This window comes from Amphiura filiformis, chromosome 5 (assembly GCF_039555335.1).
Source record: "Amphiura filiformis chromosome 5, Afil_fr2py, whole genome shotgun sequence".
NCBI lineage: Eukaryota > Metazoa > Echinodermata > Ophiuroidea > Amphilepidida > Amphiuridae > Amphiura > Amphiura filiformis.
This window is the reverse complement of record NC_092632.1, coordinates 71,467,111-71,539,199: the sequence shown is the minus strand read 5'-3', so window position 1 is coordinate 71,539,199 and position 72,089 is coordinate 71,467,111. Positions and strand designations below refer to the sequence as shown.

General features: G+C 38.4%; 3 protein-coding genes across 3 annotated transcripts; 1 reads left to right on the top strand and 2 right to left on the bottom strand.

Moving 5' to 3' along the window:
* Nucleotides 1-19,289: 19,289 nt before the first annotated feature.
* Nucleotides 19,290-27,579, bottom strand: LOC140153661 (putative aldolase class 2 protein CC_1201). Its single transcript, XM_072176467.1, has 5 exons — nt 27,366-27,579; nt 23,196-23,391; nt 22,330-22,501; nt 21,535-21,788; nt 19,290-20,512 (listed from the first exon to the last, which is right to left on the bottom strand). The coding sequence occupies exons 1-5, from the start codon at nt 27,533-27,535 to the stop codon at nt 20,354-20,356; spliced, it is 951 nt and encodes a 316-aa protein (XP_072032568.1). The 5' UTR covers nt 27,536-27,579; the 3' UTR covers nt 19,290-20,353.
* A 718-nt stretch (nt 27,580-28,297) lies between these two features.
* Nucleotides 28,298-53,565, top strand: LOC140153660 (serine--tRNA ligase, mitochondrial-like). The gene is made up of 12 exons (XM_072176466.1): nt 28,298-28,366; nt 33,031-33,406; nt 34,985-35,071; nt 36,669-36,812; nt 38,701-38,819; nt 39,282-39,435; nt 42,046-42,157; nt 45,410-45,543; nt 48,066-48,178; nt 49,675-49,768; nt 51,036-51,128; nt 52,273-53,565. The coding sequence occupies exons 2-12, from the start codon at nt 33,032-33,034 to the stop codon at nt 52,438-52,440; spliced, it is 1,593 nt and encodes a 530-aa protein (XP_072032567.1). The 5' UTR covers nt 28,298-28,366; nt 33,031; the 3' UTR covers nt 52,441-53,565.
* Nucleotides 53,566-57,529: 3,964 nt separating this feature from the next.
* Nucleotides 57,530-69,667, bottom strand: LOC140151962 (uncharacterized). Its single transcript, XM_072174265.1, has 5 exons — nt 69,594-69,667; nt 69,179-69,281; nt 66,376-66,439; nt 60,413-60,561; nt 57,530-58,242 (listed from the first exon to the last, which is right to left on the bottom strand). The coding sequence occupies exons 2-5, from the start codon at nt 69,255-69,257 to the stop codon at nt 58,061-58,063; spliced, it is 474 nt and encodes a 157-aa protein (XP_072030366.1). The 5' UTR covers nt 69,258-69,281; nt 69,594-69,667; the 3' UTR covers nt 57,530-58,060.
* Nucleotides 69,668-72,089: the final 2,422 nt, after the last annotated feature.

Sequence of the window (72,089 nt, the reverse complement as noted above, 5' to 3'; positions counted from 1 at the left end):
CAAACACAAAAACGTTTTAAAAACATTTTTAAAAAGTTATATTTTGGCTTTTGGTTTAGGTAAGAACATTTTAATAACATTAAAATGTCGGGTTATATAAAGGTCATGATAACGTTTTAAAACGTTTTGTATGAAAACACACTACAACAATATTTTTAAATGTTTTCAAAAATGTTATTGTAAACTATTTTTGCAAACATTTTTGCCAAATATTGTGTCAATACTTAAATAACATTATGTTAAAATATTTGAACCCAGCAAACACAGAAATGTTCTTAAAATGTTTTTATCAAAACTTTTAAATAACATTTAAATGTCGGGTTATATAAAGGTCATGAAAACGTTTTAAAAACGTTATTGAAAATATTTTGGGCAAACATTTTTCGCAAACTATTTTTTCAACTTAACCCCAAAATAACATTCTGTTTAGAATGTTTTGTATCAAGTTTTCAAGAATGTTTTTGGAATGTTATTAAAACGTTTTTATACCCTTTATATAACCCGGCATTTAAACGTTTTCTGTAAAACATTTTTGTTTGCTGAGCAGTAGATTATCAAAAAATGTTTTTTTAAGGTTATGAAAACGTTTTATACTCTTAATATACCCTTTATATAACCCAACATTTAAACGTTTTCTGACAACCTTTTATAACCTTTTGCGAATGAAGTCGAAAACGTTTTGTGTTTGCTGGGTAAGTGAAGCTTGGTTCAAGCCCCCCCCCCCCCCCTCGTCAGGCCCCCTCCTCAGACTTACACCGAAACCAGAAATACCAGCCAATTTTAGGCACATTTCAACCACTGCCCCTCCAGATGTGCTACTGGCCCTCCCCCTCATAGATTGAAGGTCAGTAAAAACGTTTTAATAACAATAAATATCGGGTTAAAAACTTTTTTGAAATGTTTTGTATGAAAATAGGGCCTACCCCAGCAAACACAAAACGTTTTCGACATCATTCGCAAAAGGTTATAAAAGGTTGTCAGAAAACCTTTAAATGTCGGGTTATATAAAGGGTATATTAAGAGTATAAAACGTTTTCATAACATTAAAAACATTTTTTGATAATCTACTGCTCAGCAAACAAAAATGTTCTACAGAAAACGTTTAAATGTCGGGTTATATAAAGGGTATAAAAACGTTTTAATAACATTCCAAAAACATTCTTGAAAACTTGATACAAAACATTCTAAACAGAATGTTATTTTGGGGTTGAAAAAATATTTTGCGAAAAATGTTTGCCCAGAATATTTTTAATAACGTTTTAAAAACATTTTCATGACCTTTATATAACCCGACATTTAAATGTTATTAAAAGGTTTTGAAAAAAACATTTTTAAAACATTTCTGTGTTTGCTGGGTTCAAACATTTTAACATAATGTTATTTAAGTATTGACACAATATTTGGCAAAAATGTTTGCAAAAATAGTTTACAATAACCTTTTTGAAAACATTTAAAAATATTGTTGTAGTGTGTTTTCATACAAAACGTTTTAAAACGTTATCGTGACTTTTATATAACCCGACATTTTAATGTTATTAAAACGTTTTTACCTAAACCAAAAGCCAAAATATAACTTATTTAAAACGTTTTTAAAACGTTTTTGTGTTTGCTGGGGTATAAAGTGGTCATGGTGGTAACTCTGTTTAACTTTACGACTATCTAAAATCATACACTCTTATAGGTTAGCAACTATAATATTTTAACCTGTTGCGATTTGGTAGTTCACAGCATCTTGCGAATGGTCATGATGGTAGTGCGCTTTGGCAAAAATTGCACTGATCATTTCATAGCGAGTGTGTAGAAGAATTTAAAATCACAGATATACTGTTGTAGGTTCTGTGGTTCTTGAGTTATGTTGTTAAGAGGGCTGAAATAACACTTTTGTAAAACGTACATAACTCATTAACAACACTAAATCAAGCAAGTTTTCAAACTATATGATATGTAGAATGAGCTTTTGTAAAACATTAAAGTATTATTTTTCAATAATATATTGATTTAGACAATTGCGGCTAAAGGCTATACGACGTATAATACAATTTGTTGGTCGAAGCCAAAAAAAAATAAATTCATTATTTAAATCAATGTATTAATGAAAATAACACTTTGATGTTTTGCAAAAGTTCATTCTACAAATCATATACTTTGAAAACGTGTTTGATTTATTGTTTTTAATGAGTTATGTACGTTTTACAAAAGTGTTGTTGTTTCAGCCCTCTTTACAACATAACTCAAGAACCACAGGACCTACAAAAGTATATCTGTGATATTTGAATTCTTCTACACGCTCGCTATCAATCAATGCATTTTTTGCCAAATTTGACAAGGGAAACTGTTCCGATGGGGATATAACAGATTTCTCTACAAAATGAACATATTTCTCTTCAAAATGAATCGGATATTCTCATCAAAATGACAAGAAACTCATCAAATTTGATAAGATTGCCTTGTCATTTAAAAAAATGAATAGTTCCTTGTCAAAAATAAATAGGTTCTTATCAAAAATGACCCAAAAATTAAATTTAAATAGTTTATCTTCTTCGAGGGGGATATAATATAGAACCCATTCCAATTGAAATGGATAATCTTATCAAATAATGAGTTGGAGATTTTTCAATTTCAACAAATAGCTATATATTTGTTAAAAATAAAACGGAAACTATATTAATTTTGATTAAATTGTCGGTTCAAATTGATAATATACCAAATCAAAATGAACAATATATCTCATCAAAACGAAGTTACGGGATCAAAAATAAAAGAGTGGGGATTCTATTCAGACAAATGAATAGTGTAAAATTATAGATTATGGTGAAATAGACCTAAAGGGATGGACGATTGGACCCGTGTTCCTCTCATGAAAAAAAGGCAGACAATTAGACATTAATTCAAACTTGTTCTAACTATTTGCCGGTGTAAATAAATAAGTAAATACGTTTTGAGAAATCAGCAAAATAAATAATCACTTTCTTTAAAAAACAAACAAGCGCAGTGATTTATAGTGCGCTACGCACAGGCACAACGCCTAGACGTTGATCCACAAGCCTCAGCACACTTTACAGGTTGTCGCTGACCACTACGGCCCCATATCTTTCCATAAACCATTTGGCAACAATTCAGAGACTTTGCTGCTACAAGAGCGCACACCCTAGACATTCCACAAATAACCTTCGCAACCAGGATCAGCTCCCCGAGTTTCGTACGGGTTACAACGAGACAATTAGCAGTAAGTTCCTTGTCCAGGGGAATTTCAAGCCAACTCAATTTTTCCACGAGAGCATACTTACACCGCCAGGATTCGAACCCGCAACCTCTCGCACCATAGTCGTACGCCTTACGATGCCCTTATCGATTGAGCTAACTTGACTAATCTGCGGCGCGCGCAATCGTGTTTGTTAAAAAAAAACTGCATTTCGTTTTCATTTCTTTCTATTTCAGTATGGATCATAAGACCAAACTTCACTTTATCTTATAAGACCCAACTGCAGTGGATCTTATATTCAAATATACCAAACGCTAAACTTTTCGATCACCCTTAATGTTGCGTTGACACAATATCTACAGACAAGTGTATATAAGAAGACGTGCCATAAAGATCATTGGCGGTCGGTCAGATTTAGCCCTGGTTTGCACGTTTTCACCATCGGATCACAGATTGACATGTTTCTTTAGAAACTAAGTCATGACAGCTAGGCATGATGGTGGTACATGTGGTGTATAGATACGCCAAGGGCAAAATTTTAAGGGGGAAATCAGATCAGAAGTCAACACAGGGGTTCAAAAGTACGTTTCGGATATGTTTTGTTTCTGAAAATGTAGGTCGGTTCAAGTTGGAGAAGTGAATTCCACGTTCGTTCCTGTTTTAGAATGAGTTCACACACACATGTACTTGTAAGGTCTACTGACATGACGCGCGTCCGGCTTTATTTCTTCTTCAAGTTAGTTCCAGTAAACGACGGGGAAAAGTTTCTTATAAGTTAATTACATGAATTAAAATAAACGTAAATGTACTTTCGTTGAAAACAAAATACAAAATACTGGGCAAATACTATTGTTTTAAACAATAAAAAATGCAATTTTAGGTTGATTTAATTATTACAAACGAAAACATGATAATAAGGTTAACAATAATTATTATTCATAACCACCTCTCTAAATGTAAATGAATAAAATTTACTTAAATGGAATGAAATTCACTTCTTTCCTAAGTGAATTTCACTCTTTCTAGAGTTAATTTGTGAATCTTACTCTTTCCAGAGTGAATTCACCCTTTCCACAGTTAATTTCACACTTTCTAGAGTGTATTTCACTCTTTCCAAAGTGAATTTTACTCTTTCTAGAGTTTCACTCTTTCCAGCGTGCATTTCACTCTTTCTAGAGTTGATTTACTCTTTCCAAAGTGAAATTTACACCATTGCCATTATACTCTATTAAAGTGATCACTGTAGGCAATATCTTAGAATATTATGCTGTTTTTTTGTTTGTTGTTTTTTGTTGTTCTATAAACCCATTTCGGGGATTTTAACCAGGTAAATACCGAAGCACCTGCAAAACACAAAATTCGAAAATCACACTGACCCCATGTATGTTATTGCCTTTGTTACAAAGTAAAGATTCTTTATTGAAGCATATTTAACTGAAATATCAGAGGGGTCCCCTTCCCTACAATAGCGTAGCCAGCGGGGTGGCAGGGGGCAAAGTGCCCCATGACAAAAAATGAAAGAGAAAATCTGGAGGACAAAGGAAAAGAAAAGGGGCAAGGAGCCCCTTATCCACCAAAATTCACCCCGCTCATGGGCCAAAATAGTGTAAAATACAAAATATTTGTGCGTTTCGGGAATTTTAACTAGATAAATACCGGAGCATCTACAAAACCAATTTGAAAATGTTTCCACACTGACCCCGTGTATATTATTGCCTTTGTAAAGTAAAAGTTCTTTAAATACTGAAGGACCCCTTCCTTTACCACGCCCACGTTACGTTTGAAGTTGGAGACAAGATGTCCAACTTTATAAAGACATACTTTGACGCATTATGTAGACATAAAAGGTTATTTGCAGACATGGTAGAGACACTGTTAGCTCTACAAAGCTTAACATGCCAATGTTCTTTTGAATAATAAGTTTGAAAAAATATTTATAAATCTAAAACTTTCTAAAACGAATCAAACTATAGAGACATTATCTCATCCCTCATGTGACTCATTATCGCCTGATAGATTTTTGAAAGATCTACGGATTCCCTTCGTACTGAATTACTACACCTTTCGTAAAACCTGTCATGGGTAATTAAGAATGTAACGTTGTATAATTAAGCATCTTTGTTGGCAACAAAAATAGGGAAACATATCAAATCAAAAACATCAATAACTAATCAGATGAAACAATCGGCCTAAAAAAAGTAATAATAGCAATGGATTTAAACAGATGATTAATTGACGACGCTCAAGGACACTGCGGATGAACTCATTCCAATTTAACCCCTTTGTCAACGCCTTTACTATACACTAATTATCATAAATGACTGGATTTTTTTTCCTGTCTCTTTTAGAGTCATTGGACATAAACCGAAGAATTAAGGAAGTTGACGACACTTGGTTGAAATCCAGTCCGATCAGAGAGCTTTAGCAAGCTCAAAGCTAGCGAGTCAGAAAGTAGGTCACTTGAAGATGGGTTCACACAGAATGACGTTGACGTTGACATATGAATGTCGAGACCGTGATCTACTTCTCTCCTCCTAGTCCCCACGGGTCCCAGTTAGAACGCAAAGCTATAGGCCTAACCTACGCGGTGAAAAATAACCGCTGATGGCGGCCTGCTGCTGTTTGTGAATGTAAGACCATAACGCCTGGAGGGAGGGCTTAGTCCTTTTGAAAAAATAAGTAAACGGACAAAAAATTTAAGTATGGTCATCATTTTTATGCATATGGCACAGATATATTTTACTCTGTAAGGTTTATGTTAGATGTTAGATGATATGATGCGCGTACTTTTTTTTAAATTAGGGCTATGTTTTCACGATGTGCATTCTTGCATTTGTGCATTAATGAAAACATACAGAGATGATATGAAGGGGAACCAGTAAATCTTTCTTGAAAAGTAGGTTGCATCTGTATAGTTCATCCTTCTAAAATTACATGATGACGCGGTTGGCCGGAATGTAATGGTCAGCAGGCCGAACCCTCACTGTTTTCCTTTAGCATGTGCCTGGTATTGCACCTTTGTTAGGATATCAAACTTTCACTTAAAGTGAAATCTATAATGTCACGGTTTAAGGTTGATCTGTTTTCATAGGTATAAGGTTGTTAGCTTGTTTTAAGAGTCGTTAGCTATCTGAATGCCGAATTTGGGCATTGTGTCGATTTGAGACGAAAATCGGGCTGTATTGGCCTAAAAATGCCGAATCTTCACCCCCAACTGAAAACCATCACATTTTCAAACATAATTGAAGTTTTAACTAAATCGTCCATGGTAATGATGACACAGAAAATGACCATTGCCTTTAAATGTTAAACCAGAACAATCTCACTGCTAAACCACTGCCTTGTCATTTTGGGGAGACTTTTGCCGAAATACCGGTAGATGTGGCATTTAAGACAGAAACAGAGGTTAGGGGTCAGGGGTTAGGGTCAGGGTTAGGGTTAGAGTCAGGGTTAGGGTTAGGGTTATGGGTTAGATTTAGAGGTCGGTTGTCTTAAATGCCACATTTACCGAAATACCGTCACTCTAATGAAGGAATGTAAAACTTGCTATGTGCTTTGGATCGCAATGCCATCAAATAGCGACTGGGAAACGCAAACAACTTAACATGCTAAATCAGTGCTAATCCGACAATCACAAAATGCAACACTACCGAAATGTAGATATTTCGGTATTTAACCAGCATTTGAAATATTGGCATGCTTTGATCCACGATAGCTTGTAATTAGTATTAAATCTGTAAAGTGTGCTGAGGCTTGTGGATCAACGTCTATGCCTGTGCGAAGCGCACTATAAATCATTTCTTTTTTTTAGTTGCTTTTAATAAAGATTCAATTTATGTGTTCTTTTTTAAACTATGCAAAGATCTGACACAGTGGTTGGATTTTTGGCAGTGGCATTAATTCGGCAAGGTATTATTGAGCATTTGGCATTACAGATCTTGCCTAGAAACCATGTGTAATTGTTTTGTTAATTTACATCCAACCCTAAGCAACCCTATTTAAAATAGCCCATTTTACTTACTGCGTCACTACATCATCATCACTCATCCATAACAATACCTTAAGGTTACTACATCACCATTTTCGTTCTTCCAAAACCTCACTGCATCACTACCAACTCGTTCGACCCTCTTCAATAACATAACACTGCATCACTATCACCTTGCTCTCTCTCACCAATTTTCCATAAACTTACTGCATCATTATCACCCCGTGCATCATCCCTTTATAACCTCCCAACATTATATAATACTACCCTTCGTTCCACAACCACACTGTAACAAAACCATCCTGGTGATCACTCTTCTATAACCTCACTATGGTTCGCCTCAAGTGCGGTAATGACGTAAGTGCGTATTTCGCTGGCCGCAGTATCGAGTCGCGCGTAACGTTAACTACACAAGGGTGGTTTGTTGGCACGCTTACAGCGCAACCGCGAAAAGACATTGACGTCACTGCCGAACTTCAGGTAAATCAAAGGATATATATTTCAACTTTAATAATTCGGGCAATATTCTTTCATTAACAACTATCATCTCATTCGTCACTCTTCTATAATTAATTTTCACTGCTTTTAATCTTGATCATATCTCTTCAATACACTGCCTGCATCACTACCACATTGCTACCCATTACTAATACATTACCTCACTAAATGATCTCTTTTCCCTAATCTCGCTGCATCCCAACCACCAAGCTCATCACTCTTCTATAAATTTAACAGTAAGTTCATCTCCCAATTCACTACTTTTCCACTAACCCGCTGCATTATCACCACCTTATTCTCCACGCCCCATAATATCGCTGCATCACTACTCTCTCGTCCATCACTCTTTCATTACCTCACTGAATTGCCACTTTCTCGTTCGTCTCGTTTCCCGTAGACCTGTCAAAATAAGATTCCCCAACCAAGGAACTGCCTGGTTGGACCTATCCAGCTGGATCAAGACACCAGTTAGATCACATACTAATAAACAGGGTTTAGTGTGTCAACTCTGATCATCGTATTGTGAGCATCCTTCTCTTCACCAGTCCTCCTTGCAAGAAATTCAATTGGAAGAAGTTGCAAGACCTGTTGGAGCTATCCAACAGATTCCAAGTCTTCAACACAGATGACACTTCACCTATCGCTGATAGTTATGCGATGTTCGTGAAGTTGCTGAGAAAGTGATTGGGAAGCAAGGGCCACACGGACTGCCAAGTTGGGTAGACAGAACCACCTAACCACTTAAACTAGAAAGGGACCAGAGAAAGATGGACGACCTTGAACACCAGCCTTAACGAATCTTGCAAAGCTGATGAACTTAGAACATTCAATAAGTAGATGGAAGACCTAAAACTAACTGATGATACAGGGAATTACACCACACCTGGAAAGTCATCCACTTGCTTTATGGAAAAAACAAAAGGGCAAGTTACACCAGCTGTTGAGGACCTTCCTAATAGCACTAAGCCCCGAACTTGTGAAGAAGTAGTCGAAGCAATTATATATAGCAGACACGAACACAGTCAGTGTTGTAGTCGAGCCCATACGGTTCGAGTTCGAAACCAAGACCGAGACCATGCAGTCCGAGACCGAGACCAAGACCGAGATCAGTAGGTCCGAGACCGAGACTAAGACCGAGCTTAGCTGGTCTCGAGACCTATACAACACTGTTAACAGTGCCATTATGGTAGATGGACGCATCTCCGAGCCTTTCCAAGTAACATCTGCTGGAGTTCTCAGGGTGATTTGTCTGCGTCATTCATTTTCATTTTCCTGGTAGAATACCTTCTGGCAAAATCCTCTTCTGGGTTCAATTTTAAACCACCCACGCTATTCTGCTCAATGATCTGAATTTTGCTAGCGATATAAACATTGCTCTGTTAAAATCTTCTTTAGCCCGGTCACATCTTACTAGGACTGCAACTGCAGCAGCAGATCTAGGTGATGCACCTAAGACAGAATATGACTGCCAATAGTAATCCTTGGACAGCACTTAAAGTCTAGCGTAGTATCATCAACCACGCTGCAAGTACTTGGGTTCCATGATGGGTTTCAGTGTTGGACCCTAAAGAGAAGAAAAACACTAACCTGTTAAGCTTTATGTAAACTGGAACACCCTTAGAGAAGCCCATTTCTGCCAATTGATACAAAAATCAATTTGGTCCCTAGTCCTCCTTCCTTCATGTAATCCTGCCTGCACATCAGATGTCGTTTGCTGCAGTTTGTTCTTCATTCTTCTGATGATCTTCAGAAGCACATTACTTGCATGGCAAATCAGGCTGACTATGGTCCGGTGATTGGCGCGCTCTTTCAAATTTCCCTTCGGCAGTGGAATAAACGCTGCTCTGCACCAATCTTTTGGTCATCATTCTACCAGGTCATGTTAAACATCAAAAGCAGATGGATCGGAATCCAAATGAAACCATCTACAATCCGATAAACACCATCCCACTGGTTGCCAGAGCCGGGACCCAACAACTCAAAAAACTTCGTTTGAGAGACGACGATTCTGTGAACTGTTCCATCACATGTGAAGTGGGAACCAGAACGACCGCAAACACTGTACAATAAGTTCAACCTCTGCTGGGAGACATAATTATACTGCAACCATACAAATTGTTGGTTCGCCAGACTAAGTTCGCAGCAGTTGGAGGAAGCTCCGCAGCCGACTGATGATGATGATGATGATCACCTCGTTGATCACACATCCATACATTCGCTGCAACACTATCGCCTCGTTGATCACCCATACATACATTCGCTGCAACACTGTTGCCTCGTTGATCACCCATCCATACATTCGCTGCAACACTATCGGCTCGTTGATCACCCATCCATAAATAAAATGCAATACTATCGCTTCATTGATCACCCATCCATACATTTACTGCAACACTGTTGCCTCGTTGATCACCCATCCATAAATTCATTGCAACACTATCGGCACGTTAATCACCCAAGCTTCATTACAACACTACCGCCTCGTAGATCACCCTTTCGCCTCGTTGATCACCCATCGATTAATTCACTGCAACACTATCGCCTCGTTAATCACCTATCCATAAATTCACTGCATCAGTATCGCTTCATTGATCACCCATCCATAAATTCACTGCAACACTATCGCTTCGTTTCTCACCCATCCATAACTTCACTGCAACACTATCACCATCGTTGATCACCCATCCATGAATTCACTGCAACGCTATCGCTTCATTGATCACCCATCCATAAATATACTGCAACATTATCGCCTCATTGATAACCCATCCATAAATTCACTACAACAATATCGCCTCGTTCATCACCCATCCATGAATTCACTATCGCCTCGTTGATCACCCATCCATAACTTCACTACAACAATATCGCCTCGTTGATCACCCATCCACAACTTCGCTGCAATACTATCGCTTCGTTTCTCACCCATCCATAGATTCACTGTAACACTATCGCCTCGTTGATCACCCATCCATGAATTCACTGCAACGCTATCGCTTCATTGATCACCCATCCATAAATGTACTGCAACATTATCGCCTCATTGATTACTCATCCATAAATTCACTACAACAATATCGCCTCGTTCATCACCCATCCGTGAATTCACTATCGCCTCGTTGATCACCCATCCATAACTTCACTACAACAATATCGCCTCGTTGATCACCCATCCACAACTTCGCTGCAATACTATCGCTTCGTTTCTCACCCATCCATAGATTCACTGTAACACTATCGCCTCGTTGATCACCCATCCATGAATTCACTGCAACGCTATCGCTTCATTGATCACCCATCCATAAATGTACTGCAACATTATCGCCTCATTGATTACTCATCCATAAATTCACTACAACAATATCGCCTCGTTCATCACCCATCCATGAATTCACTATCGCCTCGTTGATCACCCATCCATAACTTCACTACAACAATATCGCCTCGTTGATTACCCATCCACAACTTCGCTGCAATACTATCGCTTCGTTTCTCACCCATCCATAGATTCACTGTAACACTATCGCCTCGTTGATCACCCATCCATGAATTCACTGCAACGCTATCGCTTCATTGATCACCCATCCATAAATGTACTGCAACATTATCGCCTCATTGATTACTCATCCATAAATTCACTACAACAATATCGCCTCGTTCATCACCCATCCACAACTTCGCTGCAATACTATCGCTTCGTTTCTCACCCATCCATAGATTCACTGTAACACTATCGCCTCGTTGATCACCCATCCATGAATTCACTGCAACGCTATCGCTTCATTGATCACCCATCCATAAATGTACTGCAACATTATCGCCTCATTGATTACTCATCCATAAATTCACTACAACAATATCGCCTCGTTCATCACCCATCCATGAATTCACTGCAACGCTATCGCCTCATTGATCACCCATCCATAAATGTACTGCAACATTATCGTCTTATTCATCACCCATCCATAAATTCACTTCAACAATATTGCCTCGTTCATCACCCATCCATAACTTCACTGCAACACTATCGCCTCGTTGCTCACCAATCCATAAATTCACTGCTACACTATCACCTCGTTGATCACCCATCCATAACTTCACTGCAACATTATCGCCTCATTGATTACACATCCAAAAACTCACTGCAACAGAATAGCCTCACCGAATAGCCTCTTCGTTTCTCACCCATCCATAAATTCACTGCAACGATATCGCTTCATTGATCACCCATCCATACATGTACTGCAACATTATCGCCTCATTGATTACCCATCCATAAATTCACTACAACAATATCGCCTCGTTCATCACCCATCCATAAATTCACTGCTACACTATCACCTCGTTGATTATCCATCCATAACTTCACTGCAACATTATCGCCTCATTGATTACACATCCATAAAGTCACTGCAACTGTATCGCCTCATTGATCACCCATCCATACATTCACTACAACACTATTGCCTCATTGATCACCCATCCATTGTTATCGCCTCATTGATTACCCATCCATAAATTCACTACAACAATATCGCCTCGTTCATCACCCATCCATGAATTCACTGCAACGCTATCGCCTCATTGATCACCTATCCATAAATGTACTGCAACATTATCGCCTTATTGATCACCCATCCATAAATTCACAACAATATTGCCTCGTTCATCACCCATCCATAACTTCACTACAACACTATCGCCTCGTTGCTCACCCATCCATAAATTCACTGCTACACTATCACCTCGTTGATTATCCATCCATAACTTCACTGCAACATTATCGCCTCATTGATTACATATCCATAAAGTCACTGCAACTGTATCGCCTCGTTGATCACCCATCCATGAATTCACTGCAACACTATCGCCTCATTGATCACTCATTCATACATTCCCTGCAATACTATTGCCTTGTTGATCACCAATCCATAACTTCACAACAACACTATCGCTTCGTTGTACGTCTATCCATTAATTCACTGCATCATAATCGCCTCGTTTATCACCCATCCATAAATTTACTGCAACACTATCGCCTCGTTGCTCACCAATCCATAAATTCACTGCTACACTATCACCTCGTTGATCACCCATCCATAACTTCACTGCAACATTATCGCCTCATTGATTACACATCCAAAAACTCACTACAACAGCATAGCCTCACCAAATAGCCTCTTCGTTTCTCACCCATCCATAAATTCACTGCAACGCTATCGCTTCATTGATTACCCATCCATAAATTCACTACAACAATATCGCCTCGTTGATCACCCATCCATAAATTCACTGCTACACTATCACCTCGTTGATTATCCATCCATAACTTCACTGCAACATTATCGCCTCATTGATTCCACATCCATAAAGTCACTGCATCTGTATCGCCTCATTGATCACCCATCCATGAATTCACTGCAACACTATCGCCTCATTGATCACCCATCCATTGTTATCGCCTCATTGATCACCCATCCATAAATGTACTGCAACATTATCGCCTTATTGATAACCCATCCATAAATTCACTACAACAATATTGCCTCGTTCATCACCCATCCATAACTTCACTACAACACTATCGCCTCGTTGCTCACCCATCCATAAATTCACTGCTAGACTATCACCTCGTTGATTATCCATCCATAACTTCACTGCAACATTATCGCCTCATTGATTACATATCCATAAAGTCACTGCAACTGTATCGCCTCGTTGATCACCCATCCATGAATTCACTGCAACACTATCGCCTCATTGATCACTCATTCATTCATTCCCTGCAATACTATTGCCTTGTTGATCACCAATCCATAACTTCACAACAACACTATCGCTTCGTTGTACGTCTATCCATAAATTCACTGCATCTTAATCGCCTCGTTTATCACCCAATAGCGCCTCGTTGATCATCCATCCACAAATTACCTACAACACTATCGGGTCGTTAATTACCATCCTTAAATTCACCGAAACAATATCACCTCGTTGACCACACATCCATAAAGTTACAGCATCACTATCGCCTCATTGATCACCCATCCATAAATTCACTGCATCACTATCACCTCGTTGATCACCCATCAATAAATTCACTACAACACTATTGCCTCATTGATCACCCATCCATAAATTCACTGCATCACTATCGCCTCATTGATCACCCATCCATTAATTACCTGCAACATTATCGCTTCGTTGATCACCCATCCATAAAGTTACAGCATCACTATCGCCTCGTTGATCGCCCATCAATGAACTCTGCACCACAATCACTTCATTGATAACTCATCCATAACTAAACTCGCTGCATCTTCTTCTTTTTCTTCCAATAAGTACAGTCCTCTTAGAAGTTTTCACTCCCGAGTATAGTCGTACTGTGTGCGGTGCAAAGGGTGCGAGCGGAAACACGGATTCGCTGAGTGCAGATGAAGTGGTGCTGATGTGCGAGTAAAAAGTCCTCTTCCAGTCTAACGAAGCGACAGTGGACTCAGCCGGTTTCGGAAGGGCTCCAAAGACAGGGCAGATACGACTGAAGCTGGTAGTGTGTTCCACAGGCAAATGACGCTCGGGAAGAATGAGAACTGGTAGGACTGGATCCTGCAGTGTTGTCTAAACTGCAGGTGGTGGCCTCTGGTTGTGTTGGTAGCTGGAATGAAGTAGGGTGGACCACTTGGAATGGCGACTAGGCCGTGAACCATCCGGTATAAAATGGTGACTTTCTTATGTGCTCGGCGTTCATTTAACGACTGCCATTTGAGATTTTTAAGCATCTGGGTCACACTGTGTCTAGGATGGTAGTCGGACTCAACGAATCTAGCAGCACGTCTCTGCACCATGTCTATTTGAGAAACCATGTCCTTGGTGTGAGGATCCCATACGGAAAAGGCAAACTCAAGCGTTGGTCGAACATACGTCTTGTAAGCCTGTAAGCCTGTTAATTTACCTTGGGTGGGAATTTCGGTAGGTTCCTGCGTATAAAGCCCAGGGTGCTATTTGACTTCTTGTTGATGTTATTTACATGTGGTTTCCAATTGAGGTTACTCTGAATCGTGACTCCAAGATACTTTGCTTCGTCGACGATGGGTAGTGAAGACCCATGGATGTTGTAATTGGCATTGATGATATTTTTCCTTTTATTGGTAACTCTTAACACTTCGCATTTGTCGGGGTTAAAAGACATTAACCATTTACTCTCCCACGCTTGAAGATTTGCAAGGTCATCCTGGAGTGCTGTGACGTCCGCTTGTGATTTTATTGGCCGATACAGGAGGCAATCGTCAGCGAAGATTCTGATATCAGATGTAACAAAGTCCGGCAAATCATTGATGAAAACCAAGAAAAGAAGTGGTCCTAAGACCGTTCCTTGGGGCACGCCTGAGGTGACATTTGACAGGTTGCTTTTCTTTCCTTCTAGGATGACTTGCTGAGTGCAGGCAGTTAGGAAATCACGGATCCAGGATAGCAGTGGACCACGAATACCGTAGTAGTGGAGTTTCAGAAGGAGACGATCGTGCGGTACCCTGTCGAACGCCTGTCCAGAAGGATAGCGTCGATCTATTCTTTGTCTCGTAGCCCTCTAGCAAGGTCTTGGAGGGTCAAAAGAAGTTCTTTCTGAATCCAAACTGTCTCTCCGTAAGAAGACCATGAGTATCAAGATGGTTGATGATCTGACTATGGATGATAATTATGTTCCATTATCTTACAAACGATTGAGGTAAGAGATATAGGCTGGTAGTTTGCTGGCTTGTGGTTATCACCCTTTTTGAAGATTGGTGTCACATCTGCTGACTTCCATTCGTGTGGTATTCTGCCCTGATATAGAGTGGCTTCGAATAGAAGTGTAAAGACCGGAGCCAGTTCCTCAGCACCTTCTTTCAACAGGTATGCAGGAAGATTATCTGGTCCAGATGCAGTGTGTGGCTTAATTTTGGAAAGAAGCTTCTGGACACCTTCACTTCCTATCTCAAACAGAGGAACTTCAGGATGAGGACTTGGGCCAAGGTCAGGCAAATTTTCAGAGTCTTCAAATTGGTTAACCCACCACTAATTGCAACAGAATCCATTTAATCACCATTCATTTCAGAAAAGCATATTTAATAACACATCAAAAGTCCCCCAAAATCTAAGTAGTGGAACAGTGCCTAATTTGCATAAATTTGCATACTTGGATTTTTGGGGACTTTTGATATGCTTTGTGTGAGCTTTTGGGAGATGGGCGCATGCAAAATGGATTCTGTTGCAATTAGTGGTGGGTAATTTGTTAATTTGACTACTAGCCTATATCGTGAATTTTAAAATATCGAAATATTATTATTTGATATGAGAAGGACAATCAGAATGCAATTCGCTATGTCTGATGTGCTCTCATGTCCCAGAAAAATGCTGTGTAAACTTTATTATCTGAATGTTCAATTTTGCTCAATTATTGAGACACAACAATGCAACAAATAAAGCCGCTACTTTGAAACCATTTCTGTTCCTGTAGTCCAGGAAACACAAAAACGTTTTTAAACAGGTTATATTTTGGGGTTTTGTTTTAGTAAAAACGTTTTAATAACATTTAATGTCGGGTTATATAAAGGCCATGAAAACGTGTTAAAATATTCTTGAATGACAACACTACTACAATATTTTTTAAATGTTTTCAAAATGTTATTGTAAAGTAATTTTTACAAACAATTTTTCCAAATACTTTGCCGACACATAGGCCTAATAACATTATGTTAAAATATTTGCAGTTAGGTATCAAAAAATATTTTTTAATGTTGTGAAAACGTTTTATACCTATTATATACCCTTTATATTATATAACCCGACATTTAAACGTTTTCTGGCAAGCTTTTCTAACCTTTTGCGTATGATGTCGAACACGTTTTGTGTTTGCCGGGTGGTTGCATTATATCTTATACCTCCAACCAAAATAATCGGATCAGTTGAGACGGGTCCGTTTCTACATGGCTTTCTTGGTCTATATAGTGGGACTGCATGGCCAACTAACATGCTAACTTGGAAGTTACAAATACGAAATAAAATCCACAGAAACTGAAAGTATTGCTTTCAATTGTAAGCGTATTTGTAAAATTAGCATGAATTGAATCGAATGGATGTATATTTTTGGCCGTCTTCTTTCACAATAATATTATTTTAGCTCTGAGACACATTAGAAATAATTTATACCAACCAATTATGATTCCGTGGGCCGTAGTTGGATGAGCTCTGCATCGGAAATCTGGGCCTACATGCAAACTCAAAATAGCCTAGCCTGGGACAACAAACCTCAATTTTTCATTTACATGGACTAAAACAATGGGATTCTTTTGTGAAATTTTAGATTTTATCATGTTTATTCAGAGTTTTCATTTTCCAATGCAACGGTTCAAAATAAAAATTGATCGCTTTTCTTTTGAGAGTGTTCTTTCTTTTTTGTTTTGTTTTTGTTTGTTTGTTTTTTACTTTAATATCTTTTAAAAACGTTTATTTATTCTTTTCAATTTCATATAGGCCAGCAAACTAATATAATAGCTTTTAGAGCTTGGCTTGGGCGATTTCAGGACTGTACCAGAGACTGTACGGTGAGCAAAATTATTGGGAAAATGATTTCTTGGTTTGTCGATAGGTGGCGATATTACTGCCTGATTATAGGCATCCCGCCATGACATCTCCACTCGTGATTATTCTTTGTTTATATGATGATAATTTATATTTTCCTGTAATGAAAATGTTGTTTTGATGTATAAATGTATACATATGGAACTCATCACGTATATTTTGTCTGTTCAATTTCCTTACAATTACTTGGTAAGAAACGCTATATTGCTGCTAAAGTAGCTTTGAACGTTCTTTTTCAGTCACAAGTTCGCTCAATTTAAACTATCTAATAGTAGCCAATGAAATGGTCGAAAAACGACTGAGTTTAGCTTATTTGTTGTATTTATATCATTATCAAGAAGATATTTGTTGTGGTGGTTGTTGAAAAAAACCGTTTTCGAGTCGAGTTTTATATTATGTTGCAACATCGTAATGTAAAAGAGAAATAAAAAAGTATCATCCCATAAACGAATATCATCTGCTAATTTTCTGTTGGAAATTTCAACGTTTTCAAAAAGTATTGTGGAAGACGTTGAGGGCGATATGATTTATATTTGAGTGGCTACTAGAAACTTTTTACTACCGAACACAACTGCGAAGCATTCACAAACGCTTGTCAGTGAGACCCGGTGCAATTTGGGGTAGGGGCTGAAAATTTATGGAGCCTATGAGGGTGCCCTGAAATGTATGGACCCTTTGAGGAGAGGGGGGCCTTGAAACAATAATGTAACGTGATATAGTATCCTGAACACGTGTCAGATTGAGAACATACCTTTCCTGCTTAAATTTCCATGGAAACTGTACAGCTATCATTGGCGTACCGTGGCCGCTCCTACCCTTTTTGCCTTTTTTCTCCTCAATTTTTTAAATATTTTAACCAAAGAATATTTTGCCATATATCAGGTGTTTCGTTAACTGGGTAACAAACAGGGCAAAAGAATTAAGGCCCATTGAATCATGTTAGCTTCACCTATTTTGTGATGTCACCTACGCACAGTGTCATCGCCCCAATATCTTCATGGTAGAAATCGCCATGGTAGGTTGAATCCACAGCCAAGCATGACCATTTTATTCCGACCTTATGAGACGCATAATTAGCCAAGTGACCTGACTTAGACTACTGACAATAGCCGGGGTAATTGATTTCTCGCTGTGTGGGTAAGCTTGTATACGACATTGCGGTCAATGGTCATACTGCCTCCACTGGAGTAGTGAGTGCAGCTATAGCCTGCGCGCTGTAGTCCATACAGGACCAACGCAATATAAAATTAGAATTTTGGTCAGATTTTGAGTTCAAGATGCACGGCCTTTTCTCAAGACGCAAGCTAACGACTATCATATCTGTTCAACACGTATTTTCAAGTGTATGAGACCAGATCTGGTTTCTTGAGACGAAATCATTTACGAGAGATATTCATCATTTTCTACCCCGGTATCCGAAGATTTTCGTCTGATATCAAAATCGTGCATAGCAATTCACGTGTATCGATCCCGGGTATTTATTTCAGTATCTCTGCTGCACCAAATAATTATTAGCCAGGCGATGTCGGTGTGCTACGTAATAAAACACCCGAGATACGGCAAACTAGGCCTATTCTTTTCCAAGCAGAACAATCTGAGACCATTTTGACATTAAATTGGATCGATTCAGCCCATATTTATGGTAGAGCTACGAGTTTTGGAAATATTGGGCAAGACATAGTCGAGTCCAATATTTTAGAACTCATAGCAAGATCAATAAATATTGGGCGTAAAGCATCCACTTTTTCCAATATTTTCACACACTTGGATTCATAAATCAGAGCATTTATTTTTGTGCATGTATAGCATGTATAGAGCCGAAAATTTCACAATTGTTTCCAAACTATACCTTTTTGACCAATTTTTAAATTTGAGCCCTACATAAGCGGCCTTTTTTTTCTTGTTTGATATGTGTTATTGTAGATATCTTTTAGAAGTCAGGGGTAAACTTATCACTGATTAATTTGATAACCAGTCAGGTTGATGAACAACATTGTTTGACGCAATATTTCTAGATTTTAGCCGGAGGATCGTCACAACAATAATTATTAGCACTTTGATATAAGCATTTTGAGTTGTTAGTTATATAAGCATTTTGAGTTGTACGTGGAATTATAAGCATTTTGAGTTGTAATTAAGTTGAATTGTACATAACTTGCCCGGGATAGCTTGAAATAATAGCAAGTGCCCCACCATTGTTACTTTCATCTTTACTACGGCCCACTTGGATTGGAACAACCTGCAGCACCACATGTATGATTAATGTTTGTCAAACATAAGCGTTATATACCAAAACTACATCTATTGGTAATGTTTTTTAAACATAAGCTTTATACACCAAAACTACATCTAGTAATGTTTTTCAAACATAAGCTTTATATACGAAAACTACAAGTATTATTAATGTTTTTGAAACACACAGGCTTAATAACAGCAATGTTTTTGAAACTTATATGATTATACGATAAGCAACCCACTGAAGCAGCATCGCTAAATGTTACAAACAATATTGCAAGGGCCATTGATGATATTAATGATCCACGCGTTTCACTTATGATTGATCTTTCTGCAACACTATAATTGTTGATCGACCATATCATTTCACCATTTTGAATGCCCTTTCGTAACAAAGTCAAACCCTTTTTCAAAATTACAAAGGTGGTCGCCAGTTTTGATTTAGGCGGTGTGTTATCTTACAACTATGATATTACTTTTGGCGTACCACAAGGGTCAATAGTTGGTCCCAGACGTTGGTCCCAGACTCTATAAGTCCCAGACTCTATAAGCCATTTTACATTATACATGATATATAAATATTTATATCTATTAAATAGATTACACTATAAACTGATATTCTAATATAAAAAATACCCGGGAATAAAACTTCAATCCCGTTATCTACTGCCCGACACATGATCACATACCGATTTGCGTGACAAATTTAAAACAAAATGATTAAAACGATAGAACCTGATATTATAATTATCATAATTTCACTGTCAAGATACATTAATTACGTTCAAACGATTTTAATTATAATTTCTGCAATATTACGTCATGAATCTAGATCCTTTAGCGATAATGACATCTTTCATACTGTTGAAAAACAAAGGTGCGATGTAGTCATATTTCGGCCACGTTTTTGCCGTCTTTTCAACTTGATCCTCCGGCAGTTCTGAAAGCTCACGACCAGTCGACATAGCCAATACCTAAAGGAAAAATAAATTAAAGCGATCAATGGAATTTTGATTCTCTTCTGGTTTATATCTCTCAAGTCTCATGTTTACCACGTTTAACGTCAGGTTTATTACAATCGTCAATGCTGACGGTTGGCGTACCACAAGGGTCAATAATTGGTCCCAGACGTTTTACCGAATACTGAATTTTGCCGAATACTGTCATAATGTAGCTCTATCAACCACTGTCTTAAATTTACATTATACATGATATATAAATATTTATATCTATTACATGTACATGAAGTTGTGTTCTTCTTTCGTGTAAAAGAGTGCTCAATCCTATGACGGAGAGCATGTATACATAAAATTAAAAGAAACCAATTATTCCATGTTGATTCACTACAGACTGTTTCGCCCAGCGGCTCCTATATCTTATTGCCTTCAGCATGGTTCCGTTAATCCATTTGTTTACCTTTCCTTTGTAGATTTGCAGTTAGTGCTTGTATACATTGTAAGCCCTATGTTCTATGGGCAACTTGAGAGAAGGAGGTACGGTTGCCTGACTGCTTATAAATCACATCTATAGTCTTCCTAATAATGAAACTCCGATGGCCAAGTGCTTAAAATTTGAACTAAATGGGTATCTTATTTTGCTCCAAAAGCAATTTGTTCAACGAATATTCTCTTCACAGCAGGGGTAGCATTAAGGCCCGAAAGTCGGGGGTTGTTTTCCCGTGCTTTTCACTCCCGAGCTTGCAGAAAATCCAAATACATGGGGTGAAAATTAAATCTCGGGGGTGAAAAATATTTTGCAGTGTAGTCAGGGGTAGGAGTAAGGTCCAAAAGTAGAGGGTCAGAGTTCACCCCCGAGCTTGCACATATTCCCAATATAGTGGGTGAAAAATTGATCTTTTTTAAATTTAGGGGGTCAATCACCCCCGATTGGGGGTTAACGCTACCCCTGCTTCACAGGTAGCTTGCCATTTGGACTTTGACCATGAGTGCCTGTTACGAAGTGCAAAGACCATTAACTAAGAACTGTGAACCATTACCTGCAGTTGACAAACTCTCTCCAAGAAATACAGCGCATTGAAAGCATAAGCCACTGTTGGTCCAATAGCGGTGACGCCATGATTACCATGCAACAAGATTTCATTGTCACGGAATACCCGGGCCATTCTATCGCCTTCTGCGACATTTTCATCCATGTCGGGAATACCATCAAAATCTTGATCGTAGGCAATCCTGCCATGGAATCTCGCGGAGTTTTGGTGGAGCATTAGGAGACGAGAATCTTTTAAGCAAGCTACAAAAAATAGTGAAGGTATCATACAGACAAAACAGCAGATTAGTTTTACATATAAATAGTGTTGATCCTATTTCAAGCAATTTAATGATAAGTTACCGAAGGCAGGACCGTAACCAACCTGGTCGTTCCGATAGGGCAAACAGTCAGTCATTGGAAACGTTGTCCCGGACTGTGGGAAACAAGTACGGGGAAATAAGATCCAAACGGTTGATTGAAAGATTTCATCCTGTCTGCCACTGACACCTGGGACTGACCCCATTATGTTTATGTCGATGACCCTATTTTATAAAACCTTATGTATGAGTATCTAAATGTTAAAACGTTGTCCCGGCTGTGGGAAACAAGTACGGGAAAACAAGATTCAAAAGTGGTTGATTTAAAGATATCACCCTCACTGTCAGTGACCCCATGTGATTATGTCCATACTTTATGGAAACTTTTGAGTTAAATGTTTTAATGTTTTAACGTCAGATAATAACCAGATCTATAATACTTCTTTATGGCCAGATGGATTAATTATCCAGAGAGTTAATCTCACCCAACGCTGTAGCATACGGTTGGTGTGTATGCATGACGCATTTGGCACCATCTCCCGATCTAGCTCGATGTATTGCACGATGGATACAGAAGGCAGTGGGATCTACGGTTCCTTTACCCTCTATCGTCTCACCACTCTCAAAATCCACTCCTATCAATTGACTTGCTGTCACCTATGGAGAGAGGTGGAGATAATAAAGGCATTCAATCTACAAGTTCAATGTTTGGTTTATTTTTTAATTATTTGAGTTGTTCGGTTTGACAACCATGGATAACTCGAGGCAAATCTCATATGCAGCTATATTTTCGGTGGGTCCATTTGAACACCGGGACGAGTTGGGAACAGTCAGGGGTTAATACCATACTCTTCTCGAAACTGGAGTAGCCTATGGATTTTTTTGTATACGGTACCGACGGCTTAACATCCCCCTCCGAAGGACGTAATGCTGTCATAGCTCATATGCCCGGGCCCCTCTAATTGTACCATGGGGAGAGCCGCAGTCTGGAATTCAATCTACAAATTAAATTCTGACATTATTTGTCCAGGTCAATATCCCAGCAAGTTGTCTATCGTCGGGAATTGACCCCGGGATCTCTTGTATAAAAGGCGAGAATTTTATCCACTGAGTAACGCTCTCACAGCAGACAGAATAAGAGGAAGAGGATTGGTGTCAGACTTTATGTATATACCATGCGGAACAAAAAGGGCGGGCTTAGCAACTGTAATAATCACTGTAAGTACATGCGGTCGTCTACGCTAGAAACTACTTGTAAACTTAGTAAAAGGTAAACGTCCCTTCCGGACGATACCTAACAAACGACGATAGAAACGTTAAGAACTAGTCAAAGAAGTCTAGAAAGTCCTACCTGACTCCAATGTAACCCATACGGTATGACTAGCATGACATCATTTCCACTATTAGAAGATGGTGCGCGTAAAGTCAGATGATTGTCAATGCCTTCTTCAAATCCAAGATGTTCAAGAATCTGGTAGGCAGCGGCAAGATCAACACGGCACTGCAAATTATCAAACTTGTGATTCGAAGACTCGTTCTTAACTTCCCTACAAGAGATGATACATAAATACCGGCACATGTATTAAGAGGAAACAAATGCAACTGAATTAACAATAGACGAATTGATCAACTAAACTAATAGCCAGCTAGCTCTATGTCCTCTATGGCACATGTGTCTGTGCGAGTTGCATCCACATCCGAACCGTGAGACTAGGGATATGATATCACCCACACTCTATTTTTTATGGCACACTATACATTACCTCCCTCCTTCAAGTATACAGCACCATGCCGACTTCACCGTTCGTACATTCCGTGTACACCACAATATTGCACAACTTCACGCCGAGTTTATCGCACAAATGGAAAAGGCAGTAAGATTCTTAGACCAGCCCAACACAGTTTACTTGTTAGTTTCACTGGGAAATACATTAGGAGACAGCTATCGTACTCAATTTGGGACCACACCTTAACCATGATCTTCTCGCCCACAACAGTTTCAGCAAACATCTCCTTTTGCATACTTGGCCAGCCTAATGACTCAAGCTGGGTCTAGTATGTAGAGTGACACCATCACCTGAATCAGACTGCATGAGTTTGAGTATCCTCAACACAAAAGGATGTGCCTAATACTTCATCTCCCAGAACACATGGTGAATGTTGTGTTCTGCATCTGCATGTCATCTTCTGCTGATGATTCCATTTATGACGTTATCACAGAGAAACTTAATGCCATCTAGAAAGTTCCTTAAAACAGTTGCTGTCGTAGTGTCCTTGGTGATATGAATGCACATCACTGTAAATGGCCCTAAAGACCTGCTGTCATGGGGACTCGGCATTTGCTGTGTTAAACAAAGTTACTCTTTCATTGTCTTTTGTATTCATGGCAGCCTCCATTTACTGAAATACGGCACTTCCTTTCTATCAAGGAGACATTAGACTAGTATTATTAAGCATTACGTCCTGTGTCGGTCTAGATAACCTCTGGTACCTCACCATGCACAGGGAGACACCTGCACAAACAATCCATATTCTTATTGTCGCGGCCTCGCGGGGCAATATATAGGCATCGTTCATGGACTGCATGGGTATCATCACTCCTGTTTATGGTAATGTTCAGCTAGGGTTTGCTTAACTCCTGCAAACTATCTTCTGTGCCTAGTAACAGACTGTTGTATGCCCTCATTGATTGAAAAATTGTCTCGCCTGGTTGTATACTTGTATTTGGAGCTTTCCTGCGCTGCCTGAGGTTTTTCATCTCACACGCCCTTTGGTAATCTTCCTTTCGGTTTTTTGTTCATGGTTCATGTCTGTGACTGGCAGCCAAAAGTTGGAGCAAATTGTTAAAGAAGTCTATGATGGTGGTACATGGATTTGGTTTTCATGGGTATACAGCAGATGTGATGTGATGGACTGATGGTGATGTTGTTAGCATTCTCGCACCGTATCTCAATTTCTCCATCTACTTTCCCATGTTCTGAAAGTATGGTACCCATGTATTTAAATTCTTTGGATTGCAGAAAGGTCGTGCTGTCAAACTGGTGATATCCAGTTCCTTTGGAGATCGACTGATAAGTATGGTCTGTTTGTGGATGCTGATACTTATACCATACCTTTGGCACATGCGATGTTGATTGTTGAATCTGTCTGTATGTTATCCCGGAATGTTACTGGGGGTCGTGGCTATCGTGGTGAATGAGGCACTCGTCGTTATGGTCGTCTGCAAATCGATGTTCGTGTAGCACCTCAGGAACCTGGATTTATCTCTTGTGCTACAGTCCTGTATGCAGATGAGAAACAGAAAGGACGCAACTTTTGTCAGAATTCACCAGAAACCACTGGATGCACCCTGCCGGTATTCTAACAGTGCATTATGATGCCCTTGTAAATGACTCGTACATTATCCAGCAGCTGTCCCTTCACATCACTTAATCCTCCATAGTACAGACCGCAACTAGTGTCTGTTGACTCTGTTAACGGTTTTTCTTGGTTAATGAAGGCAATGAAGGCAATACACGTACAAGACTGAACGATGCTCCTCTCGCACATCTTAGGTCAGAAATGGCATCAGTGCAGCCTGAATCCAAATTAAGCCTCATTATTTGTAAGTTATCATTCCACAATAGGTCGTAGTTTCCTTTCCATGATCATGACGCACATCTTTCATGTGTGGCTGAGGAGAGAAACCCTCTGATCTTGGCGTACATTTTTCCAGTTTTTACACATGTATTTGGTTTCTATGTCACCACAGGCTTGAATGTCATCTGTACATGGTGCATTGTTTTAGGGATGGCTTTGACGACACTATCCACTTTTCCTCCTCCTGAATGGGCGGTGTCGTTTGTTCTTGACACCTTATGGTGGAAATGCCTCCTCTAGTTGCAACGACAGACTTTACTTGGTGATGGATATAGAAGGTGCTCGAAATACTTTCTCCACTTGTGATTGATTTCATCATGTATCTTCTGTCAGGGCATTGCTAGTGTCGTTGCCATCCTTGTCATGGATGGTTGGCGGCTAGGTCGTAGTTTCCTTTCCATGATCTTGGCGCACATATTTATGTGTGCTGGCTGAGGGGAGAAATCCCTCTGATCTTGGCGTACATCTTTCCAGTGTGGTTGAAGAGCGAAATCATACACCACAATCACTCTTCCTGTCCTTCTTCTTCCAGATATGTGGGGACAATCATTTATCGTCTGGTACTTTTCCCTCTTCCCAAGCCAAACACCATAACAACCATGTATTTGGTTTCTATGTCACCACAGGCTTGAATGTCATCTGTACATGGTGCATTATTTTTAGGGATGGCTTTGACGACACTATCCACACTTCCTTCTCCAGAATGGGCGGTGTCTTTTCTTCTTGACACCTTATGGTGGATATGCCTCATCCAGTTGCAACGACAGACTTTAATTGGTGATGGATATAGAAGGTGCTCGAAATACTTTCTCCATTTGTGATTGATTTCATCATCTTCTGCTAGTGTCATTGCCATCCTTGTCATGGATGGTCGACGTCTCGTTCCACTGAGTTGAAGAACTACTTGGATACTTCTGGAAGAGCAAGTGGATTTTGTGACCATTTCTACCCCGTATAGTCTTTCCAGGATTGGTCTTTTTGCCTCCTTAATGGTCTTAAACGTCTGACGTCCAGTTCCCTCTACTCAATCAGTCCCGATCCAGTTTGGTCATTGGCCATATCTTTAAATGGTGTCATTCCACCAATCAGTTCTTTGTCTGCTCTGTTCTTTCACCAAGCATCGTTTGCATTGATTGTGTCTGTGATTGAACCATGCAGCTCTATTAACCTTTTGTTGTGTTACTTTGTGTCAAAGTTGAAACTTGAATTTCTTGATCCCGGTGGGTTCTTCTGTGCAACAGCTTGTTCAAGTGTATGGAGCTGCATACGGTAGTTCATTTCTTAAGTCTGGGCCCATTCCTGGCCCTTATCTCCATAACTTCGGTCTGGGGTCCGACAACTTGACAAAGAGGTCATATTGAGCTCCTACTACTATCAAAACAACACTAGAGTAGATCTTTGTAGACCTAAGTACTACTACATGTTCAATAAAAATAATAACACTTAATATTTAATAATAATATTATTAATAATAATAACAGCACCACCACCACCACCACCACCACCAACAACAACAACAACAACAACAACAACAACAACAACAACAACAACAACAACAACAACAACAACAACAACAACAACAACAATGATGATAACAATAATAATATAATAATAATAATAATAATAATAACACTAGGCCTATATGCCTAATAATTTAATGATTTAATAAAAGATGCAATTGAACAATTCAATGCAATTCAATTCAAAATAAAATATTTCATTGCAACAAATCACATGTCGATGATATGCAAACAAATATAGAATACCTTTGAATAAATAGATAAATGCATTTAACATAATGTATGTCCCAAAGTCCAGGTGTCAAGTACATTAATATGCAGTAAGTAAGCTTACTAATTAAATAGCCTGTATATGCCTTTACCTTGTATCTGCTGACAGTTGTTTCGTATTCGTGGATAGTCTAGCAACCTGCTGCTGTATTAATGCTTGTGTCTGTAACATTCCAGGACATACAACACGGACATGACGAGTGTTATTTGTACGATACGTAGCTAAACAACGCCATAATCTTGTCAAAGATTTGGAAGCCATTATCAAACACTACAGCACCAGCCGAACTTAGCTTTACTTTGAACCTGACTTTGAACGGTTTAGGACGCGGCACATGTTGCACCGCGCCTGCAATGTTCAATCAGTCGCGTTTTAGCCCAGGTTTTAGTGGTGTGCGCCCTGAATTCACAGGTCATTCACTCAGTCGAGGTCATTCGTTAATCGTTCATTCACTGTTCATGACATTGCTAATTTTCTATTGGTCGAAAGTTGTATTTTGCATATGCAAATGTATGGCGGGAAATTCTATTGTGATCGGAGGGGTGGGAGTGGCAAGAATGGTAGGTAGCAGTCATTGACCGTTTGCACATCACAGACTTCAGTCGCTGGCTACGCTTTTGAATTTATTTTATCATTACAAAACTTATCACTGATAAAGTTTTGCGGAGTTATTATTTTCAGTTTCCGTGGAATTGGAGGATCAATCGCAACAAGAAAACTTCAGAATGAAGGAGCTGTATGCGTAGGATTTTTTGGAAAATGAAGAGGTGGTGAGTGGAAAGGGCTTAACTTTGGAATAAGTAAGTATACCATCGGGTCATGTATGTGCTGGTGTTCACTGGAACCATGAGCATCATACCGCCCTCATCAAGCGAGCCAACTACTGAATTCGTCGTGCAGTCCGGTGTTCCCCAAAGGACCATAAGGTCGGTGTGTTATGTTGTATATATGTGCGCAAAAGGAGCGATGAGTTAAATAGAAAATCATTTATTTTCGGCTGAGCATGCGCGAAAGAGAAAATAAGTGTAGTATTTTTGTGTACAGCCGGTTGTAATTGAAATCTAAATTATACATTGTGTATCAAGGTAAAACGTAAGTAAATTAAACAATGTGATGGTTAAGATATTTTGCGTAACTTGAAGTTTAACTATTAAACATGACTATAAATTAGAATTATAGGCCTGTCTGTACTGTCTGAGTTTTGTTTATGTTGACAACATTGTCATTGTTGTTTGGTAAGCTTAAGTTTTAATTAGGGGTTCATTCATAGGATTGAGGTAGTACAAGGAACTTTTAACGATGTCCTCATTCACAAACTGATACTATCTGTCCATCGTATAAGACTGTTACCGTACGGCAATGTGGTGAAGGAATATTACACAGTCAAGAATAGGCTCCATCATTTTTTTATTTATGATCCCTCCCAGTCTCCCGAAACATCAAAACATCAAAAGCGTTGCACTTATACTTACTTAAGACTGTCCTTTTCACATAACGCAGACAAAGTAGGGCCAACTTGCCTAGAAATTGTCAAATTTTGGCAAGAAATATCTCTGTGTATACCATCCCTACCATGAACCGCATTGTCGTCACATGTGATGGTGTCCTGAAGCTGCTGTGCTCCTTAAACATCAGGAAAGCTACAGGACCAGATACTCTACCAGCCCGGTGTTGAAAGAATTTGCTGTTGAAATTTCTCCGATCCTCACCTACATATTCCAGAAATCCTTGGACACTGGAGACATTCCATCAGATTGGCGTTCTGCTAATATCTCACCAATCTTTAAGAAAGGCGATAGGAGCGCACCATCTAACTACCGCCCGGTGTCCATAACTTCAATATGTAGCAAGCTCTTGGAACATATAATATTCAGTAACATCATGAAGCACTACAACCAGCACGACATTCTCACTGAAGCTCAGCACGGTTTCCGATCTGGCCGTTCTTGTGAAACCCAGCTAATCTTAACAGCTCAGGACCTTGCCAAATCCATCGATGAACCCGAACAGGTCGATGCCATTGTCTTAGACTTTTCAAAGGCTTTTGACAGGGTACCCCACCAAAGACTACTACGGAAATTACAACACTATGGTGTCAGAGGCTCTCTCCTTCAGTGGACTAATCACTTCTTGACCCAACGTAGCCAGCGTGTGGTCATCGATGGACAAGCATCGGAGTGGGTACCCGTTACATCTGGGGTACCACAGGGCACCGTGCTGGGTCCACTTCTGTTTCTAACATATATAAATGACATACCAACTGGCATTACTTCCAATCTGCGTCTGTTTGCCGACGACTGCCTTTTATACAAGTCAATATCCAACATCAGTGACAGCATGGATCTCCAGAAGGACCTCGACCGTCTTCACTTGTGGTCCGTTAATTGGCAGATGCGGTTCAACACAGACAAGTGCCATCTGATGAGGTTTACCCGGCGCCGTAAGATCACCAATGCTCATTACCACCTGGGAGGCATCCAACTAACATCAGTGTGTGACTACCCGTATCTTGGCCTACTGTTTTCTTCTGATTTGTCATGGCAAAAGCACATCGCCAATGTTACCAACAAGGCAAATAGGATGCTAGGCCTGCTACGCCGGAACCTAAGATCAAGTTCACAGAGGATACGGGAGCAAGCATATTTTGGCCTGGTAAAACCTCACCTGGAGTATTGCAGCACAGTCTGGAGCCCCCACCACAAGAAAGACATCACAAAGGTTGAATCCATCCAACGCCGGCGCAGCCAGGTTTGTTCTCCAACGCTACCAACGTAGAGACAGTGTCACCTCCATGCTGCAAGATCTGAGCTGGAAATCCCTGGAGTGGAGAAGAGATGCTGCAAGCCTGGTTATGATCTACAAGATCCAACACAACATAGTCGCTATCAACCCTGCCATCTATCTGTCTCCAATGACTCCAACTGTCACCAGATCCTACAACCCATCCAAACTTTGCACTATCACCAGTCGCACCCAGCTCTCACGGAAGTTCATTCTTCCCCAGAACAGTCCAACTCTGGAACTCCCTCCCGGTCGCCGTCCAATCTGCACCAACCTTGGAGGCTTTCAGCCTCAGGGATGGCGTATCATCAAGCCTGTAAGCAGGAATCCAGTTTTTACTTGCACCTTCTAGTTCAGCGCACCAGATGAGAGTCTTCATCACCAGCACCCTTGGTTCTTCAGGTTTTGTTTACAAGTTTCACCTATATGTCTGCACTGCACCTGATCATCATTAGTCACCCTTGGCTTTACGTCCAATCTGATGGATCCTGCTGAGTATTCAACGTAAACGTAAACGTAAACGTATGTAAGTCCCATATCACATAGTTATCGTATGCGGGCGATCGAGGTTTTTTTTCTTCTGAAGTTTGGTTGGTACCCAGCGTCATGCATGTGACGTGACACAGCTAAAATAATCGACCGGGAATCGGGGATCGTTAAAAACGTCAACAAATTTCAAAACACAGAAAGCAGTAAACTTAATGGCGAGCGGTCCGAATTTTGAGCCATACAAGTTTACGTGGTGAACTAGGATTGAGGGCATGATCGCTGAATGAACCCCGTTCATACATACCCAACATTCTTAGCAATTCAATACAGATGAAAATAATAAGGGTTTACAAGTTTAAATAACATTTCCATACCATTTTCCTTCATGAATTGGAAGAAAATGAGTAGGCCTACTTGCAGGAAGCAGCTCGGCTCATGAGGTCAACGGCCGGGAGTCAACGTGTCATCTTTTGCGCTCCGCGTGAGATGGGCGCGGTGACATGCGCGTGTACGCAACACTAGCAAATCGTGATCGTGGATCGTGTTAATTGGGTTCCAACGCTGCGTGACGCAGCTTGTTTATGCTGCGTACTGGTCATAAACGGAATTTATGACCAGCAAAAAAGGGTCCAAATCCAATCAAAAACGTTGTTAGGCCCTTCACAATTGATTCTTAGTTTCCTGTTTCCCGCCCGCGTCCAAAGTAGAGAATTGCAAAATATTTAAGGGGGTACTACACCCCTGCCCAATTTTGTGGCTATTTTGAATTTTTCTCAAAAATTATAGCACATTGGTGACAAGTAAGATATGTATATTATAGGGGCACGGACTACAACTACTGCACTGGAAATTTTATTTCAGCACAGACAACAGTCGTGGAGTTACAGTCAAAAATGAGGAAAACCAATATTTGATCAATAAATCAATAACTACTTGCCTTGAGTTGCTGAATTTTCAGTGCATTAGCTGTAGTCTTTGCCCCTATAATATACATATCTTACCCGTCACCAATGCGCTATAGTTTTTGAGAAAAATGCAAAAATAGGCATAAAATTGACCAGGGGTGTAGTACCCCCTTAATTATGTTATTTATATTTTGGATTTTCTCTTTTAAAATAACTTTTAATGACTCCTATTTGCTACTTTCTGACTTTGATCATATCAACTATAATCATGATAATGATGAATAAACGATCGAAGAACATAACTGTACCATGTATAAAATCAAACATAGTTGCAAAATAATTAAATGCATGTTCCTTGTCAAAACGGGTTGATGTAGGTTACGACCACTTGTTTTAAAATAAAGAAAATAATAGATAATTAATAATTATTCATAACCTTATTAATATACGCAGCAAGTGCGATCCAATCACAGATAATAACTTTTAAACACGCAGACGCAAATGCAGGTTATTGAAAAAGTATAATGACCGCGCCTCGTGCCGTAGCTAAAAGTACGCTCTACAATGACTGCGTAAGGTGACGTGTTACGTGTTCGAACAATTTACGCGGACGATGGTCGCCGTATTTGGACATCGCATGATTGCGTGCTAGTGTGATTGGTCGCTAGCGGTATTTCCTTAATTATGGGCTATTCGATTCGATTCAAAAGGCAAAAATACGGAATTAAAAAACAATAAAATAATAGACATCATCAAAAAACTTCATACTCCAGAACCAAGTATGCTAGACCTTTGGTGTTTTCAGTAAATGATAGCCTATTGTATGTATAATGCAATAATTACAGTAACTCAATTTTCAAAATGCCTCCTTTGGCCCCCATGGACCAGATAACCTTTAATAACATCCGTTGCAAAAAAATTGCAACGCTGGCCGACGTAAAAACGATAGCAACATACTCTAGCATTGAATGCGTAACTATTGTGTGCAAATTCAAAGCTAGAGTTCTTGGGTAAAGTGCATGTAAATGTACAGGATGGCCACTTTGGTGTTATTGTGAGTACATGTACATGTATACAAATATATAAATGTAATAATATGCCAAGACAACTTAGTGTGTAACTGTATGTGAATCAGTGCAAACAGGCATTATCTTTGTTGACTCCTGATTCCTGAACATTTTGTGCAGTGCTGTGTTTATACACAGTTAAAAATGTTTTAAAATTATGATCACATGCACATTCCATGGCATATTGCATGTAATTAAAAGTTGGCAATTGGCATTTTGATCTGCATTTTAAAAATAATGATACTACCAGGGGTAGCGTTTTAAGGGGTCTTGGGGTCCAGGACTCCTTGATTTGGCAGGTCCCCGTGATTTGGACCCCTTAATTTTGTATGTCTGTGTAGAATTAGATGCCTGGACCCCTTTATTTGCATATTTGGACCCCTGGACTCAGCAGGTCACCGCTAACCCTGGATACTACATGTACCATAACATTCCAGGTGTACGATATTTAGAAGGTTTTTGCTGTTATACAAATCCAGTAATTTACCATGTAAACAATTGTTTCACATTACAGTATGGCATTTAGAACACTTCACTGCCCATTGATAAATTTCTGTTATGGACACCCCTTGCTCAACGCCTTTCATGTGGGAAAAGCAGTCACACGCAAACATTGCATTCATCTGGTTGTGCTTCCTCAGTGTGCAACCCACTTGACTACTCATGAAGTCGGAGCAATTCAGATTCCATATAAGACCAGATGCAAATCACAACAGCAGTGTCATCGGAAGCTGTGCTCACAAACTCAAAGTAACGAAGCAAGTACAAGCAGTTGGGTTTATGATGTGAACTTCACACCAGAACTAGACTTGCAAGGATTTGAAGACAATTTCAGCGAGATAGCCAACAATGTTAATCACCGGAAAGGAGATGCAGATGTCCACTATATAGTAAGGTCAGAGAATTAGTGGGTTTTTAGCGGGTTCGCTGTCGGACAAGTTTAGAACTGTCAAGCTTTCGTCAGGAGTAGCTCTGACTTCTTCAGGACAAAGTACCTAAGAATGAGACATGTAGACCACCCCTTGCCTACTGATGACTCTGAAAAGAGCCGTTCACTGAAGACTGCTCCTTGTCAACAGAGAACAAGCAGAGCTCGCCTATCTGCTAATATAAAGATTTTGGTGGCTCTGAAAAGAGCCGTTCACTGAAGACTGCCGCTTGTCTACAGAAACAAGCAGACCTCGCCTATCTGCTAATTTTAAAGGTTTGGTGGCTCTGAAAAGAGCCGTTCACTGAAGACTTAATCCCCTTGTCTACAGAAACTGCTAAAAACCCACTAATTGTTATGAATTCCTGTCGTAAAAGCCTATCCCACAATAAGTTCAGAGAAGATATCTTACCTTTCCCAGAATCCTTTGCAACATGGTACATCATCCCAGTTCTTCAAATGACACTTCTATTACTTCGTACAGGTTCCATTTGTTTTCAAGTTGAGAATAGACTGGCTAAACATGGGACAATTGTCACAAAATAAACATAATTTACAATTTCTGGATGTGCTCTGTTCATTGAAGTACTTTTGTCACCATCGACCCATGTTGCACTGGATAGCAAATCAGTACAGACAATTGACCTTTTCTGTAAATCCCATAAGCCTTTGCGAGTACACCTGAGAACTGTACGCATCATTTATTGAGCATCAATACTGCGCATTGCAAGTCGGTGTGACGTCAAATGACGATTTTTTTTTGTACTCGCAAAGGCTTATGGGATTTACCGAAAAGGTCAATTGAAATGGAAGAAATGCATTGTGGGAAGTGTAAGATATCGTCTGTAGTAGGTTGTTACACTCAAGGGCAAGTGCATTATATGAAGCATCTTTGTTCCAGGGGTCGGGGGCTGGTCCTCTGGAAAATTCAACCCAGTCAGTGTGTGTTAATTTGAAGAAAGAATGGTTCACATGCCATACATTTTCATCTTTTCTTTTATACTGCTATATACCTGCAAACGTTTTCACTCAGTGTCACTCTGCCCTCTCCCTTTAAAAATTTCCCCCATGTCTACACCTGGCACCCCTCCTCAGGGTCATACTTTGTTTCAGGGTAAAGTGGGCCCACTTGACCATACCAGAAAGATATATTTTTGACAGAATGATTGACACGTATGCAAATTCACAATTGTTGCCCTGCATATAAGTTGATCAATAAGATGAAAACAAATTTGATTTTTAAATTTGATATCGTAAAGATTTGCCTAATGCCGCACATGAGCTCCTTTGCCTTAGAGTAAATTTCACTTACAAATAGAGATTCTTGTACCGTTGTACAAGATTCTCATAAACAAATTTGTGTGAATCAAAGTTGATTCTCTTTTACATATCAAAGATTGTGTTATCACAAACAACTAATTGCAAGAATAAAGATTGATTCTCCCACTTTGTGATGAAATTCTACCCCTGCTTTGATCACAATGATAATTGATCCTTACTCTGGTAAAAATGTTCACTTGTTTGTTTTTGACACATGCAGCTGCAATTATGGAAGACAGTTCAAAAACTAAAAAATGAATATTGGGAGAAAATCAATGATGTGGCTCAACTTAAGGCACATGCACATGTAAGTATCAGGTAACTCAGGTAGTACATAATTAATGATATGCATCAACATGATGACAGCTGCATTGCATTGCATAATGTACAATTCATTTACATTAAAACCAAACAGTGCTATCACTGTTGGTAACCTACGCTTTAGAAAGGGTGGGTTTGAAGGGTCCACAAAATGCTTAAAAGGGTGGGTTTGAAAAATTTCTGGTTAAAATGTGTGTCCAAATATAAAGCGTGGTCACTGATCAAAAGGGTGAGTTTACAAGTCATCAATTGCAATGTCAAAGCTTACTGTAATTTCCGATTGAATGACACTAAATGAAACACACACAAAAAAAATATTGAAATCCCATTCTGTTTGGTCATCTAAAACTTCAAATGTAATTCTCTTTGGATGCAAATCTGCACCTCCTGGACCACGTGCACCATACATGCTGCATTTACCACTTATCTATGATCAGTAACCACACTTAGAAAGGGTGGGGTTCGGAGTTTTGGTATAAAGGGTGTAAAATAAAAAGGGTGGGTTTGAAATAAAAAGGGTGGGTTTGAATCACCACTGCCAACTATGGCTATATGGTCAAAGTCTTAGCTATAAGGCCATCTTAATTTAATAGTTTGTCTCAAAGCTGTTCCCAAGTTGAAAACCTGCTGCGCAATGCGGTGGGGTTTTTTTTGAGGATTTTTGTTTTACTTTAATTTGTTTTAATCAGATGAACTTTTTGACCAGAATAGACCACCTTTCAGCTCTCAAGGAGGTTTCACTGTGGTCAAGATGAAGAATTTTATCGAGATTAACGATTTAGGCTATTTTCACGTCTGACGATGTCTGACGTGAGTTTTTTTGGTGTGTTGGATTTGGGAAAAAAGGAAATGTACTCAATCCAGCGGGAATAACACGCAAAAATCAGGCGATTTTATTGAGACAAACTATTAAATTAAGACTATAATCTGCTTTAACTAAAAACTTTGACCAAAACTAAAACCATTTGGATGCAGTTTCCATATATTTGATGAATGCGAGTATTCAAGTTTAAAGTCTTTTCGATTGATAGTGCATGATAGTGAAATAATAACCTTTAAAATCATCCACACAATGAATTAACATCTCGAGATAGACCAGTATGTGATGCGTCTAAAGTCATGTCATCGTTCGCGAAATCGAGATAGCCCCCAAGATAGACCAGTATGAAATGCACTTTAATATCGGGAAATTAACTATTTCACATACAGAACTACAACTTAAGTGTAATTTTAAGCAATATTGCATACGTAAATATAATTCAAGATTCTAGTTAAATAAATCTGTTAAGTATATGCTTTAACTTAAAAACACTTTCATGAAAATCCATAGTCTAATTAAATTACAGAAAGGTAAAACTTAATACGAAGATTTTCAATTGCGATTTTCTAGAAATGTGTGTTTTTCGAGATAGATCAGTATCTGATGTGTCCGATGACGTAATAATTGACTGAAATTGTACAACCTTCACCAACATATTGCTAAATACAATGCATAATTTATTTTGAAACTTAAGCTGTTATTATCATTGTTATTCATGTTGTCTAAAGATTCTGATTAATGTACTGTATTACTTTTTCCCCAGTCCTCTTCAACTTCCAACAGTAATCTTAAAGAACTTGAGAAATCAAATGAAGTGTTACAAAGACTTGGTGCTGAGATTGGAGGAAAACAGCATGAGTTATACCAGTGTGCAGCTATGCTTCCAAATAGGACACACCCACAAGTGGTGAGATAGCAGTTTTTAAATACCTACATACTTAGCTTGTTTAAGGAGGTACTACACCCCTGGCCAATTTTGTGCCTATTTTTGCATTTTTCTCAAAAATTATAGCACATTGGGGACAAGTAAGATTATAGGGGCAAGGACTACGACTACTGCACTGGAAATTTTATTTCAGCACAGACAACAGTTGTGGAGTTACAAAAAAAAATGCGGGAAAACCAAAACTTCAAGAAATTTGCACCAAAAATGGTCAAAAATGCTGAATTTTCAAAAACATTTATAAAAAAAGCCAGATTTTCGCCCAAATTTCAAATATTTTTGGTGAAGTTGGTCAAAATTCAAAAAAATAAAAAAACTGTCCCTAGATATTTTTGTCTAGTTTTTAAAAATTAATAAACAAAAAAAATTGGCCCAAGAATTTTTTTTTTTACGTTGCACAAAAAAAACTTGGTGCTGAGATTGAAGGAAAAGAGCATGAGTTATACCAGTGTGCAGCTATGCTTCCAAACAGGACACACCCACAAGTGGTGAGATAGCAGTTTTTAAATACCTACATACTTAGCTTGTTTAAGGAGGTACTACACCCTGGCCAATTTTGTGCCTATTTTTGCATTTTTCTCAAAAATTATAGCACATTGGGGACAAGTAAGATTATAGGGGCAAGGACTACGACTACTGCACTGGAAATTTTATTTCAGCACAGACAACAGTTGTGGAGTTACAGTCAAAAATGCGGGAAAACCAAAACTTCAAGAAATTTGCACCAAAAATGGTCAAAAAATGCTGAATTTTCAAAAACATTTATAAAAAAAGCCAGATTTTCGCCTAAATTTCAAATATTTTTGGTGAAGTTAGTCAAAAAAAAAAAAATAAAAAAACTGTCCCTAGAAAAAAAAAATTGGCCCAAGAAATTTTTTTTTTTTTTACGTTGCACTGAAAAAAAAAAGTGGGCCAAAAAAAACGTTTTTTTTGGATTTTGGGCCAAAAATTAGCATTTTGGCCCAAATTTGATATCACAGATGAACTTATCAAGTCTTTGCCGTTCTAAATATGTATACTTTTATATACTTTACACCAACACTTTAGCAGTTATGAGGCCCGAAAGTTTCCATAATTCCAGGGTTCAGACCAACCTTAAGCCAATGAAGTATATAATATGGTGCAGCATGTTATTTCTTTCTACACCAAATCCCTTCATTTATTTGGAGGGAGGGTAAGGCTGGTTTTACAGGTCTGTAGTGTATCATGCAATGTCTGCATCAGAAAATTGGACATAAAAAAATGTTTGTCTTAGAAAACCGTGTGAGATTTTGCTTTATTTTCAATGTCATGAGAAAGTGGGAAAAAAGGACCGAAATTGCAAACAAAGAAATCCTGCGTATTGCATAACTTGGATCAATATAAAACATTATTATGTTCTCAGAATCTTCCTTCCTATACTTTGTACAGAGTTGAAGAGTCCAATATAATCAACACTTAGACTCAAAACTTGGACTGTGTTGGATAGGCTCACTTTTTCCCAAAAAAATGTTGTTTTCTACATTTTTTTGACCAAAACTCATTTTTGACTTGCTTATTTTTGACCAAAATCACATTTTTGACTTTACTTTTCTTTTAGCATAAATTAAGTTATACACAACTTGACAAGTACAGGCAGTATGAAAATGATTGATGTTTATTGAAAGCCTGCCTCTTCCAATTGCAACATTGGATACTCTTGAAATGTCCAGACTGTATAGTTTATTTATATGACTTGTTAAACGATCTTAATTCATAAATTATTTGGATTGTATGTTGAATTTTGATGCGTCGGACTCATCCATTATCAATAAAAACTGAATAATTTTGATACAGCTTGTAGAATTGACCCATGATGCTTTGTCTTTTCCAGCCTCTTGATGAGGATGCAGAACCAACTCTTATAGAGCTAGTGGGAACCAAACCAAACTTTGACTTCCCCATTAAGAACCATATAGATCTTGGAGAGGACTTAGACATTCTCAGAATCAAGTAAGTGCAATGGTATGCCAAAATAGTGCATTTTCATTGTTTCCAAGATATGACAAGCTCAACTTGGAACATAGAACTTACTGTATTCATAACGGCAAGACTCTGGATGATTAAACTCAATGCACAACAATTTAAAAAGTGTGCAGGCAAAATATAGTGTAATAAAATAGTACAAGTGTTAAAAAGTAGTGGGTCGCTACAAAATTCACATATCACAACAAAAGTTCTAACTATGTGTTCTTTATGGAGCAAATACAAATGAATGAGATACCCACTACCCAGCATTGTAAAGCAAGATATTTTTTTGTTCATAAAAAAAATCTGTATTTTGAAAAGTTGCTTTAAACAAATCTTGAATAAAAATATTGTGCTTTACAATAAAGTACACACATTTAATTAAATCATAAGTTTCACGATTCATTGCTATATGAATATGCACTATTACTTTATGTTTCTTTCCAGACATTTAGGTCATATCACAGGTCACAGGTCATACTATCTAAAAGGTGCTGGGGCTCAGCTGGAAGAGGCTCTTGTCCAATACACATTAGACAGACTCTTAGCCAAAGGATTCAAGATGATTTCTGTTCCTGATATAGTCAAACCTGTTCCATTTGTAAGTATCAATGTAGAACTTATACTTTGATCAGCTTGTAATAGGCGAGAATTATTCGTTTTTTGTTGCTGCACGAGTCAATAAATGCAAAGCGCAGTTCACATAAGTGCTGCGCCCAGCAGTGTTTACACCATTCTATATCAATTCACAACGTTATGGTGGGAGAGAAAATTAACATTGTCAAGATAGGACATCTGGGCCCTACTCTGCCATGTTTGGCTGAGTACTCATCTTTAGCTTCTTAGTATCGTGTACAGGTCGCATCAAGTGTGTCTCTCATATGCGCCCATCATCCATGCCGCTCTTGCATGACAACGATTACCTCAAGCCATTCCAAGGGGGAAAACGAATACCCCCCAATTTTTGCTGCATGTCTGTATAAAGATGGCGGTCGAGTCCCGGTTCTTTTCCCTAATTCTGTGGTAATGCTTGTTAGTGAACATTGACTGACTGAAGGTGTCAGTTTATACCAGTCGCTTTTGCAAAACAGCAAATCGCTCGCATGCTCGGCATGCAAATACAGCAGCAATTTTGTACACTGATGCATGTGATTTGGTTTTCTGCAAAAGTGATTGAGTTTAAATGCATCTTTAAAAATAACTGACGATTGTGTGTTCTCAAGTGGGTTTTATTAGAGACCTGACACACATTTGTATTGGTTCGATCAAGCATTGAAGTGCTTTCAACTTTTGTACTGGAACGTTCAAGCATGGTCTCTCAGTTTTTCAATGTAAAGTGCCTCTTCAGCAGATGGATCTTCAGGGAATTCAACATCAGAAAATGTTAACCAAGAAACACTTGAAGATCATCAACATCATGAACTATGTGCTGCTTTTAACATCAGGCAGCTAGCTACCCGGTACAAGCAACAGTGTTCACTAATTCTACAAGAACACCAATCAGCATTAGGAAGTATGTGAAGCTTTATCTTTGCCACCATGAAGCTTGAATCAGTATACATCATATTTCAGGCCTTGCCGTTTGAGGCGAGCGATCGCTCTCGCTCGCCACCGTTCGCCCAAACACGATTTTTAGTGAGTGATTTTTCACTCGTCATAGACACTGAATATCACTCACTGCGAATCTCCCAAAACCAGCCATTGAATCAGCAAATTCAGCATTTAATCGATTCGGTGCCCTCTCCAAGCAGAGAAAGTCAAAAATTCACGTACATAAATACTGTTATAAGACCGAAGCTCTATACAATACAACTGAAATTTATAAAGCGCCTAAAACCAAACAATTGTACTAAGGCGCTGATAAACACTTAAGGGCAGAGTAATGGGAGAGAACATGGACCTTTTCGTGCTTCATTATTTCTGAATTGTATGTCCAAAGTATATAAAACTATACATTTTTGGAAAGGAAATGAGTCAAGGAATCCCGTGGTGACGTCAGATTTGTTCAAAAATCTCAAGTTTTTGAAAAAAATCACAAAAATTCACCTTTTTACCCCAATTTTTTTGTGACAACTTAGAAAAAAATCCGTTCGGAGTAAAAAAAAATCAGTTAGCTTTTCATGAAGAAGAGACATGAACTTAGGGAAGGTTTTTTTATTTTTTTGAAATTCGTCTCTTTTTTTCGAAATATTGAAAAAAACATGTGAAAAAAGCAATTTTGTCACTCTATTAAGCTAAAAATTGCACAGAATGAGAAAACCTTCCCCAGCCTCTGATGTACTCTAAACGCTAGTGCAAAAAGTTTACCCTTTGCTTGCATATTTTTCGAGTTATCTTGTCACAAAAATCGCATAATATTGTCAAAAGTGAACTCTGAGAAATCGACGATTTAGTAAAAAAATGTCAAAATTATGCACAAAACATCCTTAAATTTTAAAACGGTAAGACTTTCACACTTGTAAAAGCTGTATCTGGTGCATGGTCTAAATATGCATCTTATTGCCCCAATGAATCTATAATCTCTTCTTTCAGTGCGCCAAAATTCAAAATAATTAAAAAATCTAAGTGGCATTTTGACTGCTAATTTTTGTTTTGTTTACACCACATTTGCTGGCGTTAACAACATACCGAATGCGCCTTGACTGCGTTGGACATATGCGCAGAGTTGCGCTTTACACACGCTTGACGCTTGAATCGCAAGACGTAATCACAATATTTCGCATTCAAGCATTTCTGACTCATTATTTCCCGCCAATTTACTAAGCTGTCTTGAGCCATGTGACTTTTTAGAGTTGAAAAGAGTGAAATAAATCAAGCAAAAATACGAATAAATATTAGCAAGTAGTATTTTATCAGTTTCAAGTGAAAGAATACATCTTAGTGTTGATAAATATCAAAAAATCTCAAATTCGGTCGTGGACGAATGTGTCTTCCATTACTCTGGCCTTAAACCAAATAAAATTACAGTCCATAGGCAACATTAAACAAATGGCATTTCAAGAGTCTTTTGAAAATGAGAAGAGAGTTTGCATTTCTGATATGTTTCGGCAGCCGGTTCCATTGACGAGGTGCGTAGCATGTAAAAGCACGGTCTGCAAATGTTCTATGGTGAGTTCTAGGTTCGAACAGTAATGGTGCAGAGGAGGAACGTAACCACTCACCATTAAAATCTAGACGACAAGGCCTGATATTTTTTTCTTGCCTCATCTAGGAAGGATGTGGAATGAGAACCAAAGGACTCCATACTCAGGTGTATAAGATAGATGCTGATAGACATCCAGGTGGATACTGCCTCTCAGGCACAGCAGAAGTAGGCATTGCAGGTGAGTGAACCAAAGGACTCCATACTCAGGTGTATAAGATAGATGCTGATAGACATCCAGGTGAATACTGCCTCTCAGGTACAGCAGAAGTAGGCATTGCAGGTGAGTGAACCAAAGGACTCCATACTCAGGTGTATAAGATAGATGCTGATAGACATCCAGGTGGATACTGCCTCTCAGGCACAGCAGAAGTAGGCATCGCAGGTGAGTGAACCAAAGGACTCCACACCCAGGTGTATAAGATAGATGCTGATAGACATCCAGGTGGATACTGCCTCTCAGGTACAGCAGAAGTAGGCATTGCAGGTGAGTGAACCAAAGGACTCCATACTCAGGTGTATAAGATAGATGCTGATAGACATCCAGGTGGATACTGCCTCTCAGGTACAGCAGAAGTAGGCATTGCAGGTGAGTGAACCAAAGGACTCCATACTCAGGTGTATAAGATAGATGCTGATAGACATCCAGGTGGATACTGCCTCTCAGGCACAGCAGAAGTAGGCATCGCAGGTGAGTGAACCAAAGGACTCCACACCCAGGTGTATAAGATAGATGCTGATAGACATCCAGGTGGATACTGCCTCTCAGGTACAGCAGAAGTAGGCATCGCAGGTGAGTGAACCAAAGGACTCCATACTCAGGTGTATAAGATAGATGCTGATAGACATCCAGGTGGATACTGCCTCTCAGGCACAGCAGAAGTAGGCATCGCAGGTGAGTGAACCAAAGGACTCCATACTCAGGTGTATAAGATAGATGCTGATACACATCCAGGTGGATACTGCCTCTCAGGTACAGCAGAAGTAGGCATTGCAGGTGAGTGAACCAAAGGACTCCATACTCAGGTGTATAAGATAGATGCTGATAGACATCCAGGTGGATACTGCCTCTCAGGTACAGCAGAAGTAGGCATCGCAGGTGAGTGAACCAAAGGACTCCATACTCAGGTGTATAAGATAGATGCTGATAGACATCCAGGTGGATACTGCCTCTCAGGTACAGCAGAAGTAGGCATCGCAGGTGAGTGAACCAAAGGACTCCATACTCAGGTGTATAAGATAGATGCTGATAGACATCCAGGTGGATGCCTCTCAGGTACAGCAGAAGTAGGCATTGCAGGTGAGTGATCCAAAGGACTCCATACTCAGGTGTATAAGATAGATGCTGACAGACATCCAGGTGGATACTGCCTCTCAGGTACAGCAGAAGTAGGCATTGCAGGTGAGTGAACCAAAGGACTCCACACCCAGGTGTATAAGATAGATGCTGATAGACATCCAGGTGGATACTGCCTCTCAGGTACAGCAGAAGTAGGCATCGCAGGTGAGTGAACCAAAGGACTCCACACTCAGGTGTATAAGATAGATGCTGATAGACATCCAGGTGGATATTGCCTCTCAGGTACAGCAGAAGTAGGCATCGCAGGTGAGTGAACCAAAGGACTCCATACTCAGGTGTATAAGGTAGATGCTGATAGACATCCAGGTGGATACTGCCTCTCAGGTACAGCAGAAGTAGGCATCGCAGGTGAGTGAACCAAAGGACTCCATACTCAGGTGTATAAGATAGATGCTGATAGACATCCAGGTGGATACTGCCTCTCAGGCACAGCAGAAGTAGGCATCGAGGTGAGTGAACCAAAGGACTCCATACTCAGGTGTATAAGATAGATGCTGATAGACATCCAGGTGGATACTGCCTCTCAGGTACAGCAGAAGTAGGCATCGCAGGTGAGTGAACCAAAGGACTCCACACCCAGGTGTATAAGATAGATGCTGATAGACATCCAGGTGGATACTGCCTCTCAGGTACAGCAGAAGTAGGCATCGCAGGTGAGTGAACCAAAGGACTCCACACTCAGGTGTATAAGATAGATGCTGATAGACATCCAGGTGGATATTGCCTCTCAGGTACAGCAGAAGTAGGCATCGAAGGTGAGTGAACCAAAGGACTCAAAACTCAGGTGTATAAGGTAGATGCTGATAGACATCCAGGTGGATACTGCCTCTCAGGTACAGCAGAAGTAGGCATCGCAGGTGAGTGAACCAAAGGACTCCATACTCAGGTGTATAAGATAGATGCTGATAGACATCCAGGTGGATACTGCCTCTCAGGCACAGCAGAAGTAGGCATCGCAGGTGAGAGAACCAAAGGACTCCATACTCAGGTGTATAAGATAGATGCTGATAGACATCCAGGTGGATGCCTCTCAGGCACAGCAGAAGTAGGCATTGCAGGTGAGTGAACCAAAGGACTCCACACCCAGGTGTATAAGATAGATGCTGATAGACATCCAGGTAGATACTGCCTCTCAGGTACAGCAGAAGTAGGCATTGCAGGTGAGTGAACCAAAGGACTCCATACTCAGGTGTATAAGATAGATGCTGACAGACATCCAGGTGGATACTGCCTCTCAGGTACAGCAGAAGTAGGCATCGCAGGTGAGTAATTGATGGGAAGATATCCTGTAAATACACTGTCTGTTAAATATGGCAGAACTAGGCGTTGCATGTGGGGTGGCCATCAGGCAGGGAACAGTTTTATAATAAACAGGGAGATACATTCACCCTAATGCTGAAAGGGCTTTTTGGTGCTTGGAAAGGAGAGAAGGAAGTTTTAAAGAAAGAAGATGAACATAGAAGTTGTCTGTTTCTGTCAGAATTGGAACCTCAGACCTTTTAGGTGCCAACCCCCTTAGACGCCAAGCTCCTTAGACGCCATCTGCAACCAGCAGCCACAGGCACTGGCCCAGCCAACAAAACAGTGTGGGTATGTGTCATCACATCATGTGGGATGCATGCACACGCACAGTGGTTTCATTTTGTAAGATTGTGCAAGATTATACAGCATTAGGGTTACGGAGATACTGTCCATTAAGTGAGGCAGGCATAGGTATTGAGTTGTAGAGCAGGGATGAAGGTATTTTGGCATAGAAATAGATTGCAGTAGACATCGGGGTGATGTTTACCAGCAGAATAATAAATCACTGTGTAGATGTAGACCCCTCGCAGGCTATACAAGTTTTTTTTTTATACAACCTCGTGATAGTTGCAATCCATTGATAGTATAAAAACTGTATTATTGGTTGCTTTGATGCAGTTTTGAAATGTTTACTTTGGTTTTCTTAATTGCAAATAAATTTCAAACACATGCCTTTCCATTCTGCATGACTCACTCATGCAGAATCTCTCATTTCAATCATATGATATTTGCTACAGTTTTTAATTTTAAAGTGGTTTCAATTTATTGTAGGTTATTTCATGGATAGGACATTTGAACTGGGAGAGCTACCTCAGAAAGTAGCAGCAGTGAGTAGATGCTTCAGAGCAGAGACATCAGGACTGTCAGAAGCACGAGGGCTGTACAGAGTGCACCAGTTTACAAAGGTAATTGAGTGAAGTTACTGCAATTAAATGAAGCTTTAACAGTAAAGTTAAATACCAGTTATTTCACATCTGCACTATCTTAGTTTTATCTAGAGTAAAAGTGGTTTTTTTTTTTTTTTTCGGAATTGGATGATGATAATTTGTCATAAAAGTGCAACAAAAAAATTTTCGTGAGGGGGGGTGAACCCTGCCAGGGGACCCTGTTGCACGCCTTTCCTTCAGCTCGGCTACTTGCCTTCGGCTCGCATGATTTTCAGGAAGTGGATCACTACCTCACTTACATCCCTGGTAGATATTACACAAAGGGGAAAAGCACCAAAAACCAGAGTTGGTATATGCAGCCTGGCAATGTGCCTCCTCTGTTAACAGGGTTGCTATGCCCTCACCCACAAAGAAGGCATATACCATCCTGCAGCTCGACAAGTTGACTGCATGTATACGCTGTTATTTTCATGTACAGAATTTTTTGCAATTTGGGGATTTTTGGAAATTGTGTAAGTTGTTTATATTGCGCAGTTAAAGGGGCATTTCGTGATCCACAGCCTCATCCCCCCAGTTTCTCAAAAAAAGTTGAGATTTTTATATCACTGGAAACATCTGGCTACATAATGTTTATGTACAAAATATTTCTTGCAGATTAATTCGTTTTGCAAAGATATCGTGAAATTTGAATTTCGTTCTGGTGCACCAGAACGAAATTACAACGCATTGTCTATGGAGTAGTGTAATACACATAATCATGCATAACTTGCAAACGCAAAATCGGAATCAACTGAAATTTTGGGAATAGGCTTTTTTCGTGGATATCTACTGAAAAATGTCATAAAACGAGATTGCTATGATCACAAAACACTCCTTTAATGTAAATGTAAAGTAACTTTATATAAAAACTTTATTTTTCCTGTGTTGTTATTTTTGACTCTCAAAATTCAAAAAATAAAATTCTCACAAAAATAACAGCATATACCTTCCCAGCATACATACCCGTTCCCAGTTGTATGCCTGGGTGGAGAGAGGTAATGAAAGTGTTATGCTTAAATGCATAATATGACAGCATCACCAAGGTTTGAACCCACAACCTTCTGATCATTAGTCAAAGCCTGCAACACATCACAGTTGCCTCTGATTATTACATTGTAACTAAGTATCATTTCTAGAAAGATTTTAACTCTTGATCTCAATACAAAAATATTTACCTTGGTTTTGTCCTTAGGCGCCACTAAAATTTGGCACAATGTCCTCGTAGGTTTAAATCACAATTAAATGCCACTCTTATACCAAATTTCTGGAAATTTCTGTGAAGCACTTCCGAAATTCCTGTGATGTAAGGTAGCACAATCTGTCCTTTAGATGTACCAGTACTATCCCTGTTGGAGTTTGATGTCACTGGTCCAGTGTTTATGATTCCATGCCAGGGGCAGACCACAAAAGGAATCTGCCAAGAATCATACATCGGAGAGACTGACGCGTTCCCTTACGACCGAGAGAGGTGTTAAGGAATCCATCCACATCGTCAGGGCCAACCAACCATCTCTGAACAAGGATGGAGGCACTACAAGTTACCGAAGGTCTATAACCCGATTATTATGTCACACTTCAAGTGTGCTCGATCAGGTCATTATGCTGACAAAGGCTGTAGTATTAACATACTCGGCAGTGGGGTTTGACTCCCACCCTTTTTATTTTACCCCCACCCTTTTTATTGAGGCACCCTTTATACTGAAAATTCCTGACCTCCACATTGACGAAGTCACACGCAAGTTGGTTAAATCAAGTACGCCGAATTCTGCACTTATTTCACACGTGCGAGTCCGATGTTTTTCTCTCCATTAAGTTGTTACATTACGTGAACAATGCAAATTATACGTGAACAACTACTACTCTACTGTATAATAAGCATTTTAATGAATAACTGTACTTTTATGGTGTTCAAATGTTGTTCTTCTCATGAAACTTGACGTGCGCTGTGTTGACAGCGACTATATCCTACTTCCGTGCTGCTTCGCTCAATCAATTATGCATGATTATGACGTCACTCATATTTAGAAAAATAACATGTCATGGAAAATCGGACATTTGCATATGACGTATGTGTCTTGGCAGGGCTTCCGGGGAGGATATTGTGTACATTGCGATGGACACTCGTTAAACAAGCGCTAGCTTGCATCAAATGGAATTTTATCTTGCGACATGGTGTGCGAGTTTTGGCGATTTTTCTTGGAACTATGATTATTTTATCATTCAATAAAAATATACTGTAAGTTGGAAGAAGCCCCACGCTTTTTATTTTAATCCCACGCTTTATATTATTATACGCTTTTTACCCAAAAAGTTTAAACCCCCACGCTTTCACCAATTTTTAGAATTTCGAACCGACACCCATTAAAAAGCGTGGACTGCCGAGTGTGATTAACAGCTGAAATTTACGGAGGTAAATATTTTTGTATTGAGATCAAGAGTTAAAATCTTTCTACCAATACAGATGAACTTTCATGCTAAGTTTCATTTCTCACCATATTTAGGTTGAGATGTTTGCAGTCGTTGCAGATGAACATGGTGATGAGAGTGAAACAATTTTTCAAGAATTTCATCAGATACAGAGAGATCTATTTACTGAGCTTGGGCTACACTTTCAGTAAGTATAAAACTAAATCAATTGTTGTTGCTATTGGCTATAGAGTACCGAAGTGCGACATCATAAAATTTTCTGTTTTGCATTTCAGCATTTTCATGACCATATTTCAGTAGAACATGATGAAAAACATCCACAGTCCAAATTTGGTGGGAATCAGATCATGAGGGCCCGAGATATGGCCGCATGAATACCTAATTAGCCCCATTGAAATCAGTGTAAATTGGCCTGGTTCATAACTGTTTGTCATGCTGCCATATCTCGGGCCCTCATGATCCGATTCCCACTAAATTTGGACTGTGGATGTTTATTATCATGCTCCACTGATACATGGTATTCAAAACGCTGAAATGCAAAAAAAAGTTTTCTGTGACGTCATCACTTCGGTACTCTATAATAGACCCTTTGCACATATCTGCCATCTTGCTACCAAAGGTTCTCGATGCAAACACATATGCAATAGTGCATTTTTGTTTGTCACACTTTTCTTGCACACAGGCTACCATGAACACAACAGCAAATAGAGTTTTTCTGTTGCTTAGCCATCAAAGTTAAAACTTGTTTTAATCATCAAAATAGGCACTAATAATACCATACATGCAGCATCCTGAAGCAGGCATGGTAAAGGGCAGCTAGATGGGATTGTAAGAATGTTAAAGCAATGACTGTGAAGAGGGTGTAAAATGTTTTTCATATATACCGTATTGGTCCGAGTATAGTCCCACCCGTTTTTTATGTGAAAAATTTTTTTCACAATTGGGGGTGGGATTATACTCAATTTCAACCAAAAAAAAAAAAAAAATTTCAAGATATTTTGTATTTTTAATATGAAAATTGATACTTTGTTTTCATGTCATACTCTATTAATGATTTCAAAATGCATTCAAATTCAATGCATTTTGAAATCATTAATAGAGGATGACATGAATACAAATTATCAATTTTCATATTAAAGGAGTATTTCGTGATCCTAGCATCCTCTTTTTATGACATTTTTCAGTACATATCCACGAAAAAAGCATATTCCCAAAATTTCAGTTGATTCCGATATGCGCTTTGCGAGTTATGCATGATTTAGTGTATTACACTGCTCTATAGACAATACGTTGTAATTTCGTTCTCACGATATCTTTGCTAAACGAATTAATCTGCAAGAAATATTTTGTACATAAACATTATGTAGCCAGAGGTTTCCAGTGATATAAAAATCTCAACTTTTTTTGAGAAAAGTGGGGGGCTGAGGCTGTGGATCACGAAGTGCCCCTTTAAAAATACAAAATATCTTGAAATTTTTTTTTTATTTTTTTAGGTCAACCATGAATGATCCTAGCATCTAGGTCTAGGTCCAGGGACACTCCAAAACCGAAAAAAATCAACTTAAAAAAAAAAAAAAAAAAAAAATTCTGATTTCTGAAATTTTTAGAAAAATGGGGGGATTATACACGAGCGTGGGACTATACTCGGACGAACACGGTAATCATTTTGTATGTTTACCACAGGATCCTTGATATGCCAGCGCATGATCTAGGTGCACCTGCTTATAGGAAATTTGACATGGAAGCTTGGATGCCAGCAAGGAAGGCATACGGAGAGGTAATGTCCAGGATTGTTGCAAAGTGTAATAGTCATATCCATACACGTGTTCATGCATACATAGGGTTTGTCTTTAATTTCTGTATCAAAGGTTTATCAGTCACAGTTTTGGTAGTATTTTCCCGCAATATTCCCCACTTCCTTGTTCATGCTGTGTATGACCACAGGCAAGAGAGTGCCATTCTTCACTGGAAGCTAGTGTAGTGCACTTTTCCCTGCTTTACAGAGGTTAGTAATGTGAAGAAACGTTCCTAGAAACTGTTTTTAGCAAGTAAAGTGCAAACAAATGACAAATGACCTAATTGAGGCTCATGTTTACTGCAACAACTACAAGCTGTATCAAAATGATTGGTACCCATCAGTTTTCATCGATAATGGATGAGCCTGACACATTAAAATTCAACATAAGATCCACATAATTTGTAGATCAATTGTAAAGCAAGTCATAAACTATATAATCTAATCTGGACAATTCAAGAGTATCCAATGTTGCATTTGGAAGAGGCAGGCTTTTCAATAAACATCAAACTTGATGGGTACCAATCATTTTGATACACCCTGTATTTCATTGTTTTTTTGGGTTGTTTTTCAGTGATGTTATTATCTCAACTTCATCCCGGGACTTCATCCAATACTCTCTCATCTCCTTCATATTTCTTGTTATTTCTCAAAATAAATTCCCCAACCTACCCAGAGAAACCCAATGCACTATTTTGTGCAAGATCAAATTTAAATATGACGCGTCGATGTTGTAGCGCCACTATTTTGTTATATAATTTTTTGCTTCTGTGAATGAGGCTGTTTGTTTGAATGATATGAGCAAAGGTGCAACAATTCTATACTTCAATCGACTGAGCTTAAAATTTGATGGACATACAATGTGAACCATATTTGCAATGTGTATTCTGAAAACACAGAAGCTATACCGTAGAATTCGTTTACAAGCCTCCAAATGAGGGTTTTTCGGACAAAGGGCATGAAAGGCAGAGATCCTCCTCAAAAACATTATTTGGAGTTTGAGCAACTATATTACTGATACAGGTGGCTGTACAAACATGTATTATTGTAAGACCAATCTATTGTAGTGTTTTTGTGGAGGGTGTCTGCCGTACGTGTCTTTCATCAAAACTTTATTTAGAGGCATATTTGCTCTTATAGACGGAATATTGCAGTATTTCCCACAATTGAATGATCATAGATAGTGAAGAGGACTAGCAAGTATTCAGTTTATTCAGCTATTATACATTTTTCCTATCATTTCCAACAGATATCTAGTACATCCAACTGTACCGATTACCAGAGTAGGAGACTGAAGATCAAGTATAAAACATCTTCAGGAGACACAAGATTTGTACACACTGTAAGTAACAAGTACTGTCATTATTTGATATAAAGCACAGCTTTATCTGATACTATCAATATGAACAATAACAGTTGTCTCACATATGGAGTACCTATTTGTATCTTAAGCCAAGAAAACAAATTGTTTGCTTGCCCTCCAGTGGGATTTTTGGGGTGGGTCGGTTAGTTGGAAAAATGTTTTTTTGAATGACTCACTACTGTATAGTCCTGTAGGCAATGAACATTGGTCATGTGGAAAGATACATCAATACTTCACTTCAGACCTTCAAAACACACCATGGAAATTTATTCAATTAGAACGACTGCCTACTTACAGGCATAAGACGCCAAGTTTATTGGAAACATTGATGCATGAATGGATAGTTACAAATGTTATAATGAGTTTACAAAAAACCATTAAAATTACAAAATTTTTTTTTTAAAGGGCCAACCCTGATTTTGGCCAATTTTGGGTCAGTCGGTGGAGGGCAAGCAAACAAATGCTAGCCATTTTCAGGAAATAATGTATTATACTATTTTACAAAGACCTTTCACACTGGCCAATCACGTAAATAGAACTAGGTCATCGTTTGTGTCATGCGAAGATATGCAGATTGGTGCTGATGTGATGATAATGTGTTTCAATTGGCCAATCGGAACCCGATCTCATGTTTACGTCGTAAACTGCACCAAATTGGACAGTGCAAATTTGGGTTCCAAAATACGTCAAATTGACTAATTGTAATACAGAATTTGTTTCTTGTACGCCAAATATAATGTCCACTGGGCCAGAATCGCAACATACAACCTTTGATTAATCATGGGTGTGGATCTAACATACGTATGAATCGCATCATAGCAGAGTGTGTGAAAATTTGCAATAATAATGCATAAATCTTCCCAAATTTGGTTCATTTTGTACTGAAACAGGTAAAAAGAGAGTAGCTCATCACAGATTGTGGCCAATTTTATAAATATGTAGTGTGGTTATTCCCCTAGTCTGTTGGTATACATGAACCCGGGGACTGTCGTGTACTGGCAACCTGTGACATACTGAAAGTCCATGATGTCTGGGGACACCAGCCCGGTACTGGTGACCAACGATGTTGTGTAATAAAGTTTTTCCCTTTTCCATGTTTTTCTATCTTTTTTTTCCATTTCAGCTGAATGGGACAGCTTGTGCAGTGCCTCGTATGATCATTGCTATTTTGGAGAGTTTCCAGCAACCAAACAGGACTATTGTAATACCTAAAGCTTTGCAACCGTATATGTATGGCGAATCCTTAATCACAAAACCTAAAAGAAAAGCCTTAATCCACACAAGGTTATGAGAAGGGTTATTGTCTAGATTGGGACCAAGATGCTATTGCAGGGTTGATATTTTAAAAACTAAGCATTAAGCTAATGCATTATATCAAGGTTAAATAGCTTTTTACCTGAGAGTCAAGGTTGATATGGACACTGTTACTGGGAAGGGCTTTCATCAGAGATGCCAGTTTTCAGGTTTTATCTGAAATTCAGGTTTTTTGTGAGTCCAAATTCCCGCATTTTTATTTATTTTCAGCCCGTTTTGGGTCTGCATTCACATGCTTTTTCAGGTTTTTTTCACCAGTTTCAGGTTTTTTGAGTGAAACTGACTGCAGGGCCGGATTTACCTTTTTTGGGGCCCTGGGCCAGGACAAAATTTGGAGGCCCCAAATGCACCATGAGGAAGGCATGTGCACTCAAGTGTCCAAGTTTTTAGATTTCACTAGGACATTTGCGCGCCATTTTAGACCATTTGAGCCGAATTGAAGCCGAATTTTGCTATATAACAGGCCAGTGCGCAATTTTTGTAGGCTATTTTGGCCCCAAACATGGTGTTTTTCGGCTAAATGGACGAAGCACACTGCACAGGACAATTTTGGGAGCTCCCAAATTTTGGCCCATCTGGCCCTATGGTAAATCTGGCCCTGAAACTGAGGGGAACAAATGAGTGAAACTGGGGGGGTAAAATGAAGAGATTTCCCAAAAAATAGACATGAAGTTCAAATCCATTGTTTAAACATCAATGGATAAAAGCATGCATTAAATTAAACTTGTTCGGTGGAATAAAAGGTTCTTGTGTAAAGGTAAGATCTTATTTAACCTTGATGCCAAACATAAACTCGATGCGAATGAACTTTTTAGCTTAAATATCACCTGGTCTCAACTAGACAATTGCCATGAGAAGTACAAAGGTAGGATGAACACATGTGAAAGTTACTGGCAGAAATCTTCAGCACAATATTACCAGTGTAGCATGATAATGTGCATAATTTATCTGCAAGCAAGTGAGGTCGTAATTCAATTCAATTAGGGTCCAGCGATGAGATTCATCAAATACATCCAAAGATATATTTTAAGATAGATCATAAATGGCAGTATCGATCTCCCGTGCTGAGCAGTTGGTTTGCGGCATTGTAAAACCATGGACCATGACCCATGACCGGAGCCACGGGGATGCGGTTGGCTGTACTCCCTTGCTACACTTGCCATGTAGGTATAATTGAAGACCGAATTAAAAAGACTAGTTTGCATATGACGTCCTGTCAAGTAGACCAAAAATGCTACACTGCGCAGGTCAGCAACCAATCACGCCACACCTTTGACCTGACGTCAGATGCAAACTAGTCTTTTTAATTCTGTCTTCAATTATAGTTCATGCCTAAATTTACAATCCCATGTAATCGGGGAAGCTAGGTAGGTTTCGTATACGTAAGATGTATGTGCATCTGCCAGGTGGCCTAAGAATATGCATCTGCCCCTGGAGTATAAGGGAACAAATTAAAAGATGAATGAACCTCCTTTGATAAATTAAGTAGAGAGGTTGACACAATTTTGACAGACTTCCAGGTTTGCTATTGATGGGGAAGGTGCATTTATAGGTGGCTTTGTCAAGCTTATGGTTTGTTCCATATAGTCTAGTCTCGTCTCAAGTTGAGAGTAAGGCTATATTGGTTTTCTCAGTGACAGATTCAAATTGCGGGTGCTAGCCCAATCCCTTGGGGAGTATACACACGGGTAGAAGGACAATTTGTCCTCACGCTTGGCCTCGTGCATGCTGGCGATGCAACTACGTAAATGTACGGATTCAAATCTGCCACTGCGAAATCCAACATGGCGTTACTCTCAACTTGAGATGAGACAGACTATCTAAGCCAGTCACAGTCAACCCCTATTACCCTAAATCAGCTGCATGCTAACACAAGACAATAGAGAGCTTGCGGAATGAAGTTACTGGAACTTTAACGGCAACTTCAAAAATATCGATTCGATTTCTTGCTCAACTTCACTTCAACACGAACGTCAGGTTGGTTTCTGTACCAACAGTGTCTTGTTGTTTAAACTAGGGGAAGTGTATCAATGGGTGATCAAAAGAAGGGTATGTAAAAGCGACTGCATCAAATTTCTCCCTTTTGTTTGTTGGCAACACTTATTACAATAGGCGCTTAGTTTGAATAAACATGGTTTACATCTCTTGGCGATGTCCAATGCAATGGGAATTAGGCCTATGTTATGAGCTATACGCTATTATACTTCTAAACATGTTTCAATTAAATATTCTTGTGATATGCCTATATTATTGTCCCGGATTATTATAATAAAAGCTCAATTATTATTCCAGTAAGCGTCAGCTTTGTCAATTTTATATTTCCATCAGGACACAAGCCCATTTTATCTGTTTGCTCTCCCTAGACCCCCCCCACACCACCACCAGTAGCGTAGCCAGGGGGGGCAGAGTGCCCCCCTGACAAAAAAATGAAAGAAAAAGTGCCCTTCTGACAAAAAATGAAAGAGAAAATCAGCAGGGCAAAGGAAAAGAAAAAGGGCAAGGAGCCCTTTTCTAGCAAAATTCAGGGCCAAAATAGTGTAAAATACAAAATTTTTGCGCGCTACGTAACAATAAAGCCCTTTTTTAGCCGGATAATGGGCGAAAATAGTGTAAAATACCATTTTTTCGCGCTACGCACGCACATCATCCCAATAAGGCCCTTTCCGGGAAGCTCGAAAACATACAGTCTCTATATATATTGTATGATGCAACTGCAATTGTTTTCGTCTGTGCCCCCAAAATTTTATTTTGCCCCCCTTGACCAAGAAAGCTGGCTACGCCCCTGACCACCACCATCACCACCTCTCCATATCATCCCCTCCCTCCATCTATTGATCTATCCTCACTTTCCCACTCCCCAGTGGCGTTGCCAGGAGTTTTCTTTTAGGAGGGCAAGGACTTCTCTTTGCATTCTGATCGAATTAAATATATCTCCCCGAATGATCCTCATTTTGTTCTTTAAAAACTCCCAGAATGTTGAATTTCAACCAACATATTTCTGGATGCTCCTTTTCTGACATTCTTATTTTTTGTAACAAATAGGCCTCCTCTTTTAATAATGAATAATTTGGTTGACATACAATACCCATAGGCCTATAATATGCGTATAATAGCGTGGCACATGTTAGACCAGCTTTCTGCTGAATTTGGGTACATAATGTAGGCCTAAATGAATAAAATTATAATTAATTAAAATACCTGAACAGTACAAACATATTTGATTATATAGAGGTGTAATTATAAGACACGCAACGTTGTAAAAAATGTTCACAGTAGCTGCAATTTGCAGAAGTTATACACTGCTGAGTCCCGTAAAATCAGTCCATTTTACTGGAACTTAATCCCCTTGGCATTGAAGTCAAGCCAAAAACTTGGTTCCGCAAGCTGATTTGGTGTACGTCATGAGCACACACAAATGTATATATGAAGTGTGACGTTTGGAACAAAATTTATTTTGATCTAATTCAATCAGTAATTTTTAGCATCATGTGGCATGTTTTTCACCCAAACCAAATTAGATTTCCAATAATTGGTCTATTAACTAGACAATACATAAGTGGTAATTATGTAGTATATGAGGAAATATGCAAACCATTGTTTTGATTATGACGTATTTTCATCATAATTTACGGCACACTATAGATTCTGGCGTTAACTTTAACTTCAAGCGGCTTTAATGGCAGAGTGGTTTTGAATAAATAATCCTCTAGACGTTAAAGTTAAAGTAACTCCATTTCGCAAGCTCTCTAATATGTGACCATCGTCCACAACTGAGCCCGGATGTCGCCAGTGCCATTATTGAGATATGCTCCATTGAACTTAACAATAAACAATAGGAAACAAAGGATTTATTGACTGTTTTATTGATTTTTCACTACTTAAATGTCAAGTACTATAGACATGATATACATCATTTTAAAGCTAATTTCAAGCAGAATATTTTGGTTGAATATCTCAAAAATGATGATTGGCGACTTCAGGGCTCAGCCTCAGTTGTGCTGGATGGTCACATATATGCACAACAGATGCATAATGCCTGTATTCTTATTCACTTGTACCAAACAATTTTTGTGATAATATCAATCAGAAGATTTAATAAAAAGAAATAATCAAAACTTAGTTTGTGACCAAGATTTGTTTGCTTGGACTTCAAAATTGTTGTCAGTCTCACACCTAATTGGATTGAGCATTGTGTATGAAATGCGATAAACCAAAACCAGTCCCCTTGCTTCATCAACTTGAAATGTTTTTCCTTTATAAAGATCTTGTGGGTGGCACAAAATCATACACCAGTATACCATACCACATGTAGCCCATGCGCCTGTTATGATCAAATATTTTAGCATTATGTTGTCATAATCGATGTTTTGAGACTTTAGTATCATATTACAGGTTCGAATTTTATGATATAAGGAAAATCAATATGCGTTTGTCGGACATGGCAGTGGCATCTTATGCATGCTTTAAGACTTGCGCTACAAGCAACAAAAAAGCAATTCGCCCTAGAAGTAGTGATTTAACAGGATTAATTACCATAACGATGGGTGAAAACAATGTTTGAATGTATTGCCCTCCACTATAAGTAGGCTGCACTCATCACCTGTCATGTCTGTGTATATGAAGAGCTTTGTTGCAAAACTCCTTACATTCACTTGAGCAATTTTGAGAACACATCAAAAAAATCACTGATATAAGGGGGTTTTCAACAAAAGCAGTTTTTGGCAGGATGCTCATCCTACCCAAGCATCCCACCAAAAACTGCTTTTGTTGCAAACCCCATATATCAATACTTTGATGATTTTTTTATGTTTTCTCAAAATTGCTCAAGTGGATGTTAAGGGGGTTTGCAACAAAGCTCTTCATATATGCAATCATAGATTGAAAACAATGCCGCTCTTTTCAAGACACTTTTGCCTATTCTTTGATAATCAGTGGTGTGGTGCATAGTTACTGCGTACGTCTAGTGCAGGACAATAAGTCAAAAATTGTTTTCACCTATTTCTGTAGTTACATCACTACTTCTAGAGCGAATACCAGACACTACAATGAAAAACAATCGAATCAAGTTGACATTTATGTGCTTGCCAAATGCCGCATGCTTTATTTATACATTCATGTGCCTATGAAATTATAACATTGCTAATTCTCAGTAGCAAATATATAGTAGCCAATTTTACCTTTATTTTGGTATCTGTACATTTTGTGTTTTATGATTTTTTTCTTCTCAAGATCACCAATTTGAAAGATAATTTTACTAGCTCTCTGTCACTACTGGACAATATCAGATAGTTTGTTTCAAAAAAGTTCAGATAAAGGTCAAAATTCAAAATTGTTCATATGTTATAAAGTTCTCACCAAGGTATAGTTTACCTATCTGTGACCAGAGACACAAATCAAGCTAAACTGTGAAATTGCAATTAGGCAGCTGGACTAATTTTTTAATGACAGATTTTAATGATTGAGAGAAATATTAAATCATACCGGTAACTATCTTTCAATTAAAATCCTAATGAAATTTTAGAAATTGTATAAAATCATGTACAAATTCATTGACACTGCCGCATCAACTGTCATACGACCAGTTGTAAGAGACATCTTTAAGATCTAAATAGGTCATAAATGCTACCGTCAAAATGTTTATCACAATGATCATACACCTCTTGTACATAACAGCTTTCATTACAGCATTCTTCCTGAAGGCTTGTCTTAGGACGACGCGCTCTCTCTACTTCCAGCACTAAGAGAGATTCCAGAAACCTCTTGGCTACATCTTCAGTCACTGAAACAAAAATAAGAATTGAAATAATAGGATTGTGATGAATTTGTCAGAATAGGATTGGTTTTTTTTTCTTCTTTTGTTTGTTTGTTTGTTTTGGGTTTGTTTGTTTGTTTGATTGATTGCTTAAGGGTTGTTTTACAATCAGGGTACACAGATTGTCTCACTGGGGGTGAAAAATGAAGTGTCTAGATTTTCCTCAATTTATTTGTTTTTGTGTTGTAGATGGGTCAAATAGGAAATCTGTAAAATTTTTAGGCGTCAAGTGTTCAGAGTTTCAAGTTATGCCAGAAACATGTTTTTGATGTACATGTTTCTGTATACCCAATTTTTCGGAGATGACGCACGGAAACCTGACGTCCAACTTTCAAACATGTGAAACATGGAAACTAAGTGTAAGTGGACTAAGTGTTTATTAAGAGTTTGTAGGATATATATAAGTGTTTTTCAAGAAAATATAATTTTAGTCTTGGGTCAATTTTAACTATGGATTACGAGCTTGTATTCGGAGAGGACATTTTTTGACGGAATTTTCAACATAAATTTGAAGAAATGGTACAATTAATGAAACAGTCGCAATCTTACATGGTTCTCAATTTTGAACAATCGTGTTTCAAACATTACTTCTGAACTGTCAAAATATGTTTTTATGTTATTGCTGGCAGTGATATATCATTTGCAAAGTTCACAAAGGTCAAATGAGACGGCTATTTTGTCCCAAAATCACACAGAAATGTATATTTTCATCATTTGCTAAGCATTTCAACCAGTTTCTTTGTGGCTGTAGGTGGAAAAAATAGGGGCCAATAATTAGACATGGCAACTTTTAATAACAAGTTAATCTAATATTTGAAACAGGGCACAATATGGTGCTCAGCTTAAATGTACCCTGATTGTAAAACAACCCTTATATGCTTGATTGTTTCAAGGGAAAATGGAGGTATAATGGAATGAATTTACAACTTTAAACAATCGTATTTGCTGAGGAGGACGCTCTTAATATTTTTCAAAATTCTGTTTCTTACACCATTGTGATGTACTTTAGTAAACTAACATACCCTGCAAAAATCAAGGCCTTAGGTGTTGTAGTTTTGTCATAATCCGATATTTCGAACAAACCGTTTACATTTAAAGTACTTTGGTCTGAACAAGACGGTTTATCATTACGACGGAAATATTAGTTGAATGCATACACGATGTTCATAACACAGTACGTACATGTTGTGCGGGACGGTCATACACACATCAAAGGGCTGTACCACAATACGACTGACGAAGTGACACGCATTGGTGACATCGGCGCTGGTAGTAAATTTTCTTTGCTTTAGCTCAGACCCGCACACATATATATAGAGCATACACTAGTATACCATCAATGTTGAGACATTGTTTTGCTCATAATACGTACATGATCATTGATATAAAGGGGGATCAGGGAGAATATGGAGTTTGGAAGTGTCTGGGCTTGACACCAAAAATCAGCATTATCAGAAAATGTACCTAAAGATTTCACATCACCAAATTAAAGGCCTTCCGTCCCGATGCAGTGTTTTTACATTTCGGTAAGAGTTAACCAACCATAAATCAATATAAAAAATGAAAAAATTGGGCAGTTTTTGTGAAAAATTTGTGCTAGGTATTAAATGTAGGCTTGAATCCAAGCATCTGCCAAAATGTAAAAAGACTGTTTTTATTCGGATTTTGAATGTATTTCTTAAGACGCCGGTTTTAGGTAAAAATGGGATGAGCAAACGTGATAGTCTTCGCAGTCCAGTAGTTCGAAATTTCAATGGTCACCAATATATTTCTTTTTGTTTGTTTACTTGCTTGTTTGTTTGTCTGTTAGATCAGTTTGAAAAATTGAGTCGCTTCGTAAGGTTGGTAGAGTCATTTGAATACTATAGAGGCCATTTTGTACACAAAGTACATGCATATAGGGAAATCTATTACTATTGTGCACCCTAAAATGCTGTTAGTGTTTACAGATGTTCCAGCTACTATGCCTCGTCCTTTTTTTTTTTAAATTAAGTTTCAGTTTCTTTCCGTCTTCGATTACTGGAAATATTCAGGGTGCCCCTTCAAAACGGACACAAATGCCTGAAGTATCAACTTTCAAAATAAAAGTTTTCTTAGAAAGTTTTGAAAAGTTAACATCAAATTGACTTTGCTTTACCTTCTGCCATTCTCTTGAAAAGTGATCTTTTCTTGTTGTGTTCTTTGATGTACTCCACACAAGAACATATTCCTTCCCTCTGATGTTCCAAGTTAGCATCACACCAAGTATAGGCCTCTTCATTTGGCTCGTATTCTAACATGGTGGCACTGTGAAATGATGTGAACAAAAACTGAGTTAACCTCATCAGTGCTTACTAATTTTAAAGTGGGCGTTTGCTTTGCATTCAGAGGACTCCAACATAACACACAAAGGATCTCGTGCCTAACGAGGACCTCGCTTCGGAACCCTCGTTAAGCGGCGAAAATGAGTATTATACCCTTGAAGATATACACCCCCCCCCCCAATACCTAAAAATGTTAGGTCTTTTTGGGAAAATGTATATCTTCAATACGAAAGGTCAAAATTTTCTCCCAGCTACATACAGGGTGTAACAATAAAATTTGTACAATTGCATTTTGACTTCTCAGGAAAAAACTAAAAGAGTCATGGTCCTAACCCGGGGGGGGCACTCCAACTTTGGAGGTGACGCGTATGTAGGGCTGTTAAGACCCCCTTTTTCAGCATCGCTGTCACCCCAAGACCCCATATTTTTTTACGAACACATGCTCGCTCCGCTCTGTCACCGAAGACCCCTATTTTTCCATTTGATCTGTCACCCAAAGACCCTTGCAAGTTCAATTTGAACAGCAACTTTCATTTATCACTGATTTTGTTACTTATTTTGAAAAAATGAAGAAATTTGAAGCCATTTAGAACTAGATATTCGATTTTCGAGGTTTTTGTGGCGCTGTTTTGGTTCTCACCCAAAGATTCCATTTAAAAAAAGGTCATGTTCTCACCCAATGACCCCATATTTTTTACATTTTGCTCTCACCGAATGCCAAAAATCATGCTCTCACCCAATGACCCCATATTTTTTACATGTTGCTCTCACCGAATGCCCCTTAGTGCGAAAGCGCCAGCCCTACACCTATATCCATTTCAAATTGAAGTGCCCCCCCCGGGGGTCCTAACGTTATATGCACTTTAATTAGTAATATCTTGGCTAAAAGAAGACGTTTAGTTGGTTTCTTTACTAGCTTATGTCCGATTAATCAAATCGTCCAGAAAACGTGTTGGGCCACTTTTGCCATGTTTGCGCATATCAAGTTTGAACCGCGTAGATATGCTTATCGTGCATTAAAGAACTGACCAGAGGATGATTTAAGCACTTCCCAGCAAGTCTTGCGGTTAGCACAGCTGTGTGAGTGAACATGACACCACTGCCCGTCTATGGTTGGCTATTCGGGTCATTACGTGTATTGATACGTGTATTCGAAATTTCGAATACGCGTAATAGAATAGGCCAATCAGCGTTTAGATTCGAGAACGTGGGTTACAATTTCGACCTCGTGAGACTGCCCGCATGTGATATCAACGCAATTGGCACTTGTCCTCGTGCACTAATAACAAACTTCACTTAATAATCAAAAAGCTTATAATTATCATAAGAATAAACTATAAGAAGCGGCAATATGAATGAAGATTATTTTGAAGCTTTTTTGAAACGGACCCGATATAGCATTCATTTCTACATAGGCCTACTTTACAAAGTATGATGTTTTGCATAACTTTTATTTTGCATAAAGAAACACCGCGCGATGTGTGTTGTAAGGGTGCATACTACCAAATTACTGTCCCCCATCATTTATTAGACATTAGCATAATCATCCCTGAAAACAGAAACATACAGTCATGCAGCATACACTTAAGTGTGAAACATGTGTTTGAACCTGAGGTAGGCCTATACTAGTTTCAGGTTTGAACATACATGAACACTAACTTATGCAGGATATACCCCATGCAGCATACGCCTATACAGTACTAGTAGGTCTGACCAAACACGGAGAAGTTGAAGGTCACTCTGTATATTTATCTTGTACCTGACCAGCATGCAAATCCCTCAGAATTTAGAGAACCGCAGGTCAAGGGCATGGCTGTGTATGTGTTGTTCGGTATCGGCCGCTTTAGGGGCAGGATACGGTCACTGTTCTGATATTTTCTACTTTCAAAGAATAATTCCTATTATAATTTATATGTAGCCTAGCCTAATACTTTAGGATTCAGTGTGGAGACAGATATATACAGATATTGCTAATTCATTTGTTACATACACTATCCGCTGTTTAAAATGTTTTTTATTCCAGGACGGAATAAGTTGGTATAGTGGAGTGTATCCTATCTATTATTTGCTGCATTAGAAAATATTTCAACACGGAATAAATGCATTTTAATTCCCCCAAGAGAATTTTTGAAAAAGCATTTTGTATAAAGGAAGCCGATAGGCCTACCTTTAACCCTTCTCCCCTAAAAAGATATGAAAATACCAAAAACGACTTTATTCTCTGATCTTTTAGCATGTTCTGTTCATTCCCGTCATTTCTTACAAAAACGGCGTGATGTAGCACGGTGAGGATTAAAATTATTTCCGAATTTTTATCTGCAGTGAACGAGGTTGTTTACGTGCCTCGATTTAAATACACGGGCTTTAAAATTTCCCTCCCACGTTCTCGAAACTCAACGCTGATTGGCCTATTCTATTACGCGTATTCGAAATTTCGAATACACGTATTAATACACGTAATGACCCGAATAGCCAACCATACCCGTCCACTGCATACACACGTGCATGGTTAAATTTGAATTTGGACAGATATATTTACAGTAAAAACACCTTCAAAAAGTTGGTCGATTTCACATTTTATGTTATCTACAGAAGGTGTGAATTATCATTCATGCATACATCACTTTAGATCTGAAATCGACCAAGTAATAATGACACACGGGCAATTCTAAAACAACATCTTTTGCACAGAGTTCAATGGAATTTGAAAAGTAAAGTGGCAGTTGAAACTCTAGTGATAACACTTTTACAGTGCATGATGGGGCTTCCTTAAATCATCCTCTGAGAACTGACACAAAAGAATTATAAGTGGTGTTTCTTCATATAATTAACATGAACTTAATAAAGATATGATATTTCTTTAAAATCTATAAATAAAGTCATGAAATTTCTTTCAAATTAAAATTAAGTACATTAATTTCCCATATCCCTGAGATATCATTGATAAAACAGTTTTTGCATTCATAAGTACAAAACAATAAAATTTTGAAATTAAGTTCAGCTGGGATTCTAGCTGTTCTGGGGCGACCACTATTGCCAGCATTTCTGTTAACAAATTCTACATACTTCTCACATGTAATTGTATGCCTTGATGGAAGATGTGAGTTTGGAAAATGAGCAAAAAACAATCTTATGGCTTCTGCTTGACTCCATGTGCTACCGAATGTCACAACCATAAAAATACGCTCTTCCAACGTGAATTGGGGTTGAAGTTGTTGAGCTGCAGCTACGATTTCTAGTAAATGAGGTTGTTATGTCAGTGCTTAGTTGTGACTTTCAAAAACTCAAGGATTATGTAATCATTTCTACCACTTCGAATACCCCATTGTTTAAAACTACCTAAGAGCACCGTCCAACTGGTCCATGGTTCAACCAGAGAAGATGAGAATAGAAGGAGGTCGCTCGCTGTCCCCCTTCAAACGATTGACGTGCATTGCCGCCTATTCATAACAAATAGGATTAGAGCCACTTCCGACTAATACGATAATTGGCTTTGCAAGTTCACTGTACACTTACCACAAACTGCGCATGCGCGAGCAAGACTATGATGACGTCAGTTGACTTGTTTCCCTGATTGTTTATCTTCTCTGGTTCAACTCTATTCAGTCACTTTTGTAACACTTAGACAAAAGTGGCCCAAGCGGTTTTAAGACTAGGTTACATAATTGGCCATATCTTCACTTGTATAACATAGATTTTATTGGAACAAAGCTTATCTGGTGGCGAAAGAAATTATCTTGATAGACATAAAAACATCAAACCAAAAAATAAGCGGCATACTTGTGTCATTCTATTTTCAAAATTGTACAAATTTTATTGTTACACCCTGTATATTGTAAGTACAGATCATTAGATTGATCAAGTTTACTTCTAGGACTGTTTTCAGAAATATAAGAAAAAATATCAATCTTTAATAATTTGCCATAAAATTTGTATTATACCGCAAATTTAAATAAAAATTCCCTTTAAAAGGGAAGGCCAGCCTCAATGCAGAAGAGGTCTTGTAAATAGTTTGGATCACCGTGAAAGGCATTTTTTAGGATCATGCTTACATCCATGTTACATGACAGTTCACCAAACCATCAATGGTGAGAACACTGAAACAGCAAAAAACATTAACTCCTATAACTCCTGTCAACTCTTTAATTCATTACTCCAAATTGTTCTGTATTTTTGTCTTTACTGCTTTTTACCCATGCTTATTATTAAAATCAAGAAATACACTGCAGTTGTTAGTTAATTCGCTATGTTAACTCAACTTACATGCACATTTTATTTTAAAATAATTTTATATTATTTCGCAATGTATAGTTTACTATAAAGTAGATAGTGGCAAGCACATGATAAAGGACTGATCATTCACTACAATCTTCACTTTTAAACTCTATTTTTTGAATGTGTTGATTGTTAGTCCGAAACTCCTGCAAAGCTATGGACATGGCATCTTACCTACTCCATTCTGTAATAGTCTGCATTGTGTGTTTTCTCAGTTTTCAATCATTTTGTTGAATGTAATTTTATGAATCAAATAAAAAAGATAGAAATTGGCCTCACTTTAGTTATGTGTCATTTTACAGTATTTGTAATTTATAAAGTAAGACAATAATTTATTTATTTTCTATAAGTGCATGTCAAAATATGGGATATATTGTTCAATATTATAGCTAGCCCTTAAAAACTTTATTTTCAATCGGATTTTTCACGTTGAAAAGACAAAACTGATGTTAAAGATAGCAAAAATATCATCAATAACATTTTGAGTCAATTTTATCCATAAAACGATACAGGATAGGATAGATAATTACTTTGACTTCAATGTGGTCCATATAATGTAGTGGGCACGGTGGCTCAGTGGTTACGGCCTTGGACTCATAATCTGAGAGCTTGCTTGACGTGCGTGGGTTCGAGTCCCCGTCCCGCCACCGTGTTGCGCCCTTGGGCAAGGCGCTTTGTCACGCTTGCCTCACCCCACCCAGGTGCAATGGGAAGCTGTTAGGGGTAGTCACAGTCGTTGTACTGATGAATCCTGCGCCATTTGTAGGCAGCAAACGTGGTTCCGACATATTCTAATAACGGCGGAATAAATGTAAAGCGCTTTGAGGCTGTTTACGGCATAAAGCGCTATATAAATATCTACATTTATTTATTTATAATGAAGATTTTGATTCTACAACATTATTAGATCTGTTATCAACATATCAATTATGCAGTCACAGGCAACCAAACATCATGCTATGCTCAGTAGTCCACTGATATGACCTCGTGATCATTCCCCGCTTTGACCATGTCATTTTTTGATATGCTGATTGCTGAACAAGTTTATGTTTATATGTGTAGGCCTAACCTATGATAACTTTTTAAGTCATAATTAATTCAAACATAACTTTGGCAATACTCAATCGTTTTCGTTCGTTGACACGGCAAAACATACTTTCTTTTCCTTGCAAATCGAATTAGCAGACATCAAAAACATTTCCACCACGAGAAGTAAAAAAAATAATTCATACCAATAGAAGAAGGCTATAATCTTAGCTAATCTTTAGTGTACACAAACCCCATCTCAGAATTAGGTACCAGCCCTATGGGCTGGCGAAAAAAATCAATCTTTAATAATTTGCCATAAAATTTATATTATACCGCAAATTTCAGAAAAAATAAATTATTTGATATCAGGACATTCCTCGTAATCAGAGTGCAATTTGGTGTGTCTGATGTGCTCCCACAAAAATACTATGCAAACGTTGCTATCTGATTCCTTTCGTTATTGTCAGCGTCATACCAGAGAAGTCATACTTACTAAGCCATGCAAGTTATGTTGCCAGATTGTTCAACATGATCACGTCGTAATAGGTCTTCAAATACTGCAATAAAATTGGTGAAAAATCAGGGTTAGAAATGCACTGTTCATTTATTCCCTAACTGTAGGCCTAGATCCACCAAAAAACGTTGTCGTCAGAAAGCAGCAAGTTGATTTCAATTTAAACATCAACAACATGCAAATGTGTTAATATTTGTATTTGATTTCGAAATTTTAGATTTAATGAATTAACAAGAACATTTTCGACAACGTCCGTGGTAATTATTGTTTACCTTTCGCAGTAAATTGGCAATTTTGGGGTGACATTTTACTCAGGTTGGTAAAATTTTACCCAACTTGGGTAAAATTTCAACCAAATTGGGTCAAATGGTATCATTTTACCCAACCGCTGGGTGCCATATGAACAACCTTTATGGGTGGTAAGGTGTTTTTTTACCCAATATGTGGGTAAAATTTTACCCTAATATTGGGTAAATTACTGAGAATAACCCGATGTTGGGTGAAATTTACCCCAAGTGGGGTAAAAAACCTTACCCAACCATTTGTTTACCCATTGTTCTAACAATATATGTCCATAGGCCTAAAATGGATCGAGTTTGAAAAAGGGGAGCGTAAAAAATGTATAGTCTGTAGGCCTACCTCACTCCGAATATAGCATTATAACTATTTTGCGTGTGCCCACCACCGCTACACAACAATACTCATTTTTGGATCAAGTTATTTTAAGTGCAAAATGCAATTTTAAACCGTTATCCTGATTTGTTACAGAAAAAACATTCACGAAAGAGATTTGAGATCATTTTCGACCGTTAATCAAATAATTTGGTTGAAATTATGTCCTTAATAATATTTATTTGTGCTAGTAGAATAAATACTTATAATAATCAAACCTATTTCACTGATGAAGCATAAAGGAAAACATAGATTTTCATTAACAATGGTGGACTATTGCCCTGACGCGGCTCTCTTGAGCCATACTATAGCCAAGCTTGCAATTTGCAAAGTCATGTTGTGAGGTAATAGTAGGCCTACTGTAATATAATCAATGATTAGAGGACCAAGTTTGTGATCCTAGCATCCTCTTTTTATGACACTTTTCAGTAGATATTCACGAAAAAAAGCTTAGTCCCAAAATTTCAGTTGATTCCGATTTTGCGTTTGCGAGTTATGCATGATTATTTGTATTGGGCCTAGGGGAAGGTGGGGCATAACGGACCCCCGGGGCAAAACGGAACCACCTGGAAAAATAGGCCTTGGCAATACTGCCGTCTATGCAAATTATATTGAGGAACACAAGTATGGCTACGAGGATTTACAACAAAAATTTTATCTGAAACAATCTACTGACATTCGAGCAAGATCGAGTCAAAAAATCACTACCCGTCTGGTGTAAGATATGTAGATGTTTAATGCGCTGAAATTTTACTTTATTAATATCGGATTCCCAAATAATTGTGTATATTGTAAACACGAAGGTACTAGCCATGAGCTGTATTAAGTGCATGGCCTATATGCTACGATGTATTATGCATGCAACCTATTTCTAAAAAATCGGGTATGGGGCAAAACGGAACCCTAGGTGTGGGGCATAACGGAACAGGGTTCCGTTTTGCCCCGGGCGTTTTGTCCCACAGATGGGTTCCGTTTTGCCCCAATTGGACATAACTTGTCTTCACTCAAGGAAATGTAGGCGTTATCTAGGGGCCTACTCGAACATGGTAAACACTTTGCTGAAACATAGACATATAACTAGACCTACAGATAGAATTAATGATTAAAAGTTAACCACTTACTCCACAGAGATGGTAGGCCTACTGAATATTTCTTTCTAATCAAATATTGGACATTATATATTATAGGCCTACTAGGCCTATAAGAAGTTAACTCACTCCACAGAGATGGTAGGCCCACTTAATATTGTAACTGAATATAGGCCTACATATAACAAGGCCTAGGGCCTACCGATGGAACAACTGATATAAGTTTGCACCCAGGGTGCCGTTTTGCCCCATAGGGGGGTTCCGTTTTGCCCCGATAGTGGGGCAAAACGGATTTTTTTTGTTGAAAATATTTCTTCATTTTTATAAAAAATTGTAAGATTCAAGTTATATTGGTTAATGGTATGTTAAAGGTAAATACAAACTTCAACTGAACATATAATTTTTACAGTCATATTGCTTATGGTGACGTCACAGAGCATCCTCAAAGTTAAGTGTTCCGTTATGCCCCACCTTTACACTGCTCCATTCTGACATCGTCAGACGTGAAACGTAAATCTCAATAAAATTCTTCATCTTGACCACAGTGAAATCAACTTGAGAAATGAAAGGTGGTCTATTCTTGTCAAAAAGCTCGTCCCACAGATAAAAAAATATTAAAGTAAAAAAAAGACCTACAAAAAAACCGTTTTCAACTTGGGAAGGGCTTTGAGACAAACTATTCATTAAGATGACCTACATGTATGTTCCGTGGTCGTGTATACCGATACTAACAATTGACCAAAATCTGCAAGTTGTTTCTTGTCATATTTCAGTCAAAAATTTGGCCATCCTATTTCTGAAATTTTGAAAGCTACTGACATACTTGACAAGATCAGTTATCGGTGAAAAGTGTTGTTTGTTTTTTTGTCGGTAGGCCTACATTAATCCGTTTAAGCCTTCCCCTAAACCTGGCCACACCACTGCTGACTTTTATGTAGGCCTACAGATCACATCATTGACAATAATTATGTGTGTTAAAAAGTTGCTCTAAAAAGTCTACTAAAACCTCGTGTTTTACTTACAATTTGGAGCTGCATATACGGCACTGGCAGTGACAAGCAGAAAAACGGAGACCAACATTATAGCTTGTGGTTTCATCATGTATTATGATAATGGATAGGTTACCTGAAATATATAAGAAGTGAAATATAAGATAAACAGTGAATACGAAATCCATGTAACAACGTAACTTTAGACATTGACGTTTCGAATACTTTTGACATCACACTGACGTATAGAAAAAAACGGGCTCTTTGGCCGACTGGCCGTTGTATCGATACTACTGCAGAAAATTGGACTGATGTGTTTTTCGACGTCTTCGCATCTTGATGATGCAGATGGTTAAAATTGTAAAAAAAAATCTTGTCCAGTCATGTCGTCTAGCAGGAAACAAAACTGATGAAAAGTTACCATTTTGGTGAAAACTGATGTACTTACCTAGAGCTGTGTGATGCCTGTACTGGACTGAGCTACTGTTTACTGGCCGAAGTTGTTCACCTGATAATAAATGGTAAACTAACTTTCCATACACTGTCCCTGAAAGGATCATCTCCCGAAGATAATCCCCTCCCACATTCATCTTCTTAGTCCCACGCTATTGACGATCTATTCACGTCGCGTCTTGTGTTGTATACTGCGCCAAAAAAGTATCCGAACACTTGGAAAAAAATCCCAATTTTAAAAGTAGGGGCCTAAATCATATTTGGGTAAATGTATTTTTTCAATAGATGCACTTTCTCATCCTCATATTATGACAACCCATTAAATCCAATGTGATCTCAAGTAAAGTTAATAGAATTTTTGATTAGACGAAGGTCCAGTTTTAAAAGTGACGAACTGGATATAAGGTGAAAAGATTTCAACAAGCGCAACAAAGAGACAACACAATTTGAGTTTCTTCAATCAAGCTTTATTTAAATCATTTAAAAGTTTTCATTTCATTTATTTAATTCTCTGTACTTTTCACAACTTTTAGTTATTTTCAGTTCTTAGGTTTCAGTTTTTTTCTGTTCCTTTTGTTTTAATTTTTAAAAAGAAAGACAAAATGTGCGCATAAATTAGCTATCAGCCACTCTCAAACCAGAAGTCTAGTTCGTGGATTTTTGAATAGGCCAGTTTGTCACTTTCAAAACTGGACCTTCGTCAAATCAAATGCTTATAATTTAACTCTTTGAGGTCACATCAAGTTCAATGAGGTATCCTAATGTGTAGAATTAGATTTTTTTTTTAAACCTAAATTTTCCCAAATAATGATTTATGATTTATTTTCAAAGTGTTCGGATACTTTTTTGGCGCAGTACATAATTTATCAATCAGTGTGTCGTCTTTAATTCGTGTTTGCTCATAAATATTACTAGATGAGTTAGTGAACCGTATTCTTAGAAGTGGGAAACTTATTGTCGTGATTAAAATGGCAAAATCGGGATTTAGAGTTATAGCTGTATAAAAATGATTCATCAAAGTGAGCTTTTTGTTTTGTTCTCTTTCATCTTCTTATGAGATGAAGGCCTATTAGGCCAAATAAAAAAATAAACATGTTTCACGTCGCCTCCCGCTTCCTTTTTTGAGGTTTTCTCAAATAAATTTTTATTTTTTGAAATTTAGTTATAACTTTTCAAAAAATATGTCTAGGAAGTTGGGATGCTTTCTATAGCCTTGTTAAGATACAAGAAACATTTTAGGAAGGTTTTGTGATCATTAGAGGGGGTGTAACTCTCAGAACAACAAATAAAAAAGGGCCTCCTCCTTTTTCCAGGCATTATTGTAAGTACGGATTGTACGCTAAAACAGCTCTAAGTATGGGTATTTACACCAATTTTGCGATAAAAAATAGAAAATAAAAAGCCCCCTCTTCCTCCTTTTTTTCGAAAACCCGGACGTGAAACATGTTTTATTTTTTACTTAGCCTTATATTGGCTCAACAAAGAACGACAAACAAAATGATCTAATCCGATGAAGAAAGGAGAAATTAGGTAGCCCAAATGCTATTAAATTCAAGGAGGTGTAATAATACAGGGCGCTATGGGTTTGGGATTTTATATTCCTACATTAGTGGAACCGATGTTTTTGGCATCTTTACAGGAGGTGTGCAGTAAGAAAAACATATGAAAGGATAAAAATTTGACACATTTGACATGAGACATATCGAATTGCATTCTGAACACGAGGAATGTCCTTCTGATATCAAATAATTTTGATTTTTTTGAAATTTGCGATATAATACAAATTTTATGGCAAATTATTAAAAGTTAGATATTTTTCAAAATTTTTGATTTTTAACAGTCCTCGAAGTAAAATTGTATTGAAATCAGTCTTTTTGAATAAAATAAACACACTATCTGTGGTCATCTTGTGACTCCCTACATTTTGGTCATCAAAAATTTTTATGACCCCTCCCCCTATTTTTCTTTCTAAAAATCATGACCCTCCCCCCCGTGGGACCCCTCCCCTATTATTAGCCCCCTCACCTTATTGACAATAGCGTTGACTGGTAAAGCGTTAAATACGCTGTCAGGTTAGTTAGTTAGTAGACCTACCTCTCGATGAATAGCTTGTCGGCAAATCAAATCGGCAGAAAGGAACAGTGCGTTGCGTAATCTATTGCACCTCCACGGATATAATAGCTCCATATCAACTCGTCTATTCCCTGTTCTTTGACACCTATGGTTCAATGCAAAGGTATACCACGGGAACGTACTAGTGCAGTGCGATATATTCAACAATTGTTTATCACCTATTGCTTTGGTAGTTAACCTAGAGCGTGTTTATAATGGTGTACGGTATTTATACGGTATCCTTATACGCATATGGGATTAGGATGGAATGTGACTTATCCGTTATCTCGGCTGTTTATAGTGGCAACCAATAGCGCTATTCTGAATCCGAGGTGGTTGAACTCAGCGAGTTCGAGGTCACCGCAATGCAATGTGGGAG

Excerpts from the sequence above, each read along its gene's own strand:
- LOC140153660 (XM_072176466.1), top strand. The coding sequence starts at position 33,032 with ATGGCATTTAGAACACTTCACTGCCCATTGATAAATTTCTGTTATGGA. Across the intron at positions 39,436-42,045 it reads TAGTCAAACCTGTTCCATTT|GAAGGATGTGGAATGAGAAC; the intron begins GTAAGTATCAAT and ends TGCCTCATCTAG. Across the intron at positions 48,179-49,674 it reads GAGCTTGGGCTACACTTTCA|GATCCTTGATATGCCAGCGC; the intron begins GTAAGTATAAAA and ends TGTTTACCACAG.
- LOC140153661 (XM_072176467.1), bottom strand. The coding sequence starts at position 27,535 with ATGGCTTCCAAATCTTTGACAAGATTATGGCGTTGTTTAGCTACGTAT. Across the intron at positions 23,392-27,365 it reads CAACTGTCAGCAGATACAAG|GGAAGTTAAGAACGAGTCTT; the intron begins GTAAAGGCATAT and ends CATCTCTTGTAG. Across the intron at positions 21,789-22,329 it reads ACCGTATGCTACAGCGTTGG|CTTGCTTAAAAGATTCTCGT; the intron begins GTGAGATTAACT and ends TATTTTTTGTAG.
- LOC140151962 (XM_072174265.1), bottom strand. The coding sequence starts at position 69,257 with ATGATGAAACCACAAGCTATAATGTTGGTCTCCGTTTTTCTGCTTGTC. Across the intron at positions 66,440-69,178 it reads CGTATATGCAGCTCCAAATT|TATTTGAAGACCTATTACGA; the intron begins GTAAGTAAAACA and ends ATTTTATTGCAG. Across the intron at positions 58,243-60,412 it reads TTTCAAGAGAATGGCAGAAG|TGACTGAAGATGTAGCCAAG; the intron begins GTAAAGCAAAGT and ends TTTTTGTTTCAG.